This window comes from Rutidosis leptorrhynchoides, chromosome 1 (assembly GCF_046630445.1).
Source record: "Rutidosis leptorrhynchoides isolate AG116_Rl617_1_P2 chromosome 1, CSIRO_AGI_Rlap_v1, whole genome shotgun sequence".
NCBI lineage: Eukaryota > Viridiplantae > Streptophyta > Magnoliopsida > Asterales > Asteraceae > Rutidosis > Rutidosis leptorrhynchoides.
Window position 1 is genome coordinate 427,969,571 of NC_092333.1, and position 72,089 is coordinate 428,041,659.

The window sequence follows — 72,089 nt, forward strand, 5'->3', positions numbered from 1 at the left end:
CTTTCGAAAAAGACACGCGCTTCTTGATTTAGGTCAAGAAGTTGTCGTTCAGACCAGCTGTAGGTTGACGAAAAATCTAGAAAAGTCATCTCTAAAATTAGCAGGAAATCCACGGACCTCAGCATCAAACAGGGTCGGCAAGTGGTCAGACTTATCCTAACCATGAGAGGATCTGTCTCGTAAAATGGGGAGGGCGCCGTGCAAATTAGCTTGATAAGACTAATGAATCAGACCCCCAGAAAGGATAATCTCCTTAAAAGATTAAAAATTAGCTTTTAAGCCTGATATCACTCAATCCTTGAGATTGACCTTAAAGATTGAGAATTACAAACTCATGGAATTCAATGATATCTAAACTCGAGCTTGAACGAGAAAATTTTTGATCAAATTAAAGTCGATTTGTTTTCTGAAAACCTATTTTCAATGCGTTCATTACCATTGAACGTAAAATCCTAGGAATTCACCTGGAATTCATTAGGTCACCTGAACCAATTCGGGTGTCAACCTTAAGAATGGTGGTTGCATAGCATGGTCGAAGACAGGACCTTGTGCCAGATCAAAAAATTATAGGGTGATCTTTACTATTGCTCCTACAAAGGATAGTAATTGCATCTGACACATTTTAGACCATGAACATCTGCATGTCATTAGACATTGCCTTAACAGTTGCTTGTTCAACGCTTTCCTTTACAACCGGACGGTAGTTTACCGAAAGGTAATATACGGAGCAAGTATACTGGACGTGTGCTTTCCTAATACAAGGTTAGCAAGTGTGTGACACAAAACATCAAGTTTTGAGCTAAAAAAATGAAAATATGAAACCCAAAAAACCCACAAAAACATTTTGCAAACACCGGTGAAGAGTTATTCCAGAAAACTTATCTAGGGTAAAATCTAGAATGAATTTTCAAAAGATCAAATATTTTCATAAAGATCCAATTTCCTTAAAGGATCTAAATTTTTAATAGTCATGTGGGACTATAAACCACATCGTTACTATCATTGTTTATACCGCCGTATCAAAATCACTGATGTATAAAGTGTGAGAATAAAAAATTGATTCGAGTGAAGTGTGATTTAATTTCAAGTTCTGTATTGCTTGAGGACAAGCAACGCTCAAGTGTGGGGATATTTGATAGTGCTCCAAATGAACATATATTTAGGCACAATATCCTTCCAATATGTAAAGCTTTTAGTTGCAATTGTTCTATTTTTATGTAATATTCGTTTAAATAAATAAGTGCGAAGACAAAAGAAGAAAACGACGATTTAAAGATGCAAATGACCAAAAAGCTCAAAAGTACAAAGTACAATCCAAGTGGTTCAATTTATTGATAAGAAACGTCTAAAAGTTACAAGAGTACGAGTCGCGAAACGCAAAGTACAAGATATCAAATAGTACGAAAGGACGTTCGAAAATCCGGAATCGGGACATGAACCAACTTTCAACGCGCGACGCAACGGAGCTAAAATGACAAGTCAACTATGCACATGAATATAATATAATATATAAATAATTCTTAAAATTATATATATATTATATTATATATTAAAAACCGTCGGCAAACTAAAAAATAAAGGATTGTGAGCTGGCCAGAGGGGCCATGCGATCGCATGGATTCTGTGCTATATCCCCATACGATCGTATGGTGAACAGGAACTTGAATTTAGCCTATAAAAATCCGGGTTCTGATCGAGCAAAAACACATCTTTTTCTTTTCCTTTCTATGTAACGTAAATATATATATATATATATATATATATATATATATATATATATATATATATATATATATATATAATATAATTTTAATTTTAATTTTAAGTTAATAATAATAAGGTTATTTTAAGAATGTTTTACGGGTTTTAAGTCAAAATTCTGTCCGTGCAACGCTACGCGATTAATCACCACTGTAGGCTATGTTCTTCCTTTTTAAATTAATGTCTCGTAACTAAGTTATTATTATGCTTATTTAAGCCAAAGTAATCGTGATGTTGGACTAAAAATTAAGATTGGGTTATTAGATTTTGTACCATAATTAAGGTTTGGACAAAAGACCAACACTTGTGGACATTGGACTATTGACTATTAATAGATATGGGGTATTGTCTAATCGAATGACAACTTATTAGAATCTGTCGAACCTATCTTCAAATTAGTTAATCTAATAATTATTAAAATGATTATGTATGTTCTATTTAGTGACGTTTATACGACGCCTTTTACAATCATTTAATTAATTATTCGGGTTGGGTAATTGATTAATCATTCTGATCAAGTGGGTAAATTAATATTCATATCTCATTAAAACAGGGGTGGATTACATACAAGGATAATTGGTGTAATTGTTAACAAAGTATTAAAACCTTGGATTACACGCAGTCAATAACCTGGTGTAATTAGTAACAAAGTATTAAAACCTTGTTACAGTTCGAATCCCTAATTAGTTGGAATATTTGACTTCGGGAATAAGGCTAATTTGACGAGCATTTTATAATTATGACCGATGGACTATTATGGACAAAAACCAGATAGGTATCAAATAAACCAGGACAAAGGACAATTAACCCAGGTAACAATTAACTAAAATCAAAACGTCAAACATCATGATTACGGAAGTTTAAATAAGCATAATACTTTTATTTCATATTTCATCATACCTTTATTTACTGTCATTTTAATTACTGCATTTTACTTTATCGCAATTTAAATTCTGTCATTTATATTATCGTCATTTATCTTTACACTTTATTTAAAATCGACAAACCGGTCATTAAACGGTAAAAACCCCCTTTTTATACTAATAATAATATTATTTATGTATATATATGTATATATATATTTATACAAATATAGTTTTAAAAATATAGCGTTAAACTTGGCTAGCTCCCTGTGGAACGAACCGAACTTACTAAAAACTACACTACACTACGATTAGGTACACTGCCTATAGTGTTGTAGCAAGGTTTAGGTATATCCCATCCGTAAATAAATTAAATAAAACTTGTGTAAATTGTATCATATTTCGTATTAAAAATATAAGTATTTCGTATACACCGCTGCACACATCAAACTTGATATTGCGTATGATGCTTCATGTAATGTGGTTTTAAATGATGCTTTATTGTCTAAATTGCATGATGCTTTACGTGATTATCTCATTGTTGAACCAAAGTTTGTTGCTGGTACTAACCGTTGAGGACCCAAGAAACTTTGGTTACCTAAACTCTAGGAAATTAACGTTTACAGGGTTTTGACGTCTGTGTTTAGTATATCGATTCCGGTTGTTCTCGACACATGATGGGCGATAAATCCTTGCTTGTCAATTTCATTGACAAATTCCTAGGAACGGTTACATTCGGAAATGATGAGATTGCAGCAATAACGGGCTATGGAGATTATGTGAAAAATGGCATAACAATCAAACGGGTCTCATATGTTGAGGGTTTGGGGTGTAGTTTATTTAGTGTCAGCCAATTTTGTGATGGAGATCTCAAAGTTCTGTTTGAACGTCATCAATGCTCGGTGCAATCCACCGATGGAAATGATCTTCTTGTTGGTAAACGTTGTGCCTCACTATATACTATTGACCTCAATGATGCACCATCACATGAAACCAGGTGTTTGGCCACTCATTCAACAAAAGAAAATTCGTGGTTATGGCATCACCGGATGTCACACCTGAATTACAAGGGTATTAATCTACTAGTCTCTAAAGACTTAGTTGATGGTATTCCCAGCTATCAATATGATAAGCATCATGTGTGTCTATCATGTGCGATGGGTAAGCTGAAACGGACCAATCATCCGCTTAATCAAAACCCGAGTACTTCATCGTCTTTGAAATTATTGCATATGGACATATGTGGAACCATGAGAATTTCTAGCCTCAGTGGCAGGAAACATGTGCTTGTCATTGTAGATGACAATACCGATTTACATGGATTTTTCTTACGAGAACTAAGTCAGAAACCCCCGCCATTATCATTGAGTTCATCAAAAAGACTCAACGCTCTTTTAACAAACATGTTAAGAGCATCTGAACTGATAATGGGACAGAATTTAAGAATGACCTGCTTGATAGTTTTTTGAAAGACCAAGGCATTGAACATCAGTTCTCTGCTGCACGAACCCCCTAACAGAATGGAGTAGTCGAACGACGTAATCGTACGTTGTGCGAGGCAGCTCGAACGATGCTTTCCTACTCCAAACTACCTCCGAAAATGTGGGGGGAGACCATTTCAACTGCATGTTATACCCAAAATCGCTGTATCATTAATAAACATTTTGACAAAACTCCTTATGAGTTATTATATGGTAGATGCCCGAATCTCAAATATTTCCGTGTCTTTGGTTGTATATGCTATGTGCTTAACTATTTTAACAGCCTCGGAAAGTTTGATCCTCATGGCGATCAAGCCGTATTTCTCGGTTATTCTTCGAACAAAGTTGCCTATCGTGTCTATCACAAACGGACAAAGACGATCAAGGAAAGCATCAATGTCAAGTTCGATGAATTATTGGGAATGGCTTTTGAACAACTCGGTTCAAAACTCGATCCTAACCTGGCGACCACTTATTCCGCTCAAAACTCAATTTTCTCGAAGAAGGGTGTTCCTACGGTAACAACAGAGGAACTGGATTTACTATTTGATTCTTTGTATATTCCTCAACGGAATTCAAATGTTAATGCCGTATCTGAAACACCAACTTAATCTACTACACTGGAGACTCAACCAAGTCTCTTTGATGAAGATTCAACACCAACTGATTCACCTATTGTTTCTTCATCCTCCCTCCCACCTCCTGATGATAATACTGAACCAATTCAAGATACATCCATTGATACAACTCCAGTTGTTTCTCCAGATACTCAAATGAATCCATTAGAAAATGTTATATCAGCACAAGAGGATCATGGCTCAACGTTAACAATGGTTGATGTTTCAATGAATACCACTGATGTAGAACCTCTTCCACATAACAACCGATGGTCTAAAACTCATCTGATAGATCTTATCATTGGTGATGCATCTACTCTAGTTTCAACTCGAAGGGCTACTCAGAATATGTGTTTATACAATGTCTTTCTTAGTAATATTGAACCAACAACGGTTGCTCAAGCTTTACTAGATCCGAACTGGGTGGTAGCAATGCAAGAAGAGATCAATCAATTTGAATGATTAAAAGTATGGTGATTATTTCCAAGACCAGCGGGTCAATGACCAAAAGGGCTTAAGTGGATTTTCAATAACAAGAAGGATTTTGATGGAATTGTGGTTCAAAATAAGGCACGTCTTGTGGCCAAGCGATACCGACAACAAGAGGGTATTGATTATGACGAAACGTTTGCTTCGGTTGCAAGGATTGGAGCTATTCGTCTATTTCTTGCATTTGCTTCTCATATGAAGTTCACAGTGTTTCAAATGGATGTCAAAACCGCTTTTATGAATGGTCCTCTTCAAGAGGAAGTTTATGTTGATCAACCAGAAGGCTTTATCGATCTCATTCATCCAAATCACGTTTACTACTTGGAGAAAGCTTTGTATGGTCTAAAGCAAGCACCGCGTGCATGGTACGAGACCTTGACAAAGTACTTACTGGATAATGGCTTTTCTCGTAGAACGATTGATACAACGCTCTTCATCGGTAAAAACTACGATCACATTCTCTTGGTTCAAATTTACGTTGATGACATTATTTTTGGTTCCACGTCCCCGACTTTATGCAAAGAATTTGGTGACCTTATGGCCAACAAATTTGAAATGAGCATGCATGCCCAGCTCAATTTCTTCTTAGGGTTACAAGTAAAACAATTACCAAATGGGATTTTTATCAGTCAAACAAAGTATATCAATGATATGCTAAAACGTTTTAAAATGACTGCTTTAAAACCAATGACAACCCCAATGAGGACATTACTGGATGCTGATACTAATGGGGAACCCTTTGATATTACGCTTTATAGAAGCATGGTTGGTTCTTTAATGTACTTAACTGCGAGCAGACCGGACATTACACTTGCTGTAACGGTCTGTGCTCGCTTTCAGTCAAACCCTAAGAAATCTGATAATGCTAAAAACGAACATATATTTCATAGCATTATTCCTCAAGAAAGACAAGCTTTTAGTTGCAACTGTTCTATTTACAAGTGATATTCGTTTAAATAATAAAAGGTGAAGACAAAAGACAGATTCGACGAATTGAAGACGCAAACGACCAAAAAGCTCAAAAGTACAAAATACAATCAATGAGGTTCCAATTATTGATAAGAAACGTCTCAAAATTACAAGAGTACAAGATTCAAAACGCAAAGTACAAGATATTAAATTGTACGCAAGGACGTTCGAAAATCCGGAACCGGGACCAGAGACAACTCTCAACGCTCGACGCAACGGATTAAAAATTACAAGTTAACTATGCACATAAATAAAATATAATATTTAAATAATTCTTATAATTATTTATATATTATATTATTATTTATAAACGTCGGCAAGAAAGAAAATAAAGATATGTGACTTCTTCCAGCTGGCCATGCGAACGCATGGCCTGGAGGCACAAAAGCCATGCGATCGCATGGATCTGAAATCCAGCCCAGGTCCTATAAATTCAACGCGTTTTGGCCAAAATAAAGACATCTTTTTCTTCTTCACTCAAACGTAGTATATGTATATATAATTTATATTTTAATTTTAATTTTAATTTTAAATCCTAATAATAAGGGTGTGTTAGCGAATGTTGTAAGGGTGTAAGTCGAAATTCTGTCCGTGTAACGCTACGCTATTTTTAATCATTGTAAGTTATGTTCAACCTTTTTAATTTAATGTCTCGTAGCTAAGTTATTATTATGCTTATTTAATCCGAAGTAATCATGATGTTGGGCTAAAAATATTAAAATTGGGTAATTGGGCTTTGTACCATAATTGGGGTTTGGACAAAAGAACGACACTTGTGGAAATTAGAGTATGGGCTATTAATGGGCTTTATATTTGTTTAACTAAATGATAGTTTGTTAATGTTAATATAAAGATTTACAATTGGGCGTCCCTATAAATAACCATATACACTCAATCGGACACGATGGGCGGGGTATTTATATGTACGAATAATCGTTCATTTAACCGGACACGGGAATGGATTAATAGCCACTAGAATTATTAAAACAGGGGTGAAATTATGTACAAGGACACTTGGCATAATTGATAACAAAGTATTAAAACCTTGGGTTACACTCAGTCGACATCCTGGTGTAATTATTAAACAAAGTATTAAAATCTTGTTACAGTTTAAGTCCCCAATTAGTTGGAATATTTAAACTTCGGGTATAAGGATAATTTGACGAGGACACTCGCACTTTATATTTATGACTGATGGACTGTTATGGACAAAAACCAGACGGACATATTAAATAATCCAGGACAAAGGACAATTAACCCATGGGCATATAACTAAAATCAACACGTCAAACATCATGATTACGGAAGTTTAAATAAGCATAATTCTTTTATTTCATATTTAATTTCTTTTATTTTATATTTAATTGCACTTCTAATTATAGCACTTTTATTTATTGTTATTGTATTTAATTGCACTTTTAATTATCGTACTTTTTAATTATCGCAAGTTTATTTTATCGCACTTTTATTATTCGAAATTTCATTATCGTTATTTACTTTAAGCTTTAAATTAAGTCTTTTATTTATTTAATATTTTACATTTGGTTTTAACTGCGACTAAAGTTTTAAAATCGACAAACCGGTCATTAAACGGTAAAAACCCCCCTTTATAATAATAATATTACTTATATATATTTGTATTTTTATAAATTTAAACTAATATAGCGTTAAGCTTTGTGAAAAAGATTCCCTGTGGAACGAACCGGACTTACTAAAAACTACACTACTGTACAATTAGGTACACTGCCTATAGTGTTGTAGCAAGATTTAAGTATATCGATTCAATAAATAAATAAATATCTTGTGTAAAATTGTATCTTATTTAATAGTATTTCCTTGTAAAATTTAATAGTATTTTATACCCCTTAGCTTTAACATCAAGTATTTTTGGCGCTGCTGCCGGGGAATGCCGAAGCGAAATGCCACACAAAAAAAAAAGATTTTTATTTTTAGTACGCTTTTGTAAAAATACGTTTTAAATATTCGAAAATATAAAAAGAAAAACAAAAATATAAATATTTTTAAGAGTTTGTAAGTTATATAAAAGTTTCTTTATCTTTATTTTATAAAAATATAAGTTTTATTTAATTTATATAAATATATTACATAATTTTATTAAAACAGCAAAACAGAAAAAAAGAAAAAAAAATATATATAAAAACATACTCTGCCCGATCACTGTTGCAGCCCAGAGCCTGGCCCAATTTCGCAAGCCATGCGATTGCATGGAAAATCAACTAACACCTCATGCGATCGCATGAGGTGATTTGACAGGCCTGGTAACCTCAGCCGCCAGTTTAGGGTTTTAATTAATATATAATTATTATTATTATAACCCTAATTAGGGTTTAATTTTTAATTATTAATTTAGTTTTTATTATTAATTTGTATTATTTAGTTTAATTAGTATAATTAAATTATAAAATTAATAGTTTTATAAAATAAATAATATAAAAATAATATTTTTATAAAAATTGTAATTTTTACAACTTTTTATATATTTTTATATTTTGTCCCTTTTTAATAGTTTTAGCGTAATTTTTGTATTTTTCGCTCGTATTTATTTTTAACTCATAATTTTTGCCATAGTTATTTTTACTTCTAGATTTTTAGGCTTTGCCGTAAAATCCCTTAAGTGCTTTTTCTTTAGACTAAGATTTAGGTGCTTTAGAATTTTGCGACGCCTTTTTAAGTTTTAGTTTCTTTTTAAGTTATTGCCATTTGGGATATAGTTTTTCTTGTAAGCTTTAATATTTTTAGACACCTTTTACCTATGTATCAATTATCATTCCAATTAGTAATCTCAATTTGCGATTATAATTTTAAGTTAGTGGTAGTAATAAGGTTGGGTTAGGCGAATGTTTTAAAGTTTTATAAGTCATTTTTTTTATTTCTTATTTTTCAACGCCTTTTTCAATTTTTCTTTTCTTTTTCGACCTTTTTCGACGCGCTCTTTTTCTTTCTTATTTCTCGCTATTCAAGTTTTTAGGACATAGATTTTTATTCTACTTCTTATCTAAATTTCTTAAAATTATGAAAATTTATTTTAAGTAGTTAAATTAATAGACATCAAAATTTTCTGGTTCGTAGTAATAGTTGGATTTGTATGTGGACCGGATTATTGGAGCCAAACAGTCCTCAATTATATTGAGACCAAACGAATCCTGCCCCTCTGCTGCATCTTTTGGCTATTCGAAACGTGGGCAAAATCAGAAAAGTCTATTAATTGGATAACTTATATAATTTTTCTTTCCTTTTAAAAACTAATAGGATATTCAGTGAATGCACCGAGCAAGACGATCACCACCTTTTTTACGTTCACCACCTGTAACTAGATCAAGACATTTAGCAAATATTACCGCCGTTGATTTTTCTTTAGAATCGTCATCCAGTCGACCAAGTGCTCCAGTTCAAATTTCCGATAATCCATTTTTTGAACCCGACCTCACAATTGAGAATCCGGAGAATATTCAGGGACGATTCATAGATCCTGAACCACTAAATTTTCCTCCGGAACCACCAATCATTCAAACAGAGATTGTTGAGGAACGAACCATTAAATCAGAATCCTCTAGTGATTCCGATTCAACAAATTCAATTATGGAGAATCTGGAACCTTTAAGTATGGAAGACCGAATGAGAGCTAAACGCACTGGCCAAGGTCACGCAATTACTCATCCAGACATTAATGCGCCAGATTATGAAATCAAAGGACAAATTCTACACATGGTGACTAATCAATGCCAATTTAGTGGTGCGCCGAAGGAAGATCCAAATGAACATCTTCGTACCTTTAATAGGATCTGCACACTATTTAAAATCCAAGAAGTGGAGGATGAACAGATATATCTCATGTTATTTCCCTGGACTTTAAAGGGAGAATCCAAAGATTGGTTGGAATCGTTACCTGAAGGGGCGATTGATACATGGGACGTTTTAGTTGAAAAATTTCTTAAACAATTCTTTCCTGCATCTAAAGCCGTAAGACTTCAAGCAGAAATTGTTACGTTTACACAGAAACCGAATGAAACTCTATATGAGGCGTGGACAAGATTTGGAAAGTTATTAAGAGGATGTCCGCAATATGGTTTAGACACCTGTCAAATAGTACAAATATTCTACCAAGGATGCGACATCACTACAAGGAAAGACATAGATATAGCAGCTGGTGGTTCTATTATGAAGAAAACAGAAACGGATGCTTACAAAATTATTGATAACACTGCTTCCTACTCACATGAGTGGCACCAAGAAAAAGATATCGTTAGATCATCTAAAGTAGCTAGAGCCGAGTCTAGCCATGACTTAGATTCCATTTCCGCAAAGATAGATGCTGTCGAGAGACGAATGGAAAAGATGACTAAGGATATTCACTCAATACGAATTAGTTGTGAGCAGTGTGGAGGACCACATTTGACAAAAGATTGTCTCAGTATTGAATTAACAATGGAACAAAGAGAGAATATTTCATACATAAACCAAAGGCCTGGAAATAATTATCAGAATAATTATCAACCGCCAAGACCGATTTACAATCAAAACCAGAACTATAACCGAAATATTCCATACAACAACCAACAAGGTCCTAGCAATCAACAAGTATCCAACAATACTTACAATCAGCAAAGACCTAATTTTCAAAACAAACCACCACAACCCGATGATAAAAAGCCGAATTTAGAAGATATGATGACGAAGCTAGTTGAAACTCAAACGCAGTTTTTCACATCTCAAAAATAAACCAATGAACAAAATGCTCAAGCATTTAGAAATCAACAAGCTTCTATTCAAAATCTGGAACAAGAAGTAAGTAACCTAGCAAGGTTAATAGGTGAAAGAAAACCGGGAAGTCTACCTAGTGATACAAATGCTAACCCCCGGAATGAAACAGCTAAAGCCATTACCACAAGAAGTGGTACAACACTTAAATCACCTGAAATACCTGTAACTTCTGATGAAGCTATTCCTACTCCACAAGAACCACAACCTGATCAAGATAAGGAAAAAGAACTTGTAGTTGAGAAGGTTAATGAAGATAACACAGTTAAGGCTAAACCTTATGTTAAACCATACCAACCACCACTTCCTTACCCGAGTAAAATGAAGAAAGAGAAACTTGAAGCCGAGCAATCCAAATTCTTGGATATGTTTAAACAGATAAATGTAAATCTTCCTTTCATTGATGTAATTTCAGGAATGCCTAGATATGCTAAATTCTTGAAAGATCTAATCTCGAATAGAAAGAAAATGGAAGAACTCTCGGCTGTTACTATGAACGCTAATTGTTCAGCAGTACTGTTGAATAAGATACCAGAAAAATTATCTGATCCAGGAAGTTTCACAATTCCATGTTTTCTTGGTAGTCTTAGTTCAATAGAAGCATTGGCAGACTTAGGTGCTAGTATAAATCTAATGTCGTATTCACTATACGCTAAACTAGACCTTGGAGAATTGAAACCAACAAGAATAAGCATACAACTAGTCGATCGATCAATAAAATATCCTAGAGGGATAATGGAGAACATGCTAGTTAAAGTTGGTACTTTAGTATTTCCAGTAGATTTTGTTGTTCTGGACATGGAAGAAGATTCTCAAGTTCCTCTCATATTAGGAAGACCATTCTTAAACACGGCTAAAGCAATGATAGACGTGTTCGGTAAGAAATTGACCCTAAGTATAGAGGACGAGAGTGTTACCTTTTCAGTTGATAGAGCAATGCAACAACCGCAATCTGCAGATGATACATGTTATTATATTCAAACTATAGATTCACATGCAGAATTGTTAGAAGAATTTCCAGAATTACAAGGAACAGGAGAATGTTCTTTAGGAGAAGGTAATGAACCAATTGATGAAGCTGAAATGTTAGCTACACTTATAGCTAATGGATATGAACCAACAATAGAAGAAATTCAAATGCTAAAAGAAGAAGACAGATATCGATACAAATCATCGATAGAAGAACCTCCGAAATTAGAGTTAAAGCCACTTCCAAACCATTTGGAATACGCTTATTTACATGGTGAATCTGAATTACCTGTAATAATATCGTCTTCTCTTACTGAAAATGAGAAATCACAACTCATTTCTGTGTTGAAAGCTCATAAACCAGCCATTGCATGGAAGATTCATGATATTAAAGGAATAAGTCCTTCGTATTACACACATAAAATTCTTATGGAAGAAGGTCATAAAACGTATGTGCAACGCCAACGAAGACTAAATCCGAATATGCAAGATGTAGTTAAAAAAGAAATTATTAAACTGCTAGACGCAGGTCTAATTTATCCAATTTCTGATAGTCTATGGGTAAGCCCAGTTCAATGCGTGCCTAAGAAGGGTGGCATGACTGTCATTACAAATGAAAAAAATGAGCTTATTCCTACTAGGACTGTAACAGGATGGCGTGTGTGTATTGATTATAGAAAATTAAATGACGCCACCAGAAAAGATCACTTTCCCTTACCTTTCATTGATCAAATGTTAGAAAGGCTAGCCGGAAATAGTTACTATTGTTTTCTAGATGGATTTTCCGAATATTTTCAAATTCCAATAGCACCCGAAGATCAAGAGAAAACCACATTCACGTGCCCTTATGGTACTTTTGCTTACAAACGCATGCCATTTGGACTTTGCAACGCCCCTGCAACCTTTCAAAGGTGCATGATGGCGATTTTTCACGACATGATAGAAGAATGCATGGAAGTTTTTATGGATGACTTTTTAGTCTTCGGTGATACATTTGAATCATGTCTAGTTAATTTGGAACGAATGCTTATTAGATGCGAACAATCAAATCTAGTACTTAATTGGGAGAAATGCCATTTCATGGTTAAAGAAGGCATCGTTCTTGGTCATAAAATTTCGAAGGAAGGAATTGAAGTGGATAGAGCTAAAGTAGATGTAATTGCTAAACTTCCACATCCCACCAATGTTAGAGGAGTTAGGAGTTTTCTAGGGCATGCCGGTTTTTACCGACGTTTCATAAAAGATTTTTCTAAAATTGCCACTCCTATGAATAAACTCCTAGAAAAGGATGCTCCATTCATCTTTTCAGATGAATGTATCAAATCTTTTAATATTCTTAAAGAGAAACTCACTAATGCTCCGATCATGATAACACCAAATTGGAATCTACCGTTTGAATTAATGTGCGATGCAAGTGATTTTGCAATGGGAGCCGTTTTAGGACAAAGGATTGAAAAAAGATTTCAACCTATATATTATGCTAGTAAGACGTTACAAGGAGCACAAACAAACTATACAACTACTGAAAAAGAACTCCTTGCTATTTTCTTTGCTTTTGACAAATTTCGTTCATATCTCGTTCTAGCAAAAACGGTGGTCTATACCGACCATTCTGCTCTTAGATACCTATTTTCGAAACAAGATGCTAAACCAAGATTAATCCGCTGGATCTTACTCTTACAAGAGTTTGATATTGAAATTCGAGATAAAAGAGGAGCAGAAAATCTCGCCGCTGATCATCTTTCTCGTCTTAAAAATCCCGAATTAGAAGTTCTAAATGAATTGGCCATACAAGACAACTTTCCTGATGAATATCTATTGAAGATAGATTATAATGAAATTCCATGGTTTGCAGACTATGCAAACTACTTAGTATGTGGATTCCTTGAAAAAGGATTATCGTACCAAAAACGAAAGAAATTCTTCAGTGATATAAAACACTATTTCTGGGAAGATCCACATCTGTTTAAAAGTTGTCCTGATGGAATAACACGCCGATGTGTATTTGGAGATGAAGCTAGTAAAATTTTAAACCATTGTCACACATGACCAACAGGAGGGCATTATGGGCCTCAACTAACAGCAAGAAAAGTTTATGAAGCTGGATTCTATTGGCCTACAATTTACAAAGACGCACACCTTCTTTGCAAATCCTGTGATGCTTGTCAAAGGGCCGGAAAAATAAGTCAACGTGATGAAATGCCACAAAATGTTATCCAAGTATGTGAAGTATTTGACATTTGGGGTATTGACTTTATGGGTCCATTTCCAAAATCTCATATTAATCTCTATATTCTCGTTGCCATTGATTATGTATCTAAATGGGCGGAAGCACAAGCTCTCCCAACTAACGATGCACGAGTTGTAGTCAACTTTTTAAAACGTCTTTTTGCAAGGTTTGGAACACCGAAAGCTTTAATAAGTGATCGGGGTACTCATTTCTGTAATAATCAACTTGAGAAAATTCTTAAAAGATATGGAGTAACTCATAAAATCTCCACCGCATATCATCCACAAACAAGTGGACAAGTTGAAAATACCAACCGAGCTTTAAAACGTATTCTAGAGAAAATCGTAGGATCAAATCCGAAGGAATGGTCCATTAAATTGGAGGATGTACTCTGGGCTTTTAGAACAGCCTACAAAACTCCAATTGGAACCACACCTTTTAAACTCGTCTACGGAAAAGCATGTCATCTTCCAGTAGAAATTGAACACAAAGCATTTTGGGCTTTGAAGACATGTAATCTTGATTTACATGAAGCTGGACGTCTACGATTAAGTCAACTAAACGAATTAGAAGAGTTAAGACATGAAGCATACGAAAATTCATTAATCTATAAAGAAAGAACGAAGAAATGGCATGATAAAAGAATCAGAAGTTTAAAAGAATTTAAAGAAGGAGACAGAGTTCTTCTTTTCAATTCACGATTCAAGCTATTTCCTGGAAAATTGAAATCAAGATGGTCTGGACCATTCATAGTCAAAAGAGTTTTCCCATACGGAACGATAGAATTAATAAATTCAAATGGGATTGAATTTAAAGTTAATGGTCACAGAGTTAAACACTACATAGATAGTCCGATGGAATTCGACAATGAAGTTAATCACAATTTCGATACCACAGCTAACTAAGTGTGGGGAGAATCAAGTCTTTAAAGGATAATATGTATTTCTGTTAGAGTTAGATTGTCTGTTTTCGTGTAGTTCTCGAAAATGGAACCCGAATGGTCTTTCCCTAGCAGACCCTAAAGAACTAGTCTTCTCCCCCCATTCTGAATTTTTATTATTTTTAGGTTTTTACGAAATGAAGACTGCCTGTGAACTAAACCATGGTCTAATGCTACACGCTTTGATCACTAAACGTAATAATGACACACTTCCGAGTGAAATAGTATCAGTAATCAGAGAAAGATTGGACGGAGTAAGAAAAGAATCAGATGCGAAGATAATAAGTTACAATTTGGTAAAGGAAAATCAAAATCCGCAGCAAAAAGAAGAGCACGACACCTAGAAAGATGTCACAAATGCGGAAAATGGTCACATGGAGGTAAATGTTCAAATAATCAAACCTATTCAAATACCGAATTTGTTACTTTATGCAGAGACGGACCGTTCATATGTTTAGAAAAAAAAACACTGAATGCTCGAGGTTACGCCTATGTAGCCATGTAAAACCAATTAAACCGACTATCTTATGAATGGGATAGATCATATAACTAAGAATACTATCTCACAGGTAAGTCTGTACAGTTTTTATTTTTTTATTTTTGTTTTTTTAACCTTTTGATAATAAACGCTAATTTTTTCGCTATAAAGTATTAAATTGGTATTAAATAAAATTAGGTTTGGCGACCGAAATTATTGATATCATTCAAAAATTTATTACATCACTGCGAAATTTAACGTTTATTCTTAAGGTATAAATATCTTTAATCAATCAACACAAAATATATCAAAAATTCGTCATGAGTTAAATTAGGTCATGGAACCGAAATTACTTTACCGAAAAGAGGGGCGTATATTTTTGATAATATTTGATTGATTAAAGTGGGATAAAAAGCCAAAAAAAATTTTAATTTTATTTTTACCATGTTTTTAAAATTAATATATAAATCTTAAATTAATATTGTAAACTTTGTAAAGACAGTATATTTAAAATTGTAAATATTTGAAAAATATAATATAAGTTTGGTGTGATTTTATAATATGAATTTTTTAAATTAAGTTTGGTGTGAATTTTTAATTTTTAAAATAAGAATTTTTAATTTTATGCATTTCAAATTTTAAGTTTGGTGTGAATTTTTAATATTAATTTTGAATTTTATGTATTTTTATTTTAAGTTTAGTGTGAGTTTAAAAACAAAAATTTACTTTATCTCATTAAGTTAAAAATATGATTTTTAAAATTCGTCGTAAGTTGAAGACTAGGTCATTGAACCGAAATTGCTTTACCCGAGGGAGGGACGAGAACTTTTATTATCATTATTTTTAATCTTATTGAATTAAAGTATGCCAAAAACATTAAAAAACTCAAAAATCTTTACTTTTAAAAAACCGCGCTTTGATTTGACAAATTTTAAAATTTTGTCGAGGGACAGACTAGGACAACGATCCGAAACGCCCTCGCTCCTAAAGGAAAACAAAATTTTTAAAATTTAATTAATTATAAGTTTTATAAAGTATAAGGTTTTATAAATAAAAAAAAAAAAAAAAAAAACTGAAAGTACTGTAGCCGGCACCCCATGCGATCGCATGGGGTTTGCACTTGGAACCCATGCGATCGCATGGGGACCAAATGCAGGCCTGGTACAAAACTCTCAGCGGTTCTGTCTCAACACAAACACACACATACATTCACGAAAATACCTCAAATCTTCACCAAATTTCATCATTTTCCACCGTAATTCGTCATTTTTCTTGCTCTAATCATGCCTAGATTCTCATTCTTCAGCAAAATGGTAAAAATTACACCCCTAAACTCTATAAATTCCTAGTTTTTGTGATAATTACCAATTTTTTACCTAATGCAATTTTGTTAATTTCTAGTGTAATTAGTGTTAAATTGTTAGTATTTTATGCATGTATAACCTAGATTGATGCTATTTAACATGATTTGAAGCCAAAAACTTCAAAATTTTTAGAAATCTAGGGTTTGTGTTCTTGAGCAATTTGGGGCTTTTTGATATAAACGGGTTATGGCCGATTTTTGTCATGAATTATTGCTAAATTGAGTAGTGTAACATGTTTAGATAGTTAAATGATCCAAACATTGATCCTAAACATGATTTTTAGAAATTAAAGTGGACTTTTTAAGTCCAAAATTCATGAACTTGATTAATTTGATATATTTGCCATTTGAGACTTGTTTAATTATTAGTAATGACTATTTTGACATGTTATTTGAGTTAAATGCTTATGAATATTGTATACATTTTCATATGTGCTTATTTGAAAAGTGTAGAATTGTGAAAAATTGTGAAAATGTGTATAAATTTAATTTTGATTTAACATGTTATAGTGATTGTTTTAAGTTGTTATTTTGCTAACACTAATGCATATTTGGATGCACAAATTTTGTGTTTAATGTGTTTTGCAGAAAGCCGATACTGGAGGTTCAGGAGCATCATCATCTAGACGACCAGCACCAGAACCAGAACCAGAAATGCAACACGAACAAGAACCACAACAAGAACCACAACAACAGCCTGATCAGCACATACCTTATTATGATCCGGTACAGTTTGTTGATGAATTCATAGTATTCCCAATGAGGCCGCCAGTAGAATTCCCAACGATTCCTGAGCACACTCTACATCCTAATCTGAGATTTGATAGAAGATAGAGAGATTACGAGACATATCAAAGGAACAAATTCAAATTGGTAACAAAAAATGTAGAGGTGCCAAGGGTAATCGATTGGGCCCCTTTGGAAACGGTCCATCTAGCTGACCGTGTTAGACAGCTTTTAGTTCAAAGGTATGGCAGTTCTTCTTTTACAGATTGGGAACGTCTTTTCACCATTCGTAGACCTGTATATAAGGAATGGTGTGTTGAGTTGATGAGTACTGTATCACTTGATACAAATATAGTTAGAATAGATGATAGAAGATTTCTTAGGTTTATCATTGGCGGTAGGATGTACAGAATGTCCATGCTGGACATGGCCAGGGCCTTACAGATATATACTCCTGGTGAGTTGCTATTACCCGATTGTACAAATTTGATTCATTATGGTGAAAGGGTAGATAGTAACTTTGACGCTGACGCCATTTGGAGGCGTATGTTACATTTTGATGTGTTTACACGAGCAGGAGGACACTCCTATACACATATTGACAGAGCCGAGCTTCGTATTATTCATAGATTTTTGGCTAACTCGATTACACAGAGAGGTCATAATAAAGAAAAAATTACCTTACATGATTTATTCTACCTAAAGTATATTCGGGATATTAGAAGCTTTGTCAATATCTGATAATGCTAAAAACGAACATATATTTCATAGCATTATTCCTCAAGAAAGACAAGCTTTTAGTTGCAATTGTTCTATTTACAAGTGATATTCGTTTAAATAATAAAAGGTGAAGACAAAAGACAGATTCGACGATTTGAAGACGCAAACGACCAAAAAGCTCAAAAGAACAAAAGACAATCAAAAAGGTTCCAATTATTGATAAGAAACGTCTCGAAATCACAAGAGTACAAGATTCAAAACGCAAAGTACAAGATATTAAATTGTACGCGAGGACGTTCGAAAATCCGGAACCGGGACTAGAGTCAACTCTTAACGCTCGACGCAACGGACTAAAAATTACAAGTTAACTATGTATATAAATATAATATAATATATAATTAATTATATTAATTATATATATATTATATATATATATTAAAAACTGTCGGCAGCCAGAAACTCCAAGGGTGTAAACTGAAAATACCTCTCCGCGACTCGCGGAGTTTGAAGGCCATTTTGCCGCGAGTCGCGGAGCCCCAAATTTCACTTCTGGCTATAAAGCCAACCGAATTCTGATCGAATTTATCATCAATTTTTTCTTCTCATTCATACGAAGTAATATATATTTATATTTATAATTTATATTTTAATTTTAATTATAATTCTAATAATAAGGGTATGTTAGCGAATGTTGTAAGGGTGTAAGTCGAAATTCTGTCCGTGTAACGCTACGCTATTTTTAATCATTGTAAGTTATGTTCAACCTTTTTATATTAATGTCTCGTAGCTAAGTTATTATTATGCTTATTTAAAACGAAGTAATCATGATGTTGGGCTAATTACTAAAATTGGGTAATTGGGCTTTGTACCATAATTGGGGTTTGGACAAAAGAACGACACTTGTGGAAACTAGACTATGGGTTATTAATGGGCTTTATATTTGTTTAACTAAATGAAAGTTTGTTAATGTTAATATAAAGATTTACAATTGGGCGTCCCTATAAATTACCATATACACTCGATCGGACACGATGGGCAGGGTATTTATATGTACGAATAATCGTTCATTTAACCGGACACGGGAATGGATTAATAGCCACTAGAATAATTAAAACAGGGGTGAAATTACATTCAAGGGTAATTGGTGTAATTGTTAACAAAGTAGTAAAACCTTGGTTTACACGCAGTCGATAACCTGGTGTATTCATTAAACAAAGTATTAAAACCTTGTTACAATTCGAATCCCCAATTAGTTGGAATATTTATCTTCGGGTATAATAATAATTTGACAAGGACACTTGCAATTTATATTTATGACTGATGGACTGTTATGGACAAAAACCAGACGGACATATTGAATAATCCAGGACAAAGGACAATTAACCCATGGGCATAAAACTAAAATCAACACGTCAAACATCATGATTACGGAAGTTTAAATAAGCATAATTCTTTTATTTCATATTTAATTTCCTTTATTTTATATTTAATTGCACTTCTAATTATCGCACTTTTATTTATTGTTATTTTATTTTATCGCACTTTTAATTATCGTACTTTTAATTATCGCAATTTAATTTTATCGCATTTTTATTATTCGCAATTTCATTATCGTTATTTACTTTACGCTTTAATTTAAAGTCTTGTATTTATTTTATATTTTACATTAGGTTTTAACTGCGACTAAAGTTTTAAAATCGACAAACCGGTCATTAAACGGTAAAAACCCCCCTTTATAATAATAATATTACCTATATATATATTTGTATTTTTATAAAAGTTAACTAATATAGCGTTGAGCTTTGTTTAAAGATTTCCCTGTGGAACGAACCGGACTTACTAAAAACTACACTACTGTACGATTAGGTACACTGCCTATAAGTGTTGTAGCAAGGTTTAAGTATATCCATTCTATAAATAAATAAATATCTTGTGTAAAATTGTATCGTATTTAATAGTTTTTCCTAGTAAAATAATAACTATTTTATATACACCTCGTTCGACATCAAGTATTTTTGGCGCCGCTGCCGGGGATTCTCTATCTTAAAAGCCGGAAGCGCAACGCTAATATAAAAAAAAAAAAAATATATTTTTAGTTACTTTTATTAAAAGTCAATTTTTTTTTTTTGTAAAATTACGTTTTAAAAATTCGAAAAATATAAAAAGAAAAACAAAAATATTAGTATTTTTAGGATTTTGTTAAATATTTAAGTTTTATAAGTTTCTTTATTTTTATTTTAGTTTATAAAAATATAAGTTTTAATTTTAATATCTTTTAATTATTAAAAAAAAAAAACAGAAAACAAAATAAAAAAAAAAAATAAAGAAAAACGCGTAAAAACAAAAGCTGTCAACTGAATTCCTGAACCCCGCGACTCGCGGGGTTTTCTTCTTTATTCGCCGCGACTCGCGGAGGGCTTCTGACACACGGACAAAACCCTAATCAAGCATTGATTACGGGGTATTATTAATTATTATTATTAAAACCTAAATATTATTATTATTATTATTAGTATTAGTTTTAAGTTTTATTTTTATTTAATTTATGTATTTAGTTTAAATAAGTTTAATTAAAATTGTAAAATTAGTAGTTTTATTAAATAAATAATATAAAAATAATATTTTTATAAAAATTGTACTTTTTACAACTTTTTGTATATTTTTATAATTTGTACCTTTTCAATCATTGTAGCGTAATATTTATATTTTTAGCTCATAATTAATTTTAAACTTAGTTTTTGCTATAGTTATTTTTACTCCTATATTTTTAGGCTTTGCCGTAGAATTCCTTAAGTGCTTTTTCTTTAGACTAAGATTTAGGTGCTTTAGAATTTTGCGACGCCTTTTTAAGTTTTAGTTTCTTTTTAAGTTATTTCCATTTGGGACTTAGTTTTTCCTGTAAGCTTTAATATTTTTAGACCTTTTACTATGTATCAATTATCATTCCAATTAGTAATTTCAATTTGCGATTATAATTTTAAGTTAGTTGTAGTAATAAGGTTAAATTAATTAAGTATTTTTAAGTTTTTATAAGTTTCTTTTATTTTTCCGTCACCTTTTATTTTTCAACCATTTTTTCTTTTTCGACCTTTTGCGACGAACTCTCTTTTTCTCTCTTATTTCTCGCTATTCTAGTTTTTAGGACATAGATTTTTATTCTACTTCTTATCTAAATTTCTTAAAATTACGAAAATTTATTTTAAGTGGTTAAATTGATAGACATCAAAATTTTCTGGTTCGTAGTAATAGTTGGATTTGTACGTGGACCGGGTTATTGGAGCCAAACAGTCCTCAATTATATTGAGACCAAACGAATCCTGCCCCTCTGCTGCATCTTTTGGCTATTCGAAACGTGGGCAAAATCAGAAAAGTCAATTGATTGGATAACTTATTATAATTTTTCTTTCCTTTTTTTAAAACTAATAGGATATTCAGTGAATGCACCGAGCAAGACGTTCATCACCTTTTGTACGTTCACCACCTGTAACTCGATCAAGACATCGTTTAACAAATATAACCGCCGTTGATTTTTCTTTAGAATCGTCATCCAGTCGACCAAGTACTTCAGTTCAAAATACCGATAATCCATTTTTTGAACCCGACCTCACAATTGATAATCCAGAAAATATTCAGGAACGGTTCGTAGATCCTGAACCATTAAACTTTCCTCCGGAACCACCAATCATTCAAACAGAGATTGTTGAGGAACGAACTATTAAATCAGAATCATCTAGTGATACCGATTCAACAAATTCAATTATGGAGAATCTGGAACCTTTAAGTATGGAAGACCGAATGAGAGCTAAACGCACTGGCCAAGGTCACGCAATTACTCATCCAGACATTAATGCGCCAGATTATGAAATCAAAGGACAAATTCTACACATGGTGACTAATCAATGCCAATTTAGTGGTGCGCCGAAGGAAGATCCAAATGAACATCTACGTACCTTTAATAGGATCTGCACACTATTTAAAATCCGAGAAGTGGAGGATGAACAGATATATCTCATGTTATTTCCCTGGACTTTAAAGGGAGAAGCCAAAGATTGGTTGGAATCGTTACCTGAAGGGGCGATTGATACATGGGATGTTTTAGTTGACAAATTTCTTAAACAATTTTTTCCTGCATCTAAAGCCGTAAGACTTCAAGCAGAAATTGTTACGTTCACACAAAAGCCAAATGAAACTCTATATGAGGCGTGGACAAGATATGGGAAGTTATTAAGAGGATGTCCGCAACATGGTTTAGACACCTGTCAAATAGTACAAATATTCTACCAAGGATGCGACATCACTACAAGAAAAGACATAGATATAGCAGCTGGTGGTTCTATTATGAAGAAAACCGAAACTGATGCTTACAAAATTATTGATAATACTGCTTCTCACTCACATGAGTGGCACCAAGAAAAAGACATCATTAGATCATCTAAAGCAGCTAGAGCCGATTCTAGCCATGACTTAGATTCCATTTCCGCAAAGATAGATGCTTTCGAGAGACGAATGGAAAAGATGACTAAAGATATTCACTCTATACGAATTAGTTGTGAGCAGTGTGGAGGACCACATTTGACAAAAGATTGTCTCAATATTGAATTAACAATGGAACAAAGAGAGAATATTTCATACATAAACCAAAGGCCTGGAAATAATTATCAGAATAATTATCAACCGCCAAGACCGATTTACAATCAAAACCAGAATTATAACCGAAATATTCCATACAATAACCAACAAGGTCCTAGCAATCAACAAGTATCCAATAATACTTATAATCAGCAAAGACCGAATTTTCAAAACAAACCACCACAACAAACCGATGATAAAAAGCCAAATTTAGAAGATATGATGACGAAGCTAGTTGAAACTCAAACGCAGTTTTTCACATCTCAAAAACAAACCAATGAACAAAATGCTCAAGCATTTAGAAATCAACAAGCTTCTATTCAAAATCTGGAACAAGAAGTGAGTAACCTAGCAAGGTTAATAGGTGAAAGAAAACCGGGAAGTTTACCGAGCAATACAAATGCTAACCTCCGGAATGAAACAGCTAAAGCTATTACCACAAGAAGTGGTACAACACTTAAACCACCTGAAATACCTGTAACTTCTGATGAAACTATTCCTATTCCACAAGAACCACAACCTGATCAAGATAAGGAAAAAGAACCGGTAGTTGAAAAGGTTAATGAAGATAACACAGTTAAGGATAAACCTTATGTTAAACCATACCAACCACCACTTCCTTATCCAAGTAAAATGAAGAAAGAAAAACTTGAAGCCGAGCAATCCAAATTCTTGGATATGTTTAAACAGATAAATGTAAATCTTCCTTTCATTGATGTAATTTCAGGAATGCCAAGATATGCTAAATTCTTGAAAGATCTAATCACGAATAGAAAGAAAATGGAAGAACTCTCGGCTGTTACTATGAATGCCAATTGTTCAGCAGTGCTGTTGAATAAGATACCAGAAAAACTATCTGATCCAGGAAGTTTCACAATTCCATGTTTTCTGGGTAGTCTTAGTTCAATAGAAGCATTAGCAGATTTAGGTGCTAGTATAAATCTAATGCCGTATTCACTATACGCTAAACTAGACCTTGGAGAATTAAAACCAACCAGAATAAGCATACAACTAGCCGATAGATCAATAAAATATCCTAGAGGGATAATGGAGAACATGCTAGTTAAAGTTGGTACTTTAGTATTCCCAGTAGATTTTGTTGTTTTAGACATGGAAGAAGATTCTCAAGTTCCTCTCATATTAGGAAGACCATTCTTAAACACGGCTAAAGCAATGATAGACGTGTTCGGTAAGAAACTGACCCTAAGTATAGAGGATGAGAGTGTTACCTTTTCAGTTGATAGAGCAATGCAACAACCACAATCTGCAGATGATACATGTTATTATATTAAAACTATAGATGCACATGCAGAATTATTAGAAGAATTTCCAGAATTACAAGGAACAGGAGAATGTTCTTTAGGAGAAGGAAATGAACCAATTGATGAATCTGAAATGTTAGCTACACTTATAGCTAATGGATATGAACCAACAACAGAAGAAATTCAAATGCTAAAAGAAGAAGACAGATATCGATATAAATCATCAATAGAAGAACCTCCGAAATTAGAGTTAAAGCCACTTCCAAACCATTTGGAATACGCTTATTTACATGGTGAATCTGAATTACCTGTAATAATATCGTCTTCTCTTACTGAAAATGAGAAATCACAACTCATTTCTGTGTTGAAAGCTCATAAACCAGCCATTGCATGGAAGATTCATGATATTAAAGGAATAAGTCCTTCGTATTGCACACATAAAATCCTTATGGAAGAAGGTCATAAAACGTATGTGCAACGCCAACGAAGACTAAATCCTAATATGCAAGATGTAGTTAAGAAAGAGATTATTAAACTGCTAGATGCAGGTTTGATATATCCAATTTCTGATAGTCCATGGGTAAGCCCAGTTCAATGCGTGCCTAAGAAGGGTGGCATGACTGTCATTACAAATGAGAAAAATGAGCTTATTCCTACTAGGACTGTAACAGGATGGCGTGTATGTATTGATTATAGAAAATTAAATGACGCCACCAGAAAAGATCACTTTCCCTTACCTTTCATAGATCAAATGTTGGAAAGATTAGCCGGAAATAGTTACTATTGTTTTCTAGATGGATTTTCCGGATATTTTCAAATTCCAATAGCACCCGAGGACCAAGAGAAAACCACATTCACGTGCCCTTATGGTACCTTTGCTTACAAACGCATGCCATTTGGACTTTGCAACGCCCCTGCAACCTTTCAAAGGTGTATGATGGCGATTTTTCACGACATGATAGAAGAATGCATGGAAGTATTCATGGATGACTTTTCAGTCTTCGGTGATACATTTAAATCATGTCTAGTTAATCTGGAACGAATGCTAATTAGATGCGAAAAATCAAATCTATTACTTAATTGGGAGAAATGCCATTTCATGGTTAAAGAAGGCATCGTTCTTGGACATAAAATTTCAAAAGAAGGAATTGAAGTGGATAGAGCTAAAGTAGATGTAATTGCTAAACTTCCACATCCCACCAATGTTAGAGGAGTTAGGAGTTTTCTAGGGCATGCCGGTTTTTACCGACGTTTCATAAAAGATTTTTCTAAAATTGCCACTCCTATGAATAAACTCCTAGAAAAGGATGCGCCATTCATCTTTTCAGATGAGTGTATCAAATCTTTTAATATTCTAAAAGAAAAACTCACTAATGCGCCGATCATGATAACACCAAATTGGAATCTACCATTTGAACTAATGTGCGATGCAAGTGATTTTGCAATGGGAGCCGTTTTAGGACAAAGGATTGAAAAACGATTTCAACCTATATATTATGCTAGTAAGACGTTACAAGGAGCACAAACGAACTATACAACTACTGAAAAAGAACTCCTTGCTATTGTCTTTGCTTTTGACAAATTCCGATCATATCTCGTTCTAGCAAAAACGGTGGTCTATACCGACCATTCTGCTCTTAGATACCTATTTTCAAAACAAGATGCTAAACCAAGATTAATCCGTTGGATCTTACTCTTACAAGAGTTTGATATTGAAATCCGAGATAAAAAAGGAGCAGAAAATCTCGCCGCTGATCATCTTTCTCGTCTTGAAAATCCCGAATTAGAAGTTCTGAATGAATCGGCCATACAAGACAACTTTCCTGATGAATATCTATTGAAGATAGATTATAAAGAAATCCCATGGTTTGCAGACTATGCAAACTACTTAGTTTGTGGATTCCTTGAAAAAGGATTATCGTACCAAAGACGAAAGAAATTCTTCAGTGATATAAAACACTATTTCTGGGAAGATCCACATCTGTTTAAAAGTTGTCCCGATGGAATAATACGCCGATGTGTATTTGGAGATGAAGCTAGTAAAATTTTAAACCATTGTCACACAGGACCAACAGGAGGGCATTATGGGCCTCAACTAACAGCAAGAAAAGTTTATGAAGCTGGATTCTATTGGCCTACAATTTACAAAGACGCACACCTTCTTTGCAAATCCTGTGATGTATGTCAAAGGGCCGGAAAAATAAGTCAACGTGATGAAATGCCACAAAATGTCATCCAAGTATGTGAAGTATTTGACATTTGGGGTATTGACTTTATGGGTCCATTTCCAAAATCTCATAATAATTTATATATACTCGTAGCCATTGATTATGTATGTAAATGGGCGGAAGCACAAGCTCTCCCAACTAACGATGCACGAGTTGTAGTCAACTTTTTAAAACGTCTTTTTGCAAGGTTTGGAACACCGAAAGCTTTAATAAGTGATCGGGGTACTCATTTCTGTAATAATCAACTTGAGAAAGTTCTTAAAAGATATGGAGTAACTCATAAAATCTCCACCGCATATCATCCACAAACAAGTGGACAAGTTGAAAATACAAACCGAGCTTTAAAACGTATTCTAGAAAAAACCGTAGGATCAAATTCGAAGGAATGGTCCATTAAATTGGAGGATGCACTCTGGGCTTTTAGAACAGCCTACAAAACTCCAATTGGAACCACACCTTTTAGACTTGTTTATGGAAAAGCATGTCATCTTCCAGTAGAAATTGAACACAAAGCATTTTGGGCTTTGAAGACATGTAATCTTGATTTACAAGAAGCCGGACGTCTACGATTAAGTCAACTAAACGAATTAGAAGAATTAAGACATGAAGCATACGAGAATTCGTTAATCTATAAAGAAAGAACGAAGAAATGGCATGATAAAAGAATCAGAAGTTCAAAAGAATTTAAAAAAGGAGACAGAGTTCTTCTTTTCAATTCACGATTCAAGCTATTTCCTGGAAAATTGAAATCAAGATGGTCTGGACCATTCATAGTCAAAAGAGTTTTCCCATACGGAACGATAGAATTAATAAATTCAAATGGGATTGAATTTAAAGTTAATGGTCACAGAGTTAAACATTACATACATGGTCCGATGGAAGTCGACAACGAAGTTAATCACAATTTCGACAACACAGCTAACTAAGTGTGGGGAGAATCAAGTCTTTAAAGGATAAATATGTATTTCTGTTAGAGTTAGATTGTCTGTTTTCGTGTAGTTCTCGAAAATGGAACACGTATGGTCTTTCCCTAGCAGACCCTAAAGAACTAGTCTTCTCCCCCCATTCTGAATTTTTATTTTTTTAGGTTTTTACAAAATGAAGACTGCCTGTGAACTAAACCATGGTCTAATGCTACACGCTTTGATCACTAAAAGAAATAATGACATACTACCGAGTGAATTAGTATCAGTAATCAGAGAAAGAATGGACGGAGTTAGAAAAGGATCCAGATGCGAAGATAATAAGTTACAATTTGGTAAAGGAAAATCAAAATCCGCAGCGAAAAGAAGAGCACGACACCTAGAAAAATGTCACAAATGCGGAAAATGGTCACATGGAGGTAAATGTTCAAATAATCAAACCTATTCAAATACCGAATTTGTTACTTTATGCAGAGACGGACCGTTCATATGTTTAGAAGAAAAGACAATGAATGCTCGAGGTTACGCCTATGCAGCCATGGAAGACCAATTAAACCGACTATCTTATGAATATAATAGATCATATAACTAAGAAATCTATTTCACAGGTATGTCTGTACAGTTTTTATTTTATTTTTATTTTTTAACCTTTTGATAATAAACGCTAATTTGTTCGCTAAAAAGTATTAAATTGGTATTAAATAAAAATAGGTTTGGCGACCGAAATTATTGATATCATTCAAAAATTTATTACATCACTGCGAAATTTAACGTTTATTCTTAAGGTATAAATATCTTTAATCAATCAACCCAAAATATTTCAAAAATTCGTCATGAGTTAAATTAGGTCTTGGAACCGAAATTACTTTACCGAAAAGAGGGGCGCATATTTTTGATAATATTTGACTGATTAAAGTGGGATAAAAAGACAAAAAGATTTTTTTTACCATATTTTTAATCTTAATATTTAAATCTTAAATTAATATTGTAAACTTTGTAAAAACAATATTTTTAAAATTGTAAATATTTGAAAAATTAATATAAGTTTGGTGTGAATTTATAATATGAATTTTTAAATTAAGTTTGGTGTGAATTTTTAATTTTTAAAATATGAATTTTAATTTTATGCATTTTAAATTTTGAGTTTGGTGTGAATTTTTAATTTTAATTTTGAATTTTATATTTATGTTGTGTGAATTTAAAAACAAAAATTTACTTTATCTCATTAAGTTAAGAATATGATTTTTAAAATTCGTCGTAAGTTGAAGACTAGGTCTTTGAACCGAAATTGCTTTACCCGAGGGAGGGACGAGAACTTTTATTATAATTATTTTTAATCTTATTGATTTAAAGTATGCCAAAAACATTAAAAAACCCAAAAATCTTAGCTTTTAAAACAATCGCTACAAAAAGACAAATTTTAAAATTTTGTCGAGGGACGGACTAGGACATCGATCCGAAACGACCTCGTCCTAAATAACAAGGGAAACAAAATTTTAAAATTAATTTCTTAATTGTTTTATAAGTTAAAGATTATAAAAAAAAAAAAAAAAAAAAAAAAAAAATAACTCCGCGACTCGCGGAGTTTGCAGTGCAAACCTCCGCGACTCGCGGAGGGACCAAATTACAGAAAAAAAAATAAAACAGCTGAAACGATCAGTCACTCCCACACACACAAAACACAGAAAAATACTGCGAAGAAGAGCTCGAAAAAACCCGAAAATCACCCCCAAAAATCTCAATTTTTAACCGTTAATCACCAAATTTTTTGCTAAAATCATGTTGAGAAGGATGATATCTAAGAACTACTCAAGAAAAACGGTAAATTTCTACACCTAAACACCATTTAATTCGAATTTTAGTGTTCTTGAGCTATTTTTCCCCAATTTGATTTTGATGCTTTTTAGTGTAATTAGACTTAAATTGTTTATGTATTATGCTTGTATAACCTAGATTGATGCTGATTAACATGATTAGAAGCCTTAAACTTCAAATTTTGAATAATCTAGGGTTTGTGTTCTTGAGCAATTTGGGGCTTTTTGATATAAACAGGTTATGGCCGATTTTTGTCATGAATTGTTGCTAAATTGAGTAGTGTAACATGTCTAGGTAGTTAAATGATCCAAACTTTGAGCCTAAACATGATTTTGAGAATTAAAGTGGACTTTTTCAAGTCCAAAATTCATGAACTTGATTTTTGAAAGATAATGCCATTTGAGACTTGTTTATTTGCTAGTAATGATTATTTTGACATGTTATTTGAGTTGAATGCTTATGAACTTGGCGAAAATTTTCGTATATGCTTATTTGAAAAAGTGTAGATTTGATAAAAATGTGAAAATAAGCTTAAGTTTGATGTAAATTGATAATGTCATTGTAATTATTTTGATTGATGATTTTGCTGACACTAATGCATATTTGGATGCACAAAATTTGTGTTTGATGTGTTTTGCAGAATGAAAGGGGTGAATCTTCATCCCAAGCCCGCCATGCTCCTGCTGAGAACTTGGAACAACAGGAGGTAGATAACTACTACAAGCAGGATGTACCTCATCCAGTCATGACCTTTTCAGATATGCACTTGGAACAGTTGCACCCGAACCTGCGATTTGACAGACTTTGGATAGATTATCCAAAATATCAACGGGGTTTGCATACTCTTCACTCTAAGGTTGTTGAGGTACCGAGGGTCATAGAATGGGGACCCTTGGAAGCTGTAGAATTGGCCGGGCCAATTAGGGAATTACTGGTACAGAGGTATGGTAATTCTTATTTTAATGACTGGATATGTTTATTCACCATACGCAGACCTGTATATAAAGTATGGTGTGAAGAGTTGTTATGTAGTATAGAGTTGAATGATCGGGTAGCTAGTTTAACCGATCGTTCTTTTATTAGATTTTTGTTAGGCGGTTCGATGCGCCACATGTCTTTACTGGACATGGCTCAGGCTTTACGTATATATACGCCTGAGGAATTAGCGTCTGCCGATTGTAGAGGATTGATACTAAACGGTAGGAAAATAGATGAGAATTTTGATACACACGGTGTGTGGAGTCAAATGACAAGCCACCACCGTTTCAAAGGGGGAAACTACTCTTATTTGGATATAGATAGAGCCGAATTAAGAGTAATACATAGGTTTTTAGCTAATTCGATTACACAAAGGGGTAAAAACAAAGAAAAGGTAAATGAACAAGATTTGTTTTACCATATGTGTATTCGAGACCCACACAGCGCTGTAAGTATACCATATTGTGTGGGTTATTATTTATCAGCTATGGTTCGAGGGATGCGTCCACATAGCATAATAGGAGGTGGTATTTTTATTACTTTGATTGGTGAATATCTCGGTGTGGATATAAGTCGGGGGGGATTATTAGTAGAAGAGCCGGAACCCCGCGACACTATAGGTTTAAATGTATACCATGGTGCGAAAGTGTTGAAGCGGCGAAATAACGCCGCAGTACGATACAATGGTAGACATCCACAGGTAGAGAGAAACCAGGAACAAGGTAATGTAGGAGGGGGGAATGAGATGCATAGGTTTATAGCTTCTCAGGAATACGAAAATGCTAGACAGAGAGCATTTGAAGATTGGCAAGTTCATCAGAACCAGATCATAGCGCATTGCCAACATATAGGTAGAAACTATATTCCTACACCGAAGCCCGTCTTCCCTCCTTGGTCGATAGAGATGCAGCCACCATATCCTACGTATGACCCTGCCGAAGCATTCTATAGCACTTATGGTTATGCGTGGAACCCCTATTGGTACCAATATCATCCTTAGTTTACTTATTTTTTTTTTATTATTATGTAATTTGTAATTATTGATGTATTTAATATTTTTGTTAATATTGTAATCATTTTTATAATTATCTAACTTTTATTCTTAGATTTTAATAATTTTTGAATGTGGGGTAATAAACCAAACTTCAAAAATATGTATATATGTTTGCAGTTTATCTTATGTAAACAACAGGGTAAAACAACGCATTTTCAAAGACTGGCATTAAGTTCAGCAAAAGCAACTAATTTTGACGACAATGATGCAAAATATATGTGAAATAACAACAAGACGGAATGAACAAATGATGTGCACCATTTATCATTCAGCAAACAAACGCCAATATATTTGGAAACTTTGGTAAAAATTTACTCATTTTCACACAAATCACCCTCAATAATTTAAATTGTTACTGATTTCTTGCAAATGAGGGCATTGCAAGATCTTAAGTGTGGGAAGGGGTTAAATTCTTTCGGATTTTTTAAAAATTTTTATAAACACTTGGTTACCATTAAGAAAAAATACTAGTAAAGCAGTAGTTGTATTAGAATCTAGTGCTCTCTGATAAAAAAGAACAGCCCTAGTCTTATATACTGACTACCCAATTCTAGTAAAATTTTTCAAAATTTTCAATTAAATGAATTCAAATCATGTTTATACATATTTATGAACGATAAAACTAGGTTTTAACACCGAAATTATTGTTACCTAGGAAAGGACATAAATTGAGAAACAAACTAAAATGTTAAAATTCATTTAAAATGGAATAGAGGACGATAAAAAGAAAAATAAAAAGCCAAGTGTGGGAAAATTTACCAAGTTATTTTAAACATATGCCACATATATTTGTAACAAATAACTGAAAATACTTTTGCTTTGAACTAAACTAAACTGTTTTACCCAATGAAAGAAAAGAAGAGATGGATCTACACGATGAATCAATTCCATCATTAAAAGGAAGTAAAGTCTTCCGAAAAAGACACGCGCTTCTTGATTTAGGTCATGAAGTTGTCGTTCAGACCAGCTGTAGGTTGACGAAAAATCTAGAAAAATCATCACTAAAATCAGCAGGAAATCCACGGACCTCAGCATTAAACAGGGTCGTCAAGTGGTCAGATTTATCCTAACCATGAGAAGGATTTATCTCGTACAATGGGGAGGCACCGTGCAAATTAGCTGGATAAGACTAATGAATCAGATCCCCAGAAAGGATAATCTCCTTAAAGATTAAAAATCAGCTTTTAAGACTGATATTACTCAATCCTAGAGATTGACCTTAAAGATTGAGAATTCAAACTCATGGAATTCAATGATATCTAAACTCGAGCTTAAACGAAAAAATATTTTGATCAAAATTATAAACCGATTTGTTTTCTGAAAACCCTATTTTCAATACGTTCATTACCATTGAACGTAAAATCCTAGGAATTCACCTGGAATTCATTAGGTCACCTGAATCAAATCGGGTGTCAACCGTAAGAACGGTGGTTGCATAGCATGGTCAAAGACAGGACCTTGTGCCAGACCGACAAATTATAAGGGTGAGCTTTACTATTGCTCCTACCAAGGATAGTAATTGCGTCCGACACGTTATAGACCATAATCAAAAGCATGTCACGGGACATTGCCTTAAACAGTTGCTTGTTCAACGCTTTCCTTTACAACCGGACGGTAGTTTGCCGAAAGGTAATATACGGAACAAGTAAACTGGACGTGTTGCTTTCCAAATACAAGGTTAGCAAGTGGGTGACACAAAACCGCAAGTTTTGAGCTAAAATTTTCAAATCTGAAACCCACCAAACCCACAAAAATATTTTGCAAACACCGGTAAAGGGTTATTCCGGAAAATTTATCTAGGGTAAAAACTAGATTTAATTTTCAAAAGATCAAATGTTTTCATAAAGATCCAATTTCCTTAATGGATCTAAATTTTTATAGTCATGTGGGACTGTAAACCATATCGTTACTACCATTGTTTATACCGCCGTATAGAAATCACTGATGTACAAAGTGTGAAGAATAAAAAAGTGATTCTAGTATTTCAAGACGATATTGCTTGAGGACAAGCAACGCTCAAGTGTGGGAATATTTGATAATGCTAAAAACGAACATATATTTCATAGCATTATTCCTCAAGAAAGACAAGCTTTTAGTTGCAATTGTTCTATTTACAAGTGATATTCGTTTAAATAATAAAAGGTGAAGACAAAAGACAGATTCGACGATTTGAAGACGCAAACGACCAAAAAGCTCAAAAGAACAAAAGACAATCAAAAAGGTTCCAATTATTGATAAGAAACGTCTCGAAATCACAAGAGTACAAGATTCAAAACGCAAAGTACAAGATATTAAATTGTACGCGAGGACGTTCGAAAATCCGGAACCGGGACTAGAGTCAACTCTTAACGCTCGACGCAACGGACTAAAAATTACAAGTTAACTATGTATATAAATATAATATAATATATAATTAATTATATTAATTATATATATATTATATATATATATTAAAAACTGTCGGCAGCCAGAAACTCCAAGGGTGTAAACTGAAAATACCTCTCCGCGACTCGCGGAGTTTGAAGGCCATTTTGCCGCGAGTCGCGGAGCCCCAAATTTCACTTCTGGCTATAAAGCCAACCGAATTCTGATCGAATTTATCATCAATTTTTTCTTCTCATTCATACGAAGTAATATATATTTATATTTATAATTTATATTTTAATTTTAATTATAATTCTAATAATAAGGGTATGTTAGCGAATGTTGTAAGGGTGTAAGTCGAAATTCTGTCCGTGTAACGCTACGCTATTTTTAATCATTGTAAGTTATGTTCAACCTTTTTATATTAATGTCTCGTAGCTAAGTTATTATTATGCTTATTTAAAACGAAGTAATCATGATGTTGGGCTAATTACTAAAATTGGGTAATTGGGCTTTGTACCATAATTGGGGTTTGGACAAAAGAACGACACTTGTGGAAACTAGACTATGGGTTATTAATGGGCTTTATATTTGTTTAACTAAATGAAAGTTTGTTAATGTTAATATAAAGATTTACAATTGGGCGTCCCTATAAATTACCATATACACTCGATCGGACACGATGGGCAGGGTATTTATATGTACGAATAATCGTTCATTTAACCGGACACGGGAATGGATTAATAGCCACTAGAATAATTAAAACAGGGGTGAAATTACATTCAAGGGTAATTGGTGTAATTGTTAACAAAGTAGTAAAACCTTGGTTTACACGCAGTCGATAACCTGGTGTATTCATTAAACAAAGTATTAAAACCTTGTTACAATTCGAATCCCCAATTAGTTGGAATATTTATCTTCGGGTATAATAATAATTTGACAAGGACACTTGCAATTTATATTTATGACTGATGGACTGTTATGGACAAAAACCAGACGGACATATTGAATAATCCAGGACAAAGGACAATTAACCCATGGGCATAAAACTAAAATCAACACGTCAAACATCATGATTACGGAAGTTTAAATAAGCATAATTCTTTTATTTCATATTTAATTTCCTTTATTTTATATTTAATTGCACTTCTAATTATCGCACTTTTATTTATTGTTATTTTATTTTATCGCACTTTTAATTATCGTACTTTTAATTATCGCAATTTAATTTTATCGCATTTTTATTATTCGCAATTTCATTATCGTTATTTACTTTACGCTTTAATTTAAAGTCTTGTATTTATTTTATATTTTACATTAGGTTTTAACTGCGACTAAAGTTTTAAAATCGACAAACCGGTCATTAAACGGTAAAAACCCCCCTTTATAATAATAATATTACCTATATATATATTTGTATTTTTATAAAAGTTAACTAATATAGCGTTGAGCTTTGTTTAAAGATTTCCCTGTGGAACGAACCGGACTTACTAAAAACTACACTACTGTACGATTAGGTACACTGCCTATAAGTGTTGTAGCAAGGTTTAAGTATATCCATTCTATAAATAAATAAATATCTTGTGTAAAATTGTATCGTATTTAATAGTTTTTCCTAGTAAAATAATAACTATTTTATATACACCTCGTTCGACATCAATATCCCTGACTGTGTTGCTTTTTATTTATCTAAAATGGTAGAGGGAATGCAGGACGGGAGTATAATAGGAGGAGGTATTTTTGTTACTCTCATTGGAGAGTATTTAGGTGTTGATAGGAACCAAGGGGGTCCATTACAGCTTTGTAGAGAACAGGTTGAGCCCTTAGGATTGAAAGTTTATGTGGGTGCTAAGGTATTGAAAAGTAGATGTAACCAGGCAGTACCCTATGAGGGATCTCATCCTCAGGTAGAGAGAGGCTCAGACGAGGAAATGGAGGAGGCGGAAGACATTAGGGATGTCTTTCGAGATGCTATTCTTGACGTCCACGTTCGTATAGATGAGGAAGCAATGACGAACGCGGCCAGACATAGTATGTATGAGCAGTGGAACTCCGAACGAGTATACGAGGATTATAGGCGACGCCAACACGATAGCTGGTTAGTTCATCAGCACCAAATCATGAGCCAGCTATCATATCAGGTACTAAATAATTACGTACCTACTCGACCTGCTCATTTTCTTCCACATAGCCCCGATATTCGACCACCCTTTAACCGGTATGACTAAAACCAAGCCTATCAAAACACCTATAACCAACAATGGAACCCACCTGACGAGATGAACTGGAACCCATATCCAGACTGATTTAGTTCCATTTGGTTATTTATATGATTTTTATGTTTTTATCTTTTTACTTATTCATGTTTAAACTTATGTTATTGAATATACTTATGTAATCTTTATCATTTTTATTATTATTGTGTACTAATATTTCACATTTAGGATTTGAAAGTGGGATATTAAGTCCCATTTCAAATTGCCATGCATGTTTATATTTGTATGTATGTATATTGTAAATTGTACAAAACAGGGTAAAACAGCGCATTTTCAAAGAATGGCATTAAGTTCAGCAAAAGCTACTAATTTTGACGACAAGATGACAAATAAATGTGATGTAACAACAGACGAAATGAATAAATGATATGCACCATTTATCATTCAGCAACCAAACGCCAATATGTTTGGAAACTTTGGTAAAATTTAATCATTTTTACGCTAATCACCCTCAATAATTTAAATTGTTACTAATTTCTTACAAATGAGGGCATTGCAAGATCTTAAGTGTGGGAAGGGGTTAAATTCTTTCGGATTTTTAAAAATTTTTATCTTAAACACTTGGTTACCATTAAAAATACTAGTAACGTAGTAGTTGTATTAGAATCTAGTGCTCTCTGATGATAAAGAACAGCCCTAGTCTTATATACTGACTACCCAATTCTAGTAAAATTTTTCAAAATTTTCAATTAAATGAACTCAAAATCATGTTTATACATATTTATGAACGATAAAACTAGGTGTTAACACCGAAATTATTGTTACCTCAGAAAGGACATAAATTGAGAAACAAACCAAAATGTTAAAATTCATTTAAAATGGAATAGAGGACAATAAAAAGGAAAATAAAAGCCAAGTGTGGGAAAAATTACCAAGTTATCTTAAACATATGTCACATATTTCTGTAACAAATAACTGAAAATACTTTTGCTTTGGACTAAACAAAACTATTTTACCCGATGAAAGAAAAGAAGAGATGGATCTACACGATGAATCAATTCCATCATTAAAAGGAAGTAAAGTCTTCCGAAAAAGAAATGCGCTTCTTGATTTAGGTCATGAAGTTGTCGTCCAGACCAGCTGTAGGTTGATGAAAAACCTAGAAAAGTCATCACTAAAATCAGCAGAAAATCCACGGACCTCAGCATTAAATAGGATTGCCAAGTGGTCAGATTTATCCTAACCATGAGAAGGATTTATCTCGTAAAATGGGGGGCACCGTGCAAATTAGCTGGATAAGACTAATGAATCAGATCCCCAGAAAGGATAATCTCCTTAAAGATTAAAAATCAGCTTTTAAGCCTGATATTACTCAATCCTAGAGACTGACCTTAAAGATTGAGAATTCAAACTCATGGAATTCAATGATATCTAAACTCGAGCTTGAACGAGAAAATATTTTGATCAAATTATAAACCGATTTGTTTTCTGAAAACCCATTTTCAATGCGTTCATTACCATTGAACGTAAAATCCTAGGAATTCACCTAGAATTCATTAGGTCATCTGAACTAAATCGGGTGTCAACCGTAAGAACGGTGGTTGCATAGCATGGTCAAAGACAGGACCTTGTGCCAGACCAGAAAATTATAAGGGTGAGCTTTACTATTGCTCCTACCAAGGATAGTAATTGCATCCGACACGTTATAGACCATAATTAAAAACATGCCAGGGGACATTGCCTTAACAGTTGCTTGTTCAACGCTTTCCTTTACAACCGGACGGTAGTTTATCGAAAGGTAATATACGGAGCAAGTATACTGGACGTGTTGCTTTCCTAATACAAGGTTAGCAAGTGGGTGACACAAAACCACAAGTTTTGATCTAAAATTTTCAAATCTGAAACCCATCAAACCCACAAAAACAATTTGCAAACACCGGTGAAGGGTTATTCCGAAAAACTTGTCTAGGGTAAAAGCTAGATTAAATTTTCAAAAGATCAAATGTTTTCATAAAGATCCAATTTCCTTAAAGGATCTAAATTTTATAGTCATGTGGGACTGTAAACCACATCGTTACTACCATTGTTTATACCGCCGTATTGAAATCACTGATGTACAAAGTGTGAAGAATAAAGAAGTGATTCTAGTATTTCAAGACTATATTGCTTGAGGACAAGCAACGCTCAAGTGTGGGAATATTTGATAATGCTAAAAACGAACATATATTTCATTGCATTATTCCTCAAGAAAGACAAGCTTTTAGTTGCAACTGTTCTATTTACAAGTGATATTCGTTTAAATAATAAAAGGTGAAGACAAAAGACAGATTCAACGAATTGAAGACGCAAACGACCAAAAAGCTCAAAAGTACAAAATATAATCAATGAGGTTCCAATTATTGATAAGAAACGTCTCAAAATTACAAGAGTACAAGATTCAAAACGCAAAGTACAAGATATTAAATTGTACGCAAGGACGTTCGAAAATCCGGAACCGGGACCAGAGACAACTCTCAACGCTCGACGCAACGGATTAAAAATTACAAGTTAACTATGCACATAAATAAAATATAATATTTAAATAATTCTTATAATTATTTATATATTATATTATTATTTATAAACGTCGGAAAGAAAGAAAACAAAGATATGTGACTTCTCCCAGCTGGCCATGCGAACGCATGGCCTGGAGGCACAAAAGCCATGCGATCGCATGGCTCTGAAATCCAGCCCAGGTCCTATAAATTCAACGCGTTTTGGCCAAAATAAACACATCTTTTTCTTCTTCACTCAAACGTAGTATATGTATATATAATTTATATTTTAATTTTAATTTTAATTTTAAATCCTAATAATAAGGGTGTGTTAGCGAATGTTGTATGGGTGTAAGTCGAAATTCTGTCCGTGTAACGCTACGCTATTTTTAATCATTGTAAGTTATGTTCAACCGTTTTAATTTAATGTCTCGTAGCTAAGTTATTATTATGCTTATTTAATCCGAAGTAATCATGATGTTGGGCTAAAAATATTAAAATTGGGTAATTGGGCTTTGTACCATAATTGGGGTTTGGACAAAAGAACGACACTTGTGGAAATTAGACTATGGGCTATTAATGGGCTTTATATTTGTTTAACTAAATGATAGTTTGTTAATGTTAATATAAAGATTTACAATTGGCCGTCCCTATAAATAACCATATACACTCAATCGGACACGATGGGCGGGGTATTTATATGTACGAATAATCGTTCATTTAACCGGACACGGGAATGGATTAATAGCCACTAGAATTATTAAAACAGGGGTGAAATTATGTACAAGGACACTTGGCATAATTGATAACAAAGTATTAAAACCTTGGGTTACACTCAGTCGACATCCTGGTGTAATTATTAAACAAAGTATTAAAATCTTGTTACAGTTTAAGTCCCCAATTAGTTGGAATATTTAAACTTCGGGTATAAGGATAATTTGACGAGGACACTCGCACTTTATATTTATGACTGATGGACTGTTATGGATAAAAACCAGACGGACATATTAAATAATCCAGGACAAAGGACAATTAACCCATGGGCATAAAACTAAAATCAACACGTCAAACATCATGATTACGGAAGTTTAAATAAGCATAATTCTTTTATTTCATATTTAATTTCCTTTATTTTATATTTAACTGCACTTCTAATTATAGCACTTTTATTTATTGTTATTGTATTTAATTTCACTTTTAATTATCGTACTTTTTAATTATCGCAAGTTTATTTTATCGCACTTTTATTATTCGCAATTTCATTATCGTTATTTACTTTACGCTTTAAATTAAGTCTTTTATTTATTTAATATTTTACATTTGGTTTTAACTGCGACTAAAGTTTTAAAATCGACAAGCCGGTCATTAAACGGTAAAAACCCCCTTTATAATAATAATATTACTTATATATATTTGTATTTTTATAAATTTAAACTAATATAGCGTTAAGCTTTGTGAAAAAGATTCCCTGTGGAACGAACCGGACTTACTAAAAACTACACTACTGTACGATTAGGTACACTGCCTATAGTGTTGAAGCAAGGTTTAAGTATATCCATTCAATAAATAAATAAATATCTTGTGTAAAATTGTATCGTATTTAATAGTATTTCCTTGTAAAATTTAATAGTATTTTATACCCCTTAGCTTTAACATCAAAATCACACTTCAAAGCAGTGGTTAGAATTTTTTAGTACCTTAAAGGTACACCTAACCTTGGAATCTAGTATTCTCATAGATCCAATTTCAATCTCACTGCCTACACAGATGCTGATCATGGCGGTTGCCATGTTGATAGGAAAAGCACATCTGGATCAATTCAGATGTTGGGAAATAGACTAGTCGATTGGACATCCAAAAAGCAGAACTGTGTGTCCTTATCAACAGCTGAGTCTGAGTATATTGTTGCAGCTCACTGTTGTTCGCAGGTTTTGTAGATGCAAACTCAACTTTTGGACTATGGCTTTAAGATTTCTAAGATCCCAATTTACTGTGATTCACAAAGTGCTATTGCAATAACTAGCAACCCGGTCCAGCATTCTAAGACCAAACACATAGATATTTGTTATCATTTCATTAAGGACCATGTAGAAAAAGGAGATGTAAAGTTATACTTTATGCCTACCAAAGTGCAATTAGCTAACATTTTCACTAAACCATTAGATGAACTTAGGCTAAAGTTCTTGATAAAAGAAATTGGCATGGTAGAATATAGTACTTAACATTCCTTAGCTCTATTAATACTTATTCTTGGAATCTTGTGTTGAGGGGAGTATATACTTTCTAGGGGGAGCAAATAATTCCTTATGCTTTAGAAACTTTCTTTCAAGGGGGAGCTTTTATTTTCTGATAACTTCCTGAGTTTATTGTTTCAATAGTTACGAAAGGGGGAGGTAACTAATTGATATCATCTTTCAAGGGGGAGTTAATACATTTTCTTGGGACAAATCAAAATGATGATTTACTTAATTGTACATCACATTTTGAGGGGGAGAAAAAGGGAGAAAATGAAAAGAAAGTTGTTTTTCAAAAATGAATTCATAAATTCTTTGTTTTAAATCTGAAATAATTCACAAAGGCTTGTATACATATCAGTATGCAACCCATTTTAACAATTGGTATCACTGAATATTTGTACTTTGTACATAATTCAAAGTTTTTTCAAGTACAAATCTTGTTTTGAGAAAATTCATAAAAAATTAGAAAAGTTAAAATCCAAAAAGAATTGAATTTTTACTGAATAAATGCTATTTTTAGCATTATACCGAATCTGACAACCAACAATGCAGATTCGGTAAGTTCAAAACTTTCAAAAAGTATCTCAGAAAAGTTGTTCATTGAAAATGTGATAAACTTGTTATATCCTTGATAAAGATTTGTCAAGATTTGAAGAAAAACTGATTAAAAGTTGAAAAATGGACTACATTAGGTAAAATTGGCCCATTCGGTAAGGCCCGTGTTTTTAAATGCATTCGGTATCTATAAATAGGAGGGTCAAAGTCAAACTTTCTCTTATATTGAGTTAATTGCATACCGAATCTGATTAAACTTACCGAATCTGCTTAATCTACCGAATTCGTCCTTCTCTATCTTCAAATCTTTGGTATTTCTTTGTTTTAATAAAGTTTAAGATGCACATGTTATAGATCTGAGATATATAAATAAATATAAACCAGAAAAGATCAATAACAACGGGTTTATGACACTTAATTTTGAAATATTGTTGATTATACCGAATATGAGTCTGAAATCTTTAATCTTAGATTAAACTCAATTGATTAGGTTGATTGACATGAAACCTTGTCTAATCTATGTTAAATTGATTGATCTATCAATTGACCAAGTCGGATTGCATGATTAATGGATTGTTTCATGGATTCTGTATATACCGAATGTGTTCATGCTACAGTACCGAGTCTGTTCAAACAACTAACATGTCTGTCTGATTTAATTGTTAATTGATTGTGGTTATGATTTTGCATGATATGAGACTGAATATGCATGTTTGAGTGATTATCTGTGAATTTTGGAGTTACCGAATCTGTTCTTGGCTTGTTACCGAGTCTGGTGTTTGGTACTTTGAAATAATTTGTTTTTAATTTGAAAAACTTATCATGCTTATTCTAAATCATTGAAATGAAAACTCAAGCAAATTTGGTGACCGAATCTGAAATTTTTCATGAATACCGAATCTGCTTTGAATGTGTTGAAAAAAATTGACTAAGTGTTGTTTTGATTCTTTATGTTACATTTTTTATTATACATGATGGTTTTGTAATGTGCTGAATTTCTATTGGATATCAAGTTTGTCAAATGTTAGTACATAATTGGAATAAATGATGTTTATAACTTTGAAAATCCATAAAAATTATAAAATCTGAAAAATACAAAGGATTTCAAAGGAAATAAGAATAGATACATGTGATTTGTGATAACATCTTGTGGTCTTCTATTTCTTATTTATACAGCTAAATGGTGAACAATCACTTCATCAATTCTGAAACCAACATCCCTTGCAACTACTGGACTGCTATTTTAGAGAGGCATACTTTATGGCCTGCTCTAAGCTCAACTGCCAGTGTACCTGTTACAGACTTGAGTCTTCTTAATCGAACAATCAAGTTTGTAGAGGCTACACAACCTATTACTGCCAATCCACAGGGAGACCCTGCTAGATATGAATTTGAGCTGAGAGGGGTACAAGGATTGAGGAGAATTACAAAAGCTTACTTTAGGAGGATCTTTCAGCTTCCTCTAGTGCAAATGCTCCTGCTTTTCCATCTACTCAACAGATGATGAACTCAGTATTCCAACTTGGATATGCTGGAGACACTGGTGTTCCTCTGGCTAAATTTCAAAAGAAATACTTACACTCCCGGTGGTATGTGATCTTCTCGATCATCAACAAGATGTCTACTAATGCAAGGAGTGGATCAGACAGCTTGACGGTGCCAATGCTTAAGCTTTTCTACTCATTCACACGAGTGGAAAACCCAGATTATGCAGAACTCTTGTGGGATCTGGTTCAAGCTCAAGTAGATAAAATAAGGAGTTCTTACATTCCTTGTTAAAAGTTTTCCAGTATTTTTATCCATGATGCTATAAATGCTTGCTGAAATGCAAATATTTTTGTACCAGGTACACATGGATTACAGATGAAGAGATTTGCGGAGTTAAAGATGAATACCCCGGTGATTTCAGAAAATCAATTCACTGCTCCAATTCCAAATTGGCTAGTGAGGCTAGCTGAACCCCAAGACGCTCGATTGCGTTCTTATTATTAGGCGGTAGGTATACCTCTTCTGAACCCGGTACAACAAGAACAAGTTGAACCAGCCACGGTTCCAGCCCCAGAGGTCGTAGAGGAACCTATAGTACAACCACCCGGGCCAGCTAATCCTCCACTTAGGATAAACTTCAAACGCCCTAGGGTAGCTCAACAAGCTCAACCCGTGAGGATTAGGGAACCTAGTCCTCTTAGGATTGAACCTACCCTATCAACTACACCTGAGGAAAGCAGTGACACCGATTCATCAGCAACTGAATCATCTCCACAACATTCTCCAAAAAGAACACGATATATGCCCGATGAGATGATTCAGACTCCGCCAACCCAACGAGTAACTAGCTCTAGGACTTCGACTCCTATCGTCTGCCAAACAGTTACTCCAACCATTGGTGATACGGACAAGACTTAGAGCTAACTAGGTCACCTTTACCCATCTCCGTATCACATCCAATAATAACAGTAAGCCCTACATTAAATGAAGCGCAAGCTTTGGTAGGCAAGAGAGTTGAAAGCATGGATGGTAAAAATACCAATCAGCCCATCCAACCTAATCAGGACTTAATAATAAATCCTACCAAGCAAGATGCTTCGGCATCTAAGGAAGTAAAGTCTTCCTCTGCAGTAAAGTCTGCGTTGACTCAATCGATTGAGGAAACTCAATCATTGAAGTCCAGAATGGCTGAAGGGGAGTCGAAAAACCTTGAAAAGGCACCCTACATATCGGCCGTAAATACTCTTGATATACTTCATCTAAGTGATGTTGTATTGCCTCAATGTACAACAGGGCCTGGAGGTCCAGCTTATCTTGATGAGGGAGATATGTCGCGTCACATGGAAACGAATCAACATGACAATCCTTCGGGATATTTATCAGACTTCTAGCAGACTGTTCCTTTTGTTCAAGAAATTGATCCATTGGTTCAAACCACTTCTCTTACGGATTCTTAATCTCAGGGTCTGGGGGATGAGTCCTTAACTGAAAAAGAGGTGCCACCTCATGGTATGTCAATGATTTCAGGATTCGGAGATAGTAATATCTATGCGAGAGCTAAACCGACGGGTAGTTCTGATACTCTGTCAGAGTCCCATGAGACTAAAGTCATGGAGGCGGGTGATTCAATCGAATCTTCATCGACGACAACTCCGGTTGTTGCCCAACCTCCATCGGAAGGGGATATCATGAATCTGACTAGTAGTACGTACAGCCCTACATATAAGAATAATACCGCACGCTTATCCTTACCTGCCCTCACATAAAATCAAATACGTTCACTGACATTACCTTCAACAGATGCTGCTGCTACTACTGTCCACCTAGTTTCACTATTGTTTCACCATCTGGGTCACCTTCTAGAATTTCGAATAGATATGGATTTAGATATCTCTCTGATAATGAGGTCTAGGAACTCTACCTTGCCGAATTTACACATAGAACTGATCTTGATGAAGTTCGTGATACAATGATGGTTTATCTTGAACAAGCAAGGGTAGTGTATCCTCTGTCTCCATGCAAATCACTTGGACCAATTCATATGCCTGAACATGATGATTTCGATTCCGACAATCTTCATGAGGGGGAGAATAGACATGGTTCAAGGTCAGGTGTTTTTCAAAGATCAACGTATGAAGCGGGTTCGTCTAGTCAACATATGGGAAAAGACGATGTAATTGATATTTCTTATTCTGAAAGTGATGAAATTGAGAAGATTCAACACGAAAGTTTTCTAGATGAATCGGTTAATCAGAGAGAAGGTGACTCAGGATCGTTAATGATAATGGATGTGGTTACACAGAGGATAATTCAGCACCGGAGGATAATCGCAACTTTGATAACATCGAAGATATCTTGAAAGGAACAAGTTTTGTGGATGAGTTTAGTGAGCATCAATTTGTCAACTTTACATCTCCAACTGAGAATTTGGGATTCATTTTGAAAAGGAGATATTTTCAAATGGTTAAATTGACACTACAACACCTCTTAACCCCGATGTTTCTTTCCAAATATCAGAAATTGTTTTTAATCATGATGCTGATTATCTGCTCAGTGATGAAGAAGAAAAGCTGATTCTTTGTTCTCCATTCATCGAACAACAAGCTTACAAAATTTATGGTGACTCTGATCTCGTCCTTTCATCCTCAATGAGTATTCTTGTGCATGGAAATATCATAAGAAACCAGAATACCTCAAAGCTTATCTGAATGTTCGCAATAAATTCAAATTGAAGAATGAGGAGAAACTTCAAGTACAGCGGAATTCAGAAATCAAAAACATTAATAAGATTTTGTTGATTAACAAGGATGGAGTAAAGATGCCAATATTCTATGTAACAAGAATGGATGATGAGGAATATCATTTCTCAGAGGCAGATTTTGATAGCTTAAAGATGGACGACATCTTCTTCATATATAACTACTTGATTGATCTGAATGAATCTGCAACAATATATCATGCTACTGCAATGAAGGCAGTCTACAGATTTATTCTTGACTCAATGAGATGGATGTCGATTAATGATTTTCAATTGGGATTGGAGTCTGGACATAAAAAGATTGAAATTAAACCACCAAATCAAGTGGTTGATGACTTGAGATACATGTCCTTACTTGAAGTAAGTGACTGTCCATATGGGTTTGTGTTTGTCAACTCTCACTACACAAAGGTCTTCATCAGAGTTTCAGATTTCAGAAGATATTCAGACGGAACTTTGATGTATGGTTTCAAATATCTTAGATGGAGACTGATTAACAAGTGCTACTCAATAGGAGATAGTGAGATAGTCAATTACATTCTCACATGATTGAAAAGTCATCTCAAAACAAGAGTAAACATAAGAAGAAATGAGGGACTCAAAGGATCCAAATCAAAGATTCATTTCAGAGGAACAAACTTCCTTTAGATGTTTCAAATAGGATTATACTGTAAATTTCACATTTAACACTGAGGGGGAGAGTGTTAGGACCCCGAAGTATGTATAGTGTTAATGTGAAACAAGTTTAAATGAAGGTTCCTTAGAAGAGGGCTATATAGGGAACCTAAGTAGTCCTAATTAGATAGCCATTGCATTGTAAACTAGTTTAAGAAGCTGTGGAATGTAATTTTACCGATTCTCTCTAATACCGAATCTGTTCTTCACTTACCGAATCTCATTCTAACTCATCACATCTTCTAATCTCACTATGATCTGACCTATCAGGTATTAATCAATCCTAAAATCATGTTATCTAATCATTAAGCATGGCAAACAAGCATATTAAAACAAATCAGATTCAAAACAGTTTAATAATCATCACAGAAACTTAGTTTATACATATCTAGAAAAAACCAGAAACTGTACGGATTTAAGCACGAAGCCGGCGGCTTGGGCTCAGTCAAGCCAACGGCTTGGACTGAGGAAGCTGGCGGCTTCATCTGATTCCCAGACAAAGTTAGTTTTCATCCACGTAACCACTATGAACGTTTAGTTCATAGTGGTAGATGAACAAAAGCAATTAAACATAAATAAAGACATAAAATAAAAGACAATAAATAAAAGACATAAAATAAAAGACAATATATAAAAGACAATAAATAAAAGAAAAGAAATAATTAAATTAAAATGAGAAACACTTACAAAATATAAAGAAAACGTTCGGGCAGAACCTCAACGCCATAACATAAAATATTAAACTAATGTACATCTTTTAACTCCATAAACCTCATATGGGGAGGAGGATTCAAATCACAAAAGAGAGAAAAGAATACAAGAAGGTACATGGAAAACTAAAGGGGTGAAGGCTTCCTTTTATAGTGAAATGACCCGTTCATATACATTATAAACGATTCACAATAGTTGATTACATCGCGAGGTATTTGACCTCTATATGATACATTTTACAAACATTGCATTCGTTTTTAAAAGACAAACTTTCTTTTCATATAAAGTTGACGGCATGCATACCATTTCATAATACATCCAACTATAATTGACTTAATAATAATCTTGATGAACTCAATGACTCGAATGCAACGTCTTTCGAAATATGCCATGAATGACTCCAAATAATATCCTTAAAATGAGCTAATGCACAGCAGAAGATTTCTTTAATACCTGAGAATAAACATGATTTAAAGTGTCAACCAAAAGTTTAGTGAGTTCATTAGTTTATCATAATCCATCAATTCCATAATTTTAATAGACCACAAGATTTCCTTTATTCAATAATCATACACTCGCAAGTGTTTAAAAATCATTCATATGGATTGAACACCTGGTAACTGACATTAACATCATGCATATAGAATATCCACAAAACAGAAATCCATCTGTATAATATAAACTCGAAGTACTAAAGCATACCATTTTCCAGTATGGGGAGAGTTAGTGCCCGTAGATCTACCTTTAGGATTCACATCAATTAGGGTGTCTGTTCCCTAATTCTTAGGTTACCAAGCTAAAAGGGGTGATATTCGATTCGATAATCCAACCATAGAATGTAGTTTCGATTACTTGTGTCTATTTCGTAAAGCATTTATAAAACAGCGCATGTATTCTCAGTCCCAAAAATATATATTGCAAAAGCATTTAAAAGGGAGCAAATGAAACTCACTATACTGTATTTTGTAGTAAAAATACATATAACGTCATTGAACAAGTGCAAGGTTGGCCTTGGATTCACGAACCTATATTAATTATATATATTTATATGTTTGATCAATATCTGTCTAACAATTTAGGTCAAGTCATAGTGTATCACAATCCTAATGCTCGAGACTAAATATGCAAAAGTCAACAAAAGTCATATTGACCAAAATATCTTCCAAAATTTATACATGATTATTATATAGTTTAAATATAGTCATTTTATATATTTAAATATTTTTAACAGATTTTATTAAAGTAAATAATATAGTTCTTTTATTAATAAATAAAATTTTATATTAAAATTTATATAATAAAAATATACTTTTATCTATCTTAAGTAACAAAATTTATAAAGTTCATTTAATATCATAAAAATAATATGATAGGTATTATTAATGTAATTATATTATACGTAGTAAAATATCTTTGTATCACATATTTATTTGATAAAATAATATTGATAATAATAATAATAAGTAAAAGTTGTATTATTTTGTAATAATTATTATTATTCTACTAAAAAAAATAACAATAATTATATTTTCTAAAAATGATAAAATGATAATTTTTATTAATAATAGTACTAAAATAATAATAATATTGATGTTTCATATTAACAATGATATTTTTATTAAAAATAATAATTTTAGTAAAAATGATAGTTTTAATATTAATAATACTTTTAATAACAATAATAGTAAAATAATGAAAACGATATTTTTCCTTTAAATCAATATCTTACAATATCTTAATTTCATCATGATACTCATACTCATTATTTCCTAATCGTTTCGTTTAATAGCTTTTAGTCGTCTTTTATATCGTGTTCATATTAATAATAATAATAATAGTAATCATAATAATTAGATGTTACTAATATTAGTTTTAATTATAATAATACTAATAATAATAATATTAATGATAATACTAATAACTATTTGAATGATAATAATAATAATAATAATAATAATAATAATAATAATAATAATAATAATAATAATAATAATAATAATAATAATAATAATTATAACCTTAACGATAATAACGATAATAATAATAATAATAAAAATAACAATAATATCTTTTATTAATAACTACAATGATAATAATAATAATAATAATAATAATAATAATAATAATAATAATAATAATAATAATAATAATAATAATAATAATAATAATAATAATAATAACAATAATAATAATAATAATAATAATAATAATAATAATAAGAATAACGACGATAATAACGATGATAATAATGACGATAATAATAATCATTTTTACAAAAATTCAATTGACTATAACTTCTAAGCCGTTCATCGAAACCATTCGATATCTAAATGAAAAGTTCTCAATTTTTCGCTAGCTTTCCAATGACATGCATATCATATACCTTATGTTAATAACATATGTATTTAATTCAAGATTCGACATAACCTATCTAACGACAATAACGAACGTATAAGCATGCATAATCCTATATACTCAAGCACTAGTCAGGGATACACTAATTATATATAAAAGTTAAGTTATGAGGGCTCACGTATCAATATTGAGATTCAATATTGGAGGAAAAGTACGTAGACACAACGGAGATGATAAATACTAGTTTGACTCACGAGCAATACTCCCGAACCATACCCATAACCTCCATAGCTATAACCCATAATTTCCTTAGCTCTATCCCACTCGAAAAACAATTTCGAAATCACTCGGACAGCACCCCTTCGTAATATTTTATGTATACTAATAATATCTTGAAATAATACGGAGTAAATATATATATATTTAAATCGATTGAGAGAGTTTAGAGAAAATATTTTCAAGTTTCTATGAAATATTGAAACCTATTGAATTCTATTTATAATAGATTTTTGAATTATTAAAGTGAATTATTAAAGTATGAATTATTAAAGTAAATTATTAAAGTATGAATTATTAAAGTAAATTATTAAAGTATGAATTATTAAAGTGAATTATTAAAGTATAAATTATTAAAGTGAATTATTAAAGTTAAAGTAAAGTAAAAATAAAGTAAAGATAAAGTTTAAGTATAGTAAAAATATAAAACTATGTACGTATAATACGCGTATAAATATATATAATATTAATTTAAATCGTTATATATATTTAATAAAATAAAATATAAATATCGTTATCTTTATCATACTGGTAAAGTAATGAGTTATCAAAAGTGGTTCTAGATATTTATAAGAGTTATATACGTTTTAATAATAAAGTTCTTTTTAAACTCAAAACATTTTTGTACGTTTGAAACTAAATCAAATAAATATGATAATTTTGTTTTCCAAAACTAAATATATTTAAGAATCATTTTGTTTAAAGGTTAAAATAATGGAAATCGTTATATCATAAAACGTTTTAGAAAAGTAGAATCATATATATTCATAATAGGTTTCAAGTTTTTAAATTACAGTCTGTTGGTGAAGTATGGGATAAAGTTCAAAGGTTAAATAAACGTATGAAGTCATCTTAATGAAAATTTTCGAGTTACTTAACTTGTCGATATCCAACATCTAAGTTATTTACACTCCATGTTCTTACTTATAAATCACTTTACCATTTTCCGAATGTTGTCAAAAAAAATAGATTTCTTAAATCACAGTGGACCTCATAACATGGACTCGTAATTATATCACAATGTATCTGATAAATCAATCATTTGATATTATCTTCTAATTCCATCGATAAACATATTGAAACAAATATGTTCGTGTAAAGTATTATACGTTTAATACTTTATTAATATTCTCAAGTTAATATATATATATACATATCTATTTATATATATAATGGTTCGTGAATCGTCAGAATTTGGTCGAGGTTATAATGAATGTATGAACACAGTTTAAAATTCTTGAGATTTAACTTAACAAACTTTGCTTATCGTGTCGGAATAATATAAAGATAAAGTTTAAATTTGGTTGGAAATTTCTGGGTTGTCACAGTACCTACCCGTTAAAGAAATTTCATCCCGAAATTTGAATGGGATGGTCATGGCTGACAATAAGTATGTTTTCATGACGTATACGAGTTAGAAATTAGAGTTTTATTATCACCAAGTAATATATATAAAGCAATTTGATTTTTGTGAAGAGTACGAGTGAAGTTATCACAAAAGAATGAAATGAGTAAATGCACGTTCTTTTTAACCAATGACATAGTCACGGTTGATCTCCAGAATTCAAGGAATTTAGAGAAAATCTTCGTAATAAGATTTGGTTCTTCGATAATTAAAGAAATTAGGATCTTCTTTGGTTAAATGCGATGATTTGTTTCGATTCCCCTGTCTGCTATTTCACTATAAATCTACTCCCTTCGTTTCCTTATTTTCACAACTCATACCTTCTATTCTTTCTCCCTCAACTCATATTTTAAAGTATTCGTCAATATGCTCCATTCCGTTCTGATCCTTGATATACTCCTAACTTTCATATCTGTCATTCTTCTTTTTCATCTACCACCGGAGGATTTTATTTACTTTTACTATTACCTTGGGTTATAGTATTTTTAATTCTCCCGTGCCTTTACGTTGCAATACGTATTGATATGCACGGTTTGTAATTTACGTGTTGTTGTCGAGCTTTATATTTTCTTTTATATTCAAGGGTTCCATACTTTTGTCTCCTCTTCCCGACTTTAAGTCAAGCGAATAACGGTCCAGAATTCGTAGGTATGGATTTCGAAATGAACATAGTTAATGTTCTAAGAAAGGAACGGTAATAGCACGATCTTCATTTGTCAAATTACCAGAATACCTCAGAAAAGACCGAATTACCAAGAAAAATATTTTCTTGATATGTTTAGAGGTTAAGTTGAATACAAGAGTCGTGTAATATGTCACATGATGACGTTATGATCTATGAATCATCACGTTCCATTTAGAAACTCAGCATGACTTACTGTAATATAATCACATTGATCAAGTGTCATTATATTATACTAACTCATGCTTCAGTTCCCAGCACTACTTCAAAACATTCATACTTTATACTCGAAGGTTTTAGAATTTAGAAACTAAAACAGTTTCCTTTATGATATGATACAGATAACGCGAGGGGATAAATGATTTCAGATATGAATGGTTATGAAAATATCTTCAGAAATATGGAGGATATTTATAACGGAAGATACGATGATATCTTAGAATATTTAAGATAAGAGGATGATGAAGAATATTGTCCGCAAGGGTTTTAGAGCAAGGAGCAAGGTATTTGTTAAGGATTTTAGCAGACACTGAATCATTTGGATTCTTTAAAGGTAGATTTCGTCCTTGTGATTTGTCCACAGCCTCCTTCATACTTTGCTCAATCAGTTTTCCAGTTCCAAACCTTCTCTTTTTCTGAGTTTTTACAACCCACTATTCTTTATCATCAAACTTTTTACTATTAAGGTCATTTACAGTTCTTGCTGCTTCATCAGCATTTTTCAAAATTTCGAGAACTAGTTCGCTGTTTAGGGTGTTTTTTCAGAAACTTCACATTCGCAGTATGTAAGTCCAGGAGATAGACGTTATATGTATAACTGTTGGCGTCGACATGCTGCGAGATTTTAAAATACTGATTGCTAATTCCCAATGATTCGTATGGTAATTCTCGTTACAAGATGCAGATAGGTAAATGATGGGGTTTTGATAATTATAATGATTTTTCAAAAAATCAAAAATCAGTGAAGTTGTTGGTAAGTTTATTGCTAATGTGATGGAACATAAATGGTTCCCCGATAATGATGGCAAAAGGGCAACGTATATATCAAGGTTGTAATAAGGTTGTTTCGACTGAAAAGTCGAAGTTGACTTGCTGGAGCTGTAACAAAACTGACTACTTTGGAAAGGAATTGAAAAGTCATTTTAGCTAATAAATGCCAAAGGGTCTGACAAGGATACGTGTTAAACTATGACTTTGGTTTTATAAGTTTTTCAGGTACATAACTATTGGTAACATGTGGTTGGATCATCATCTCGATTGATCATTATTTGAAGTGTCTTCAGGAATTTCGGAGGGTTTGAACACAGATTGTAATCGTTAATATACATATGATGTTCTAACACAGTTTTGGAGTCAAAGTATAACTTGGAAAGATATAAGAATCTAAGAGTGATGATACTGGTTATATTTCGAATTGAATTCTGCGATTTCAAGATCAGCATATGTAATTGAATTTGAATGAGTATGGTTGTTTTGATTTTTATAAAAGAATTTGTATTGTTGAGAAAATAGTGTGTATAGTTGTTGATTGCTGAATCGGATTCGAAGAATGTACCATATTAATTGTGAATTTATATATCTCTCGGGTATTACCTACCCGTTAAAAAAAATTCACAATTATATTTTGTACAAAAGAATTTTATTACAGTCTTTACGAAAATATATATGTGTATATTTTCTTTAGATGTAACATAGATTTAATGAGTTAATATTAAATTAAACTCATCTGATTTATGGTTGAAACTAGAATTGAGTAATCTCTAAAATTTTAGAAATTACATAAGTATTTCTTCAATAATATTATGAATCAATACTTCGTTATTTGTTGATACATGATGCTGATTTTTATGAAATTCTTGTGAACTTCGCCAGGTACGAATGATGTTATTTGGAAAGTTTCGAGTACATCGATGATGAAAGTGTAAAATCAAACATATATTTAAATAATACACTTGGTTTATTATGAGTTGGAATTTATTGAATTGAGACAAAAATTGTAGCTAACGATGGTTAAGTTGAGGACAAATGACGTACCTCATTGCATATTAGTAATATGAATTAACAGAGTAGTTAAGATTTACACATAATAGCTTAGTATGGAAAGATTTATTTTGATCTCAAAATTTATATATATATAAAATATACATATAATTTCTTCAGAGGGAGTGAGTTAATACTTCATAAAACGTTGATACAATATACGCGTTATTGATTCTTAATGATGTCCACAGTGATTCTTGAACTGACGGAGTTTGTGATGTTATAGGTGCTGCTGATTCTGATGACACTGACGGCACTGACTGTGATGGTGATGCTACGGTACTGTTGATGATGTTGGTAAAACAAGTCTAGCTTATAAATCACGCATCATTCTTGTCAGGGTTTCTACTCTTCCTTCTATCATTTCGATTCACTCATCAGATTTATGGTTTGGGTTAGAATAGATAATATTTAAGACTTTAGAGATTACATAATCGCCGCGGAGTGTTTCTCCAATGAAGTTATGAATCAACACTTCATCGTTTGTTGTTGTTGGTATTCCTTGATATCTACAGGGCGTATGACATTGGTGCTCGTGGGAAAGATTGTAAAGTTGAGGTTTACGACGCGGTTGTGGTTGGGGGTAGTAATGGTACTATTGGCATTGATGATGGTAGTACTGGTTATACTGCTGGTGCTGCTGCTGGTGTTTGTAACCTTTGCACCATATTCTCCAAAGCCACTACCCGAGCACGAAGCTTGTTGACTTCTTCTATTACACCGGGGTGATTGTCGGTTCAGACAAGCGGATAAATAAAATACAGAATTTGATGTAGTATATAATCGTGACGAGATACTCTAGAAATGAGAAAGAAAATGGTGTTTCGGACAGGTTCGTCGGTAAGTGCTTCAGGTTCTTCGCCAAGAGGGCAATGTGGTGGATGGAAAGGATCACCTTCTTCTTATCTCCAATGATTGAGGAGGCTACGAACCTTCCCCAATTCATCCAAAATAGATGATGGCTGATTGGTTGATCCATTGCAGTCACACTGCTTTCGGAGCTTGAGTGGGATTCCATATCGGAATTCGAGGGACTTGAACTAATGATGAATTCCATTTCGTTCGATTGAATAAAGGATTTTTCGATATGAAATGATTTTCTGGCTATCGAGTGGTATTCTAATTACATAGAATATCTATATATATAGCGCAAAAAATTTCGTAGATTACGGAGGAATTTACGGGATATGTCAAGCAAAGTTTGCAGCAACAGATACGCTAAGATATGAATTTTGTCTATACACTATTCATGCAATCAATGCAGTAAGATGTGTCTAGACTAAGAATGATAAGCAGGCAATTTCCGACAAAAATGATAAGCAAAACTTTTGACATGTAGACACGGTCGAAGTCCAGACTCACTAATGCATCCTAACGACTATCAGTTAGACACACTAATGTAGACCTGGTTTACTAAGACCACCGCTCTGATACCAACTGAAAGGACCCGTTCATATACATTATAAACGATTCACAATAGTTGATTACATCGCGAGGTATTTGACCTCTATATGATACATTTTACAAACATTGCATTCGTTTTTAAAAGACAAACTTTCTTTTCATCTAAAGTTGACGGCATGCATACCATTTCATAATACATAAAACTATAATTGACTTAATAATAATCTTGATGAACTCAATGACTCGAATGCAACGTCTTTCGAAATATGCCATGAATGACTCCAAGTAATATCCTTAAAATGAGCTAATGCACAGCGGAAGATTTCTTTAATACCTGAGAATAAACATGCTTTAAAGTGTCAACCAAAAGGTTGGTGAGTTCATTAGTTTATGATAATCCATCAATTCCATAATTTTAATAGACCACAAGATTTCCTTTATTCAATAATCATACACTCGCAAGTGTTTAAAAATCATTCATATGGATTGAACACCTGGTAACCGAAATTAACATCATGCATATAGAATATCCCCAAAACAGAAATCCATCTGTATATTAATAACTCGAAGTACTAAAGCATACCATTTTCCAGTATGGGAGGAGTTAGTGCCCGTAGATCTACCTTTAGGATTTGCGTCAATTAGGGTGTCTGTTCCCTAATTCTTAGGTTACCAAGCTAAAAGGGGTGATATTCGATTCGATAATCCAACCATAGAATGTAGTTTTGGTTACTTGTGTCTATTTCGTAAAGCATTTATAAAACAGCGCATGTATTCTCAGTCCAAAAAATATATATTGCAAAAGCATTTAATAGGGAGCAAATGAAACTCACTATACTGTATTTTGTAGTAAAAATACATATGACGTCATTGAACAAGTGCAAGGTTGGCCTTGGATTCACGAACCTATATTAATTATATATATTTATATGTTTGATCAATATCTGTCTAACAATATAGGTCAAATCGTAGTGTATCACAATCCTAATGCTCGAGACTAAATATGCAAAAGTCAACAAAAGTCATATTGACCAAAATGTCTTCCAAAATTTATACATGATTATTATATTGTTTAAATATAGTCGTTTTATATATTTAAATATTTTTAACAGATTTTATTAAAGTAAATAATATAGTTCTTTTATTAATAAATAGAATTTTGTATTAAAATTTATATAATAAAAATATACTTTTATATATCTTAAGTAATAAAATTTATAAAGTTCATTTAATATCATAAAAATAATATGATAGGTATTATTAATGTAATTATATTATACATAGTAAAATATCTTTGTATCACATATTTATTTGATAAAATAATATTGATAATAATAATAATAAGTAAAAGTTGTATTATTTTGTAATAATTATTATTATTCTACTAATAAAAATAACTATAATTATATTTTCTAAAAATGATAAAATGATAATTTTTATTAATAATAGTACTAAAATGATAATAATAATGATGTTTCATATTAACAATGATATTTTTATTAAAAATAATAATTTAAGTAAAAATGATAGTTTTAATATTAATAATACTTTTAATAACAATAATAGTAAAATAATGAAAACGATATTTTTCCTTTAAATCAATATCTTACAATATCTTAATTTCATCATGATACTGATACTCATTATTTCCTAATCGTTTCATTTAATAGCTTTTAGTCGTCTTTTATATCGCGTTCATATTAATAATAATAATAGAAATCATAATAATTAGATGTTACTAATATTAGTTTTAATTATAATAATACTAATTACTAATAATAATAATATTAATGATAATACTAATAACTATTTGAATGACAATAATAATAATAATAATAATAATAATAATAATAATAATAATAATAATAATAATAATAATAATAATAATAATAATAATAATAATAATAATACTAATTATAACCTTAACGATAATAACGATAATAATAATAATAAAAATAACAATAATATCTTTTATTAATAACGACAATGATAATAATAATAATAATAATAATAATAATAATAATAATAATAATAATAATAATAATAATAATAATAATAATAATAATAATAATAATAATAATAATAATAATAATAATAATAATAATAATAATAATAATAATAATAATAATAATAATAATTAGATTATAACGACGATAATAACGACGATAATAATAATCAGTTTTACAAAAATTCAATTGAATAAAACTTCTAAACCGTTCATCGAAACCATTCGATATCTAAATGAAAAGTTCACAATTTTTCGCTAGCTTTCCAATGACATGCATATCATATACCTTATTTTAATAGCATATGTATTTAATTCAAGATTCGACATAACCTATCTAACGATAATAACGAACGTATAAGCATGCATAATCCTATATACTCGAGCACTAGTCAGGGATACACTAATTATATATAAAAGTTAAGTTATGAGGGCTCACGTATCAATATTGAGATTCAATATTGCAGGAAAAGTACGTAGACACAACGGGGATGATAAATACTAGTTTGACTCATGAGCAATACTCCCGAACCATACCCATAACCTCCATAGCTATAACCCATAATTTCCTTAACTCTATCCCGCTCGAAAAATAATTTCGAAATCACTTGGACCGCACTCCGTGGTAATATTTTATGTATACTAATAATATCTTGAAATAATACGGAGTAAATATATATATTTAAATCGATTGAGAGAGTTTAGAGAAAATATTTTTAAGTTTCTATGAAATAATGAAACCAATTGAATTCTATTTATAATAGATTTTTGAATTATTAAAGTGAATTATTAAAGTATAAATTATTAAAGTGAATTATTAAAGTATGAATTATTAAAGTGAATTATTAAAGTATGAATTATTAAAGTGAATTATTAAAGTATGAATTATTAAAGTGAATTATTAAAGTTAAAGTAAAGTAAAAATAAAGTAAAGATAAAGTTTAAGTATAGTAAAAGTATAAAACTATGTACGTATAATACGCGTATAAATATATATAATATTAATTTAAATCGTTATATATATTTAATAAAATAAAATATAAATATCGTTATCTTTGTCATACTGGTAAGGTAATGAGTTGTCAAAAGTGGTTCTAGATATTTATGAGAGTTATATACATTTTAATAATAAAGTTCCTTTTAAACTGAAAACGTTTTTGTACGTTTGAAACTAAATCAAATAAATATGATAATTTTGTTTTCCAAAACTAAATATATTTAAGAATCATTTTGTTTAAAGGTTAAAATAATGGAAATCGTTATATCATAAAACGTTTTAGAAAAGTAGAATCATATATATTCATAATAGGTTTCAAGTTTTTAAATTACAGTCTGTTGGTGAAGTATGGGATAAAGTCCAAAGGTTAAATAAACGTATGAAATCATCTTAATGAAAATTGTCGAGTTACTTAACTTGTCGATATCCAACATCTAAGTTATTTACACTCCACGTTCTTACTTATAAATCACTTTACCATTTTCTGAATGTTGTCAAAAAGAATAGATTTCTTAAATCACAGTGGACCTCATAACATGGACCCGTAATCATATCACAATGTATCTGATAAATCAATCATTTGATATTATCTTCTAATTCCATCGATAAACTTATTGAAATAAATACGTTCGTGTAAAGTATATTATACGTTTAATACTTTATTAATATTCTCAAGTTAATATATATATATATATATATATATATATATATATATATATATATATATATATATATATATATATATATATATATATATATATATATATATATATATATATATATATATATATATATATATATATATATATATATATATACATATCTATTTATATATATAACGGTTCGTGAATCGTCGGAATTTGATCGAGGTTATAATGAATGTATGAACACAGTTTATAATTCTTGAGATTTAACTTAACAAAATTTGCTTAACGTGTCAGAATAATATAAAGATAAATTTTAAATTTGGTTGGAAATTTCCTGGTTGTCACATATAGGTGAAGGAGGAGCCTTTTACAATGTATTATGGGCGATGTGGGACAAAAGATTAAGAAAAACACATGAAATCCCGTATTTAAAATTCAGCAGCCATTTATTGCCTTCTAGCGTCCGAACCGGGACGAATTATAAAAAACTTATAAAACGGAAGTTGTAGAGCTATGCCATACGGACGTCTGGACACCTGGAACGCCTTAATTGGAGATCGTATTAGTAAATTATGGCCAATATACTGATTCTGCAGCTTTAAACGAATTACTTGGTCGCCAAGTTGGTTCCATAAACGGCTCTGTAGCCGGCGGCTTTGGATGGGGAGCCGGCTGCTTAAGTTGATCTGGCCGGTGGCTTTATTTCTTAAGCCGGAGGCTTGTTATGCTTTTCCAAATTCTTCAATTTTTTGCTCTTTTCTGGAATATTATCGAATTTCTTCACTTTAACACCAAGCCAGAGGCTTTCATTGTTTCATGCCGGCGGCTTCATAGCCTTTTCTGCAACTTCTATCTGTTTTTTGATCCTGTATAATGCATATCTCAAGCAAAATATTAAAAATACCTTTTTCCCGTTTTTACCCATTTTTGTGTGTTTAAGTATTCTATTTGTCTTTAAAATACAAAGATAACTCCTTAAAATGTGTATAAAATCATGTATATTATTGGAGTTATCAGTTGGGCTCATTGGTTATTGTATTGACAGTATATTGCAATTACCGTATGTAAACGTCAGGATAGGTATACTGTGTGACAATAACGAGGGCTATCGGTACAGCTCTATCTTGAGACTACTTGTAGACCTAGCAGGGTCAACGATCCACTTGTATTTATAGCCGTTAGTGCTATGTGTAGTCATTAGTGCTATGAGAGTAAATAGCTGTGTAGGGCTATTGATACCATTAATGAATAACTGTGTAGAGCTATTGATACCTTATTGTATAGCTATGTAAGGCTATGTTAGCGTAGTGCCTTTGGTGCCTTTAATGAATAGCTTATTGATGCTATTGCTGCTCTGTTAGATGAATCATTGCCTAGCTCTATACTTATAGATGTGTAATGCTATATTATGCGATAGCTGTGTAACGCTATGTTCACATTCCCGTGACCAGATACATGATCCCTAAAAGCTAGGATTGGTACTTTATAGTAATATCTGTTGTGATATCTCATTCACTTAGTGTTGTGCTAAATCCCCTTTCTCCCCTACATGTTATTTTGTTTTGCATGCTAGGGACAGGAGAAGATAGTCGAACTTTGGTTATGTTTGACACACTGAAGAACCTTATACCCTATTTGATAAATGATATTAAGCTGTGTATTTAAAAAAAAGTACGATGTTACAGCTTCTTTCATTCTTAGCCGACGGCTCTGGTTGTTTTTTCTGATTTTTCCTGTTTTGTCCTGTTTTAACACATTTTCTGAACCAAAACATCAGATACCTTTTTACACGAATTATCACCAAATAGATAAGAATATACTTAAAAGTGATGATAAAATACCAGGATAATGAGTTAAAATGTTTATAAAAATCTGTATAATTTAGGCATTATTAGCAAGAAAGAGCATCCTAACAACGCATTATACCTCGATGTTGAGCATACTATTTAAAAGTTTAACAACTTTGCGCATGTCAGATGTGGATTATTATCATCCGTGATTTCTACTTCCAACTCTATGCACCCTAATGGCCATGAGCATGCCAGAGAATCCTTACAAAGTAATATCCGGCTTTCGGAGTTGTGCCTTGACTTTTTCCGGAGAGAAATGAAAACCGTGTTAAAAAAAATGTCCTCACCACTTCTAGTATCGACATGCATATGTTTTACTTATATTCCGCATATAGGAATGCTGCACCTGATGTTTATGGGCCGACTAGAAATGATACATGTGTTAGCTCTCATTCCTCGATTTCCACCATATTAATAGTCAAGTCTGGGCTTCTCCCTTTGTCCGCCTTCTTTTTCCATGCGTATGTTTTTACCATGTGCTTGTTTTAACGTGCTAGAGTTTCAGTTGTCTTTTTTCGTAGGCTTAAGATAATCTGCTAGTAGAACTTCTAAAATGCATTCCATTATATTTTTGCACTTGTTCGTATTGTGACCCTAGTAAGCATGGAAATCACAGTACTTTGTTTTATCCTTTTTCCTGAATTCTGACAGAGGATTTAGAACCACAAAGGTTGCACAAACTTTCTCGGTAGCCAGGATTTCCTTTGGAGTTTTGACAAACTTTTAATCAATGCGTAATTCTGGTTAGTTATCCCACGCTGTTCTTTTTGGAGATAACCAGCACCGCTTTGTCATCCTTTGTCGTTTTGAATACGCCCTCTACTGGAGTATCCGTTCTTTGAGTAAATTTTGCAGTGATGATCCTGGGAACGATCGTTATCATCTTCTCTCTTGTCATTACAACCACCTGTATTCGAAACTTCATTATCTTCATAATTGTGCGTGTAGTCATGACATGCTTTAAGCGCTTCTGCGTAAGTTGCAGACAGACCATTATAGCTACCTAGGGTGTGCAGTATTTGAGTGCGTATAGTCCCCTCAAATCTTTGAAGAAAATCAACTTAGTCAGACAAACCAATACAGGTCCCCAGCGTGTGTGGTATTTTTGTCGCATTAGGAAATGGGTACGATAATATGTGCGGTAGAAACTTAACGAAAGTAGTAGGCAACTCGAAAGGTTGTTACAAGTGATATCAGAGCATGGTCTAAGGGATTTAGGTGACTTGAGATAGGTGTCTAGACTTAGACTTTATTGTGTGTACGCTTTATGCGGGAATTGTAGGACTTTGGGTCGAATCGAAAATTGTTAGTGCTTAGGTTTATATGAATTAACCTTGCGCGAATTGTTTTTGTGTTGTATTAGCAATCATCAAGCGAGATGGACATTGTACTAGCAAGTTAATGCGGCGTACTCGCGTAACAATGATTAGCTACCATTGTTACGGGTTCAAATCGTGTCAAACAAGCGATGTACGACGATTGTTGAGCAGGATGGGATAGTGTGGTGTATATGTATATACATATGTGTTAAGTCCTTTCATTTTTTTGTTTTATCTTTTCCGTTTTATGTAATGAAGATGAGAAATGGACACGACACCAATGACAGAAGTACGAGTGAGGACGTTGAGTTCACGGCCAAAGTTGAGGCCATCTTTAAACGTCAAAAGGCGGAGTTCCTCGAGGATGTTAAGAAAATGTTTCTTGATATGATTGACGAGCAACTAGTCAATGTAGTAAAGGAGCAAGTTAAGGTCGTTCTTCACGAAGATAATGCGGGAAGACGGGACTTTTTCTATAAGAACTTCAAGGATTCTCAACCTCCCACCTTTGAAGGTGAACGAGACTCTCTTAAGAGTGCCCGTTGGATCTCCGATATGGAGGGGGCCTTCTGTACTTGTGAATGTCCTCTCGATAAGAAGACAAGGTACGGGTCTAGTATGTTAAGGGGCGATGCTAAGTTGTGGTGGGACTCAAAGCTCCAAGTTTATGGTGAAGAGCAATGCATTGAATTCACTTGAGATGAATTCAAGTCCGAATTTTTCGAAGAATACCGAACTTCGGCCGATCTTACTAGGCTTAAGGACAACTTACGTTCCTTGAGGCAAGGGTCGATGGATTTGAACACTCTCAAATCCGTGTTTTTGTCCAAGACCCAATTTTGCCAGGAGTATGTCGGGAATGATAAAATATTGAAAGAGGATTTCTATCGAATCTTGAATGATAGTTATCAAGAGAAGATAAGTGTGAATGTAGTGAAGAGCTTTAATGAGTTGTTCAATATGGCCAAAGGGTTTGAGGCGCTTGTGTTGAGAAAAGGTGGCTTTACGTTCGACAAGAGAAAGATTGAAGGTTCGAGCCATTCGAACTTTTCAAACAAAAAGAGTAAGAAGGGTTCCGAAAGTGCTAATAGTGTGAAGAAGAGTGTTCCCGGAGAATTTCGTTATTCTTGTCACAATTGTAGACGAAAGGGGCATATGGCCCGTGATTGCACCAACCCATCTTCTACAACCAAAGTCACTTGTTATAATTGTGGTAAAGAAGGGCACAAGAGGTCGGAATGTCCCGAGTTGTGAAATGATAATGTCAAGCGGCTTGAAAAGGCGGCGGGTACGGTTAGGGGTCGCAATTACTTGATGACCAATGATGAGGCCAAGCAATCCAACGAAGTTGTCTCAGGTACTTTTATGGTTAACTCTAATCCGGCAAGGATTCTATTTGATAGCGGTGCAAAATTGTCGTTTATGTCTCCAAAATTTGTGCCTAGACTTAATAGACCGTTAGCTAAGCTAAGTCGTCCGGTAGAAGTCGAAATAGCGGACGGCAAGACGGTGCTAGTGGTTGATGTATGTAAAAATTGTGATGTCGTTTTTGGTGCCGAAAACTTTAAGATTGATCTTATCCCGATGACTTTGGGTGATTTTGATATCGTTGTTGGTATGGATTGGCTCGATCATAATAGAGCCGATATTGCATGCCATAAAAAATTTATTCGTGTGAAGACCCCAAGTGGGGGAGAGTTAATTATTCACGGTGATAAGCGTAGAAGACTTGTGCCGATATGCACTTTTGCACGGGCACGTTGTTTCCTTATTAGTGGTGGCATGGCTTTTCTTGCCCATGTTGTTGATACTCGTGATGAGCCACCACCCATTCGTGAAATTCCGGTGGTTAGTAAATTCGAAGACGTTTTTCCGGATGAGTTACCGGGTGCTCCGGAGGAAAGACAAGTGGAATTTCGCATTGAGTTGGTTCCGGGAGCTACCCCCATTGCTAAAACTCCTTATCGTTTAGCGCCAATGAAAATGCAAGAGTTGTTAAATCAAACCCAAGAGTTGCTTGAGAAGGGTTTCATTCGACCGAGTGCTTCACCATGGGGCGCTCCGGTTTTATTCGTGAAGAAAAAGGATGGTAGTATGCAGATGTGCATCGATTATCGGGAGTTGAACAAAGTGACAATCAAGAATCGTTATCCATTGCCTCGGATTGATAATTTGTTTGACCAACTCCAAGGTGCAACGTATTTCTCTAAAATCGACCTACGGTCTGGCTATCACCAAATGCGGGTCCGTGAGAAAGACATTGAGAAAACGGCTTTTCGAACGCGTTATGGGCATTTTGAATTCGTGGTAATGCCTTTTGGTCTTACGAATGCACCAGCGGCATACATGGATCTTATGAACCGAGTGTGCCAACCTATGTTGGACAAGTCGGTAATGGTGTTCATTGACGACATACTTGTCTATTCGAAGAGTATGAAGGAACATGAACATCATTTACGGAGTGTGTTAAAGACGTTGCGGAAGGAGAAGTTGTATGCTAAATTCTCCAAATGTGAATTTTAGCTAAGGGAAGTTCAATTCCTTGGTCACATTGTGAACAAAGATGGTATTCAAGTAGATCCGGGGAAGATAGAGACGGTGAAGAGTTGGAGACGACCGACTACGCCTATGGAAATCTGAAGTTTTCTCGGAATGGCCGGTTATTATCGTCGGTTTATCCAAGACTTTTCTAAGATCGCTTCTTCGTTGACGAAATTGACGAGGAAGACCGCGAGTTTTATTTGGGAGAACGAGCAATAAATTGCTTTTCAATTGTTAAAAGAAAAGTTGTGTCAAGCTCCGGTGTTGGTGTTGCCAGAAGGTGCGGAAGACATGACGGTTTATTGTGATGCTTCGCTAAATGGGCTCGGGTGTGTTCTAATGCAAAGAGGTAAAGTCATCGCCTACGCCTCTCAACAATTAAAGGAACACGAGACGAGATATCCGACTCATGATCTTGAGTTGGCGGCGGTTGTGCATGCATTGAAATTTGGCGCCATTACTTGTATGGTGTCAAGAGTACGATTTATTCGAATCATAAGAGTTTGAAACATCTCTTTAACCAACGAGATTTGAATTATCGTCAATATGGATGTGGTAAAAGATTATGATTGTGAAATACTTTATCATCCGGGCAAGGCGAATGTGGTCGCGGATGCGTTAAGTCGAAAGAGTCATCACCCGGCGTTACGATTGGGATTGTTACGTACGATTATTACTAACGATTTTCTTAAAAAAACTTGGTGTGATTCAAATAGAGGCTTACGTTCACAACAAGCATGCGGAACGAATAGTGACGCAATCAGAGTTCATTACTATGGGCTCGCGTAGTTTGTTGTCTTTTCAAGGAAGAGCCTGGGTGTCTAAGATAGGGGATTATCGACGAGTGCTACTTGATGAAGCACATAAGTCAAAGTATTCCATTCATCCGGGCGCAACAAAAATGTATCTTGATTTAAGGAAGGAGTATTGGTGGCCGGGCATGAAACGTGATGTTGTTAAGTATGTTGAGCAATGCGTCACGTGTTTGTAAGTTAAAGCTGAACACCAAAAGCCGTATGGTAAGTTACAACCGTTAGAAATCCCGAAGTGGAAATGGGAGCACATTACCATGGATTTTATCACAAAGTTACCAAAGACAGCGAGAACCCAATTTGATTCAATTTGGGTGATAGTTGACCGATTGACAAAAAGTGCTTTGTTTCTTCCCATTCAGGAAGCGATATCGTCGGAGACCTTGGCTAAATTGTTTATCAAGGAAGTAGTCGCTCGACATGGGGTTCCTATATCTATTATTTTGGATCGAGATACCCATTTTACATCTCGGTTTTGGGAAAAGTTATGGGTACACAATTAAAATTGAGCACGGCGTATCATCCTCAAACGGACGGTCAAACTGAACGTACGAATCAAACATTAGAGGATATGTTACCGGCGTGTATTATTGATTTCGATGGTAGTTGGGATGAGCACTTACCTTTGGTGAAATTCTCGTACAATAATAGTTATCATACTAGTATCGGGATGCCACCTTATGAGATGCTTTATGGGTGGAGGTGCCGAATTCCGATTTGTTGGGGTGAAGTTGGTCAAAGAGAAATTTGGAGTACCGATTTGGTTTTAGAGACAAATAGCAAGATTGATATGATTCGGGCTCATTTGAAAAAGGCTCAAGATAGACAAAAGTCGTATGCCGACAAATGTAGGCGAATAATCAAATTCCAAGAAGGTGACATAGTGATGCTTAAGGTTTCGCCATGGAAAGGTATTATTCGGTTTCAAAAATGGGGAAAGTTAGCTCCTCGGTTTATTGGCCCATTTAAAGTTTTAGCTCGGGTTGACGAAGTTGCGTATCGTTTGGAATTACCCGAAGAACTTGCGGGGATCCATAATACACTCCATGTTTTCCATCTCCGTAAGTGTCTTGCGGATGATTCATCATGAGTACCATTAGACGAGATTGAGCTAAATAATAAGTTGGAGTATATTGAGGAGCCGATTGTTATACTCGACGAGAAGGTCAAAAGATTGAGAAATAAAGTGGTTAGGACTTTTAAAGTTCAATGGCGTCATAGTAAAGGTTTCGAGTTTACTTGGGAGCCCGAAGAGTTTGTTCTTGTGTATCTTCCTGCTTGTCATGCGGCTTGGATTACGAGGTCGCAATCCGGTTCAAGTGGAGGAGAGTTGTAAGATCCTGTTTTTCCAGGTGCTTTGGACACCGTCCAAATTGGTGGGACGCCGTCCCATTGGGAAGGGCTGGACGCCGTCCAGATTAGCTGGCAGGCCAGCTGCCTTGTTTTTAGATATTTTAAGTGGGTATTTTGGTAAATTCACTTGGGGAACGAATTTAAGTCCTTAGATCAGTTGGTGGAGCCTCATTCACTCCATTATCAACCACCTCATCCTTCCACTTCAAGTTTAGAGAGAGAGAGAGAGAGAGGAAAGTTTTAGAGCGAGAAATCTCCATCTAAGGAAGAAAAAGCTTGTTTCGGGTTAGAGCTCGAGCATTAAAGTTGTTCATCTCCTCACTAGCTACGTTGTGATTGTGGTGGTAAGTCCTAAACTTGATTTCCTTAGTTTAAATTGTTTAAGGGTTAGGGTTTGGGCTAGTGATGAACATTAAAACCCATTTGCTAGTGATTTGGGGGTTTTTGGGTAAGTTTGGGTCATGAAGACTCAAAGATGACTAACCTAGGGTTTTGAAAAGTTAAAGTATGTAAATGGGTCTTACAGGCCTAGTAAATCGCTAGCACACTTGTAGTTAATGTTAGTGGGTGTCATTTGGGTTAGTGGATAACCCGAAATGGGTATGTTGACTTTAAATTAGTCAAAGGGCTAATGATTGACCTAGTTGGGAAATGTGGGTGTGAAATACCCTAATGGTGTAATAGTTAGTGTTATTGGACCTTAATCACTAGCTTTTAAGTTATTAATGATGGTCTTGACCCTTAAGGGGCGGTTTTGGTGAAATGGGGCATTTAATGTATTTAAGTCACTAAATGCACATAAGTGTATTGTTGGTATTTAGTCCAAATAGATTGTGTGTTGATTGAAGTATTTATTATATTAGGTACTTTGCTTTCAAGTTTGCGGAAGTATAAAACCATCATTGAATTGTTAAGGTGAGTGGAATAATTATGCGTGTCCGCATATAATGTATTTATTTGTGTTGTATGAATGTGGCATTGTCGCGTTGTTCAAGACACTACATTCTAAGTAACGAGTAGTATTGTCGCGGTGTTTAAGACACTACTCATTGTTTTTTACTGACATGTGGATGCCGCGGTGTTCAAGGCACCACATTGTCATGGGAGTGGATGCCGCGGTGTTCAAGGCACCACTCATTGTTTTGATTGACATGTGGATTCGTCGCGTTGTTCAAGATGCCACATTGTCATGGGGATGAGTGAGTCGCGTTGTTCAAGACATCACCCGGGGGATTAGTGATTACGCGGTGTTTAAGTAACACTAATGGATGTTATGAACTCCGACGGTCTTTTAAGTACCGTTCCCTTGTTCGATTGGTTAACCATGGTTGTATGAATTTTGTATCGGCATATTTAATTATGAACTATATGCTATTGGTATTGCTAGCTCATTGTGAATTTCGGTTATTGGTATATGCATAACGTTTTGCATGATTGTCGAATTGCTAGCTCGTGGATGGTATTGTGTAAGTGATGCATGTAAGTAGGTTATATATGTATATGTATAATTGTTGCACTCACTAAGCTTTAGCTTACCCTCTCGTTGTTTACCTTTTAGGCTATGGCGCGGACAAAGGAAAAGGTATTCGTTTGGATTAGTGGACTCCCGCTTATTTTGATAGGGGATGCTTTTGGGTAGCTTTTGGAAGTTTGGCCAAGATTTGGGTAGTTTAACCCCAAACACCATGCTCTAGTGTCGTTGGGAAATTAAACTAGTATGGTCGAAACTTGTATTTTTGAACGAAACGCGTAATTCATGCCGATGTGGGCCCGGTGATGTAAAACTTGTTTTGATGATGAAAACCTCTTAGTTTATTATATTGTGATATGTTGTAAATAGGTTTTCGTTTAAAAGTGTCGGGAAGCGGGATTTCCACTCGTGTAAGTTGGACCCGGGGACCGCAACTGGAAGGCCATTTGGACGTCGTCCAGATCTGCTGGACGCCATCTCACCCTTCATTACTGGACGTCGTCCAGATATCTGGACGCCGTCCAGATGTGCTGCACCAGAAAAAAAAATTTGTACACATTTTTGGTGATTTGAAGTCAGGTTATTACAAGTGGTATCAGAGCATGGTCCAAGGGATTTAGGTGACTTGAGATAGGTGTCTAGATTAAGACTTTATTGTGTGTACGCTTTATGTGGGACTTGTAAGACTTTGGGTCGAATCGGAAATTGTTAGTGCTTAGGTTTATGTGAACTAACCTTGCGGGAATTGTTTTTGTGTTGTATTAGCAATCATCAAGCGAGATGGACGTTGTACTAGCGAGTTAATGCGGCGTGCTCTAGTAACAATGATTAGCTACCATTGTTACGGGTTCAAATCGTGTCAAACAAGCGATGTACGACGATTGTTGAGCAAGATGGGGTAGTGTGGTGTATATGTATATACATATGTGTTAAGTCCTTTCGTTTTGTTGTTTAATCTTTTCCATTTTATAGAATGAAGATGAGAAATGGACACGACACCAATGACGGAAGTACGAGTGAGGACGTTGAGTTCACGGCCAAAGTTGAGGCCATCTTTAAACGTCAAAAGGCGGAGTTCCTCGAGGATGTTAAGAAAATGTTTCTTGATACGATTGACGAACAACTAGTCAATGTAGTAAAGGAGCAAGTTAAGGTTGTTCTTCATGAAGATAATGCGGGAAGACGGGACTTTTTCTATAAGAATTTCAAGGATTCTCAACCTCCCACCTTTGAAGGTGAACGAGACCCTCTTAAGAGTGCCCGTTGGATCTCCAATATGGAGAGGGCCTTCCGTACTTGTGAATGTCCTCTCAATAAGAAGACAAGGTACGGGGGTAGTATGTTGAGGGGCGATGCTAAGTTGTGGTGGGACGCAAAGCTCCAAGTTTATGGTGAAGAGCAATGCATGGAATTCACTTGGGATGAATTCAAGTCCGAATTTTTCGAAGAATACCGAACTTCGGCCGATCTTACTAGGCTTAAGGACGAGTTACGTTCCTTGAGGCAAGGGTCAATGGATTTGAACACTCTCAAATCCGTGTTTTTGTCCAAGACCCAATTTTTCCCGGAGTATGTCGGGAATGATAAAATGTTGAAAGAGGATTTCTATCGAATCTTGAATGATAGTTATCAAGAGAAGATAAGTGTGAATGTAGTGAAGAGCTTTAATGAGTTGTTCAATATGGCCAAAGGGTTTGAGGCGCTTGTGTTGAGAAAAGGTGGCTTTACGTTCGACAAGAGAAAGATTGAAGGTTCGAGCCATTCGAACTTTTCAAACAAAAAGAGTAAGAAGGGTTCCGAAAGTGCTAATAGTGTGAAGAAGAGTGTTCCCGGAGAATTCCGTTATTCTTGTCACAATTGTGGATGAAAGGGGCATATGGCTCGTGATTGCACCAACCCATCTTCTACAACCAAAGTCACTTGTTATAATTGTGGTAAAGAAGGGCACAAGAGGCCAGAATGTCCCGAGTTGCGAAATGATAATGTCAAGCGGCTTGAAAAGGCGGCGGGTACAGCTAGGGGTCACAATTACTTGATGACCAATGATGAGGCCAAGCAATCCAACGAAGTTGTCTCAGGTACTTTTATGGTTAACTCTAATCCGGCAAGGATTCTATTTGATAGCGGTGCAAATTTGTCATTTGTGTCTCTAAAATTTGTGCCTAGACTTATAGACCGTTAGCTAAGTCGTCCGGTAGAAGTCGAAATAGCGGACGGCAAGACGGTGCTAGTGGTTGATGTGTGTAAAAATTGTGATGTCGTTTTTGGTGCCGAAAACTTTAAGATTGATCTTATCCCGATGACTTTGGGTGATTTTGATATCATTGTTGGTATGGATTGGCTCGATCATAATAGAGCCGATATTGCATGCCATGAAAAAATTATTCGTGTGAAGACCCCAAGTAGGGGAGAGTTAATTATTCACGGTGATAAGCGTAGAAGACTTGTACCGATATGCACTTTTGCACGGGCACGTCGTTTCCTTGTTAGTGGTGGCATGGCTTTTCTTGCCCATGTTGTTGATACTCATGATGAGCCACCACCCATTCGTGAAATTCCGGTGGTTAGTGAATTCGAAGACGTTTTCGGACGAGTTACCGGGTGTTCCGGAGGAAACACAAGTGGAATTTCGCATTGAGTTGGTTCCGGGAGCTACCCCCATTTCTAAAACTCCTTATCGTTTAGCGCCAATGGAAATGCAAGAATTATTAAATCAAACCCAAGAGTTGCTTGAGAAGGGTTTCATTCGACCGAGTGCTTCGCCATGGGGCGCTCCGGTTTTATTCGTGAAGAAAAAGGATGGTAGTATGCGGATGTGCATCGATTATCGGGAGTTGAACAAAGTGACGATCAAGAATCGTTATTCATTGCCTCGGATTGACGATTTGTTTGACCAACTCCAAGGTGCAACGTATTTCTCTAAAATCGACCTACGGTCTGGCTATCACCAAATGCGGGTCCGTGAGGAAGACATTGAGAAAACGGCTTTTCGAACGCGTTATGGGCATTTTGAATTCGTGGTAATGCCTTTTGGTCTTACGAATGCACCGGCGGCATTCATGGATCTTATGAACCGAGTGTGACAACTTATGTTGGACAAGTCGGTAATTGTGTTCATTGACGACATACTTGTCTATTCGAAGAGTATGAAGGAACATGAACATCATTTGGAGAGTGTGTTAAAGACGTTGCGGAAGGAGAAGTTGTATGCTAAATTCTCCAAATGTGAATTTTGGCTAAGGGAAGTTCAATTCCTTGGTCACATTGTGAACAAAGATGGTATTCAAGTAGATCCGGGGAAGATAGAGACGGTGAAGAGTTGGAGACGACCGACTACGCCTACGGAAATCCGAAGTTTTCTCGGATTGGTCGGTTATTATCGTCAGTTTATCCAAGACTTTTCTAAGATTGCTTCTTTGTTGACGAAATTGATGAGGAAGAACGCGAGGTTCATTTGGGAGAACGAGCAAGAAATTGCTTTTGAATTGTTAAAAGAAAAGTTGTGTCAAGCTCCGGTGTTGGTGTTGCCGGAAGGTGCGGAAGACATGACGGTTTATTATGATGCTTCGCTAAATGGGCTCGGGTGTGTTCTAATGCAAAGAGGTAAAGTCATCGCTTACGCCACTCGACAATAAAAGGAACACGAGATGAGATATCCGACTCATGAACTTGAGTTGGCGGCTGTTGTGCATGCATTGAAATTTGGCGCCATTACTTGTATGGTGTCAAGAGTACGATTTATTCGGATCATAAGAGTTTGAAACAACTCTTTAACCAACGAGATTTGAATTATCGTCAACGTAGGTGGATGGATGTGGTAAAAGATTATGATTGTGAAATACTTTATCATCCGGGCAAGGCGAATGTGGTCGCAGATGCGTTAAGTCGAAAGAGTCATCACCCGGCGTTACGATTGGGATTGTTACGTATGATTATTACTAACGATTTTCTTAAAAAACTTGGTGTGATTCAAATAGAGGCTTACGTTCACAACAAGCATGCGGAACGAATAGTGGGGCAATCGGAGTTCATTACTATGGGCTCGCGTGGTTTGTTGTCTTTTCAAGGAAGAGCCTGGGTGCCTAAGATGGGGGATTATCGATGAGTGCTACTTGATGAA